A 71018-nucleotide genomic window follows, 5' to 3' on the forward strand; every position below is an offset into this window, starting at 1 on the left:
AGATGATCATGTTTTTGTTGAAGTTATCGGCAACTGGCAGAAGCCTTATGGTTGTCTCTTTATTGCATAAGATGCAAGCGCCAAATAATTGCTTTACTTTATCGCTATGCGATAGCAATAGTTGCAAGAGCAATAATTGGCGAGACGACCATGTGATGACACGTTGATAGAGATCAAGATGATGGAGATCATGGTGTCATGCCGGTGACGATAGAGATCATGACAGTACTTTGGAGATGGAGATCAAATGCGCAAGATAATCATGTCACATATTTTGATTGCATGTGATGTTTATCCTTTATGCATCTTATTTTGCTTTGATTGACGGTAGCATTATAAGATGATCTCTCATTAAAAAATTCAAGGTACAAGTGTTCTCCCTGAGTATGCACCGTTGCAAAAGATCGTCGTGCCGAGACACCACGTGATGATCAGGTGTGATAAGCTCAACGTTCTTATACAACGGGTGCAAGCCAGTTTTTGCACACGCAGAATACTTGGGTTAAACTTGACGAGCCTAGCATATGCAGATATGGCCTCAGAACATTGAGACCAAAAGGTCGAGCGTGAATCATATAGTAGATATGATCAACATAGCGATGTTCACCATTGAAAACTACTCCATTTCACGTGATGATCGGTCATGGTTTAGTTGATTTGGATCACGTGATCACTTAGATGATTAGAGGGATGTCTATCTAAGTGGGAGTTCTTAAATATGATTAATTGAACTTTAATTTATCATGAACTTAGTCCTGATAGTATTTGCATAACTATGTTGTAGATCAATAGCTCGGAAGTAGCTCCCCATTTATTTTTGATATGTTCCTAGAGAAAATAAAGTTGAAAGATGTTAGTAGCAATGATGCAGATTGGATCTGTGATCTGAGGATTATCCTCATTGCTGCACAGAAGAATTATGTCCTTGATGCACCGCTAGGTGACAGACCTATTGCAGAAGCAGATGCACATGTTATGAACGTTTGACAAAGCTTGGTATGATGACTACTTAATAGTTTAGGTGCACCATGCTTTACGGCTTAGAACTGGGACTTCAAAAATGTTTTGAACACCACGGAGCATATAAGATGTTCCAAGAGTTGAAATTGGTATTTCATACTCATGCCCATGTCAAGAGGTATAAGACCTCTGATAGTACTTTGCCTAGAAGATGGAGGAGAATAGCTCAGCTAGTGAGCATGTGCTCAGAATGTCTGAGTACTACAATCACTTGAATCAAGTGGGAGTTAATCTTCCAGATAAGATAGTGATTAACAGAGTTCTCTAGTCACTATCACCAAGTTACTGAAACTTCATGATGAACTATAATATGCAAGGGATAACGGAAACGATTCCCAAGATCTTCGTGATGCTGAAATCGACGAAGGTAGAAATCAAGAAAAGCATCAAGTGTTGATGGTTGACAAGACCACTAGTTTCAAGAAAAGGGCAAATGGAAGAAGGGGAACTTCCAGAAGAACGGCAAGCAAGTTGTTGCTCAAGTGAAGAAGCCCAAGTATGGACCTGATCCTGAGACTAAGTGCTTCTACTGCAAAGGGACTGGTCACTGGAAGCAAAACTGCCCCAAGTATTTGGCGAATAATAAGGATGGCAAAGTGAACAAAGGTATATTTGATATACATGTTATTGATGTGTACTTTACTAGTGTTTATATAAACCCCTCAATATTTGAGACTAGTTCAGTTGCTAAGATTAGTAACTCGAAATGGGAGTTGCAGAATGAACAGAGACTAGTTAAGGGTGAAGTGACGATGTGTGTTGAAAGTGATTCCAAGGTTGATAAGATCACCATCGCACACTCCCTTTACCGTCGGGATTAGTGTTGAACCTAAAATAAATGTTATTTGGTGTTTGCGTTGAGCATAATATGATTGGCTCATATTTATTGCAATACTGTTATTCATTTAAGTCAAAGAATAATTGTTATTCTGTTTACATGAATAAAACCTTCTGTAGTCATACACCCAAGGTGAATGGTTTATTGAATCTCGATCGTAGTGATACACATATTCATAATATTGAAGCCAAAAGATGCAAAGTTAATAATGATAGTGCCACTTATTTGTGGCACTGCCGTTTAGGTAATATTGGTGTAAAGCGCATGAAGAAAATCCATGCTGATGGGCTTTTGGAATCACTTGATTATGAATCAGTTGATGCTTGCGAACCATGCCTCATGGGCAAGATGATTAAGACTCCGTTCTCCGGAACAATGGAGCGAGCAGCAGACTTGTTGGAAATAATACATACTGATGTATGCAGTCCGATGAGTGTTAAGGCTCGCAGCGGGTATCGTTATTTTCTGACCTTCGTAGATGATTTGAGAAGATATGGGTATATCTACTTGATGAAACATAAGTCTGAAACATTTGAAAAGTTCAAAGAATTTCAGAGTGAAGTGGAAAATCATCGTGACAAGAAAATAAAGTTTCTATGATCTGATCACGGAGATGAATATTTGAGTTACGAGTTTGGTCTTCAATTAAAACAATGTGGAATAGTTTCACAAATTCATGCCACGTGGAACACCACAGCATAATGGTGTGTCTGAACATCATAACCGTACTTTATTGGATATAGTGCAATCTATGATGTATCTTACCGATTTACCACTATCGTTTTTGGGGTTATGCATTAGAGACAACTACATTCACATTAAAAAAGGAGCATCATCTAAATCCGTTGAGACGATGCCGTATGAACTATGGTTTAGCAAGAAACCTAAGTTGTCGTTTCTTAAAGTTTAGGGTTGTGATGCTTATGTGAAAAAGTTTCAGCCTGATAAGCACAAACCTAAATCGGAAACGTGCGTCTTCATAGGATACCCAAAAGAAACTGTTGGGTACACCTTCTATCATAGATCCGAAAAGGCAATATCTTTGTTGCTAAAGAGTGGATCCTTTCTAGAGAAGAAGTTTCTCTCGAAAGAAGTGAGTGGGAGGAATGTAGAACTTGATGAGGTAATTGTGCCTTCTCCCGAATTGGAAAGTAGTTCATCACAGAAATCAGTTCTAGTGATTTCTACGCCAATTAGTGAGGAAGCTAATGATGATGATGATGAAACTTCAGATCAAGTTACTACCGAACCTTGTAGGACAACCAGAGTATGGTCCCCACCAGAGTGGTACGGTAATCCTTTCTGGAAGTCATGTTACTAGACCATGACAAACCTACGAACTATGAGGAAGCGATGATGAGCCCAGATTCCGTGAAATGGCTTAAGGCAATGAAATCTGAGATGGGATCCATGTATAAAGAACAAAGTATGGACTTTGATTGACTTGCCCAATGATTGGCGAGCCATTGAGAATAAATGGATCTTCAAGAGGAAGACAGACGCTGATAGTAGTGTTACTATCTAAAAAGCTCGAATTGTCGCAAAGTGTTTTCGACAAGTTCAAGGTGTTGACTACGATGAGATTTCTCACTCATATCGATGCTTAAAAGTCTGTCCGAATCATGTTAGCAGTTGCCTCATTTTATGAAATCTGGCAAATGGATGTCAAAACTGTATTCCTTCATGGATTTCTTAAAAAAAAGTTGTATATGATGCAACCAGAAGGTTTTGTCGATCCTAAAGGTGCTAACTGAAGGAAATATGCCCTAGAGGCAATAATAAAGTTATTATTTATTTCCTTATTTCATGATAAATGTTTATTATTCATTCTAGAATTGTATTAACCGGAAACATAATACATGTGTGAATACATAGACAAACAGAGTGTCACTAGTATGCCTCTACTTGACTAGCTCGTTGATCAAAGATGGTTAAGTTTCCTAACCATAGACATGAGTTGTCATTTGATTAACGGGATCACATCATTAGGAGAATGATGTGATTGACTTGACCCATTCCGTTAGCTTAGCACTTGATCGTTTAGTTTGTTGCTATTTCTTTCTTCATGACTTACACATGTTCCTATGACTATGAGATTATGCAACTCCCGTTTATCGGAGGAACACTTTGTGTGCCACCAAACGTCACAATATAACTGGGTGATTATAAAGGTGCTCTACAGGTGTCTCCAAAGGTACTTGTTGGGTTGGCGTATTTCAATATTAGGATTTGTCACTCCGATTGTCGGAGAGGTATCTCTGGGCCCACTCGGTAATACACATCACTAAAAGCCTTGCAAGCATTGCAACTAATGAGTTAGTTGTGGGATGACGTATTACGGAACGAGTAAAGAGACTTGCCGGTAACGAGATTAAACTAGGTATTGAGATACTGACGATCGAATCTCGGGCAAGTAACATACCGATGACAAAGGGAACAACGTATGTTGTTATGCGGTCTGACCGATAAAGATCTTCGTAGAATATGTAGGAGCCAATATGGGCATCCAGGTCCCGCTATTGGTTATTGACCAGAGAGGTGTCTCGGTCATGTCTACATAGTTCTCGAACCCGTAGGGTCCGCACGCTTAACGTTCGTTGACGATATAGTACTATATGAGTTATGTATGTTGATGATCGAATGTTGTTCGGAGTCCGGGATGAGATCACGGACATGACGAGGAACTCCGGAATGGTCCGGAGATAAAGTTTGATATATGGGATAATAGTGTTTGGTCACCGGAAGGGTTCCGGATGTTTCCCGAAATGTTTGGGTACGAGAACACTTTATTTGGGCCAAAGGGGAAAGCCCACAAGGTTTTTGGAAAGCGCAAAAGAAAGTTTTGCGGAGTCCAGGGCCAGACGCCAGGGTCCCTGGCGTCTGGGTCCAGACGCCGGGAACCCTGGCGTCTGGCCCTAGAGTCCGAGAAGGACTCTTGCCTTTCGGGTGAAACCGACTTTGTGGAGGCTTTTACTCCAAGTTTCGACCCCAAGGCTCAACATATAAATAGAGGGGTAGGGCTAGCACCCAAGACACATCAAGAAACACCAAGTCATGTGCCGGCAACCCCGTCCCCTCTAGTTTATCCTCCGTCATAGTTTTCGTAGTGCTTAGGCGAAGCCCTATGGAGATTGTTCTTCACCAACACCGTCACCACGCCATCGTGCTGTCGGAACTCATCTACTACTTCGCCCCTCTTGCTGGATCGAGAAGGCGAGGACGTCACCGAGCCGAACGTGTGCAGAACTCGAAGGTGCCGTGCTTTCGGTACTTGGATCGGTTGGCGTGAAGACGTACGACTACATCAACCGCGTTGATATAACGCTTCCACGAACGGTCTACAAGGGTATGTAGACAACACTCTCCCCTCTCGTTGCTATGCATCACCATGATCCTGCGTATGCGTAGGAAATTCTTTGAAATTACTACGTTCCCCAACACTAACAAAGTGAGCAAGCTCCAACGATCCATCTATGGACTGGTGCAAGCATCTCAGAGTTGGAATATATACTTTGATAAAGTGATCAAAGCATATGGTTTTATACAAACTTGCGGTGAAGCCTGTATTTACAAGAAAGTGAGTGAGAGCACTACAACATTTCTGATAAGTATATGTGAATGACATATTGTTGATCGGAAATAATATAGAATTTTCTGGAAAGCATAAAGGAGGGTTTGAAAAAGGTTTTTCAAAGAAAGACCTCGATGAAGCTACTTACATATTGAGCATCAAGATCTATAGAGATAGATCAAGACGCTTGATATTTTTTCAATGAGTACATACATTGACAAGATTTTGAAGTAGTTCAAAATGGAAAAGTCTAAGAAGGAGTTCTTGCCTGTGTTGTAAGGTGTGAAGTTGAGTAAAGACTCAAAACCCGACCACGGCAGAAAATAGAAAGAGAATGAAAAGTCATTCCCTATGCCTCAGTCATAGGTTCTATAAAGTATGTAATGCTATGTACCAAACCTATTGTATACCCTGCCCTAAGTTTGGCAAAGGAGTACGATAGTGATCTAGGAGTAGATCACTGTACAGCGGTCAAAATTATCCTTAGAGGACTAAGGAAATATTTCTCGGTTATGGAGGTGATAAAAGAGTTTGTGTAAAGAGTTACGTTGATGCAAGCTTTTTACATCGATCTAGATGACTCTAAGTCTCGATCTGGATACATATTGAAAGTGGGAGCGATTAGCTAGAGTAGCTCCGTGCAAAGCATTGTAGACATAGAAAAATTGCAAAATACATACGGCTCTGAATGTGGCAGACCCATTGACTAAATTTCTCTCACCAGCAAAATATGATCACTCTTTGGGTGTTAATCACATCGCGATGTGAACTATATTATTGAATCTAGTAAACCCTTTGGGTATTAGTCACATGGAGATGTGAACTAATCACATAAAGATGTGAACTAGATTATTGACTCTAGTGCAAGTGGGAGGCTGAAGGAAATATGCCCTAGAGGCAATAATAAAGTTGTTATTTATATTTCCTTATATCATGATAAATGTTTATTATTCATGCTAGAATTGTATTAACCGGAAACTTAATACATGTGTGAATACATAGACAAACAGATTGTCACTAGTATGCCTCTACTTGACTAGCTCGTTGAATCAATGATGGTTATGTTTCCTAACCATAGATATGAGTTGTCATTTGATTAACGGGATCACATCATTAGAGAATGATGTGATTGACTTGACCCATCCGTTAGCTTAGCACGATGATCGTTTATAGTTTGTTGCTATTGCTTTCTTCATGACTTATACATGTTCCTATGACTATGAGATCATGCAACTCCCGAATACCGGAGGATCACTTTGTGTGCTACCAAACGTCACAACGTAACTAGGTGATTATAAAGGTGCTCTACAGGTGTCTCCGATGGTACTTGTTGAGTTGGCATAGATCAAGATTAGGATTTGTCACTCCGATTGTCGAAGAGGTATCTCTGGGCCCTCTCGGTAATGCACATCACTATAAACCTTGCAAGCAATGTGACTAATGAGTTAGTTGCAGTATGATGCATTACGGAACGAGTAAAGAGACTTGCCAGTAACGAGATTGAACTAGGTATTGAGATACCGACGATCAAATCTCGGGCAAGTAACATACCGATGACAAAGGGAACAACGTATACCGTTATGCGGTTTGACCTATAAAGATCTTCGTAGAATATGTAGGAGCCAATATGAGCATCCAGATTCCGCTATTGGTTATTGACCAGAGAAGTGTCTCGATCATGTCTACATAGTTCTTGAACCCGTAGGGTCCGCACGCTTAAACGTTCGTTAACGATATAGTATTTATGAGTTATGTATGTTGGTAACCGAATGTTGTTCGGAGTTCCGGATAAGATCACAGACATGACGAGGAACTCTGGAATGGTCCGGAGATAAAAGTTTGATATATGGGATAATAGTGCTTGGTCTCCGGAAGGGTTCCGGAATTCACCGGAAGGGGTTCCGGATGTTTTCCGAAATGTTTGGGTACGAGAACACTTTATTTGGACCAAAGGGGAAAGCCCACAAGGTTTTTGGAAAGCGTAAAAGGAAGTTTTGCGGAATCCAGGGGCCAGATGCCAGGGTCCCTGGCGTCTGGGTCCAGACGCCGGGAACCATGGCGTCTGGCCCTGTAGTCCGAGAAGGACTCTTGCCTTTCGGATGAAACCGACTTTGTGGATGCTTTTACTCCAAGTTTCGACCCCAAGGCTCAATATATAAATAGAGGGGTAGGGCTAGCACCCAAGACACATCAAGAAACACCAAGCCGTGTGCCGGCAACCCCGTCCCCTCTAGTTTATCCTCCGTAATAGTTTTCGTAGTGCTTAGGCGAAGCCCTGCGGAGATTGTTCTTCACCAACACCGTCACCACGCCGTCGTGCTGCCGAAACTCATCTACTACTTCGCCCCTCTTGCTGGATCAAGAAGGCGAGGACGTCATCGAGCTGAACGTGTGCTGAACACTGAGGTGCCGTACGTTTGATACTTGGATCGGTTGGCGTGAAGACGTACGACTACATCAACCGCGTTGATAAACGCTTTCGCTTTCGGTCTACGAGGGTACGTAGACATACTCTCCTCTCTTGTTGTTATGCATCACCATGATCTTGCATGTGCGTAGAAATTTTTTGAAATTACTACGTTCCCCAACAAGATCATGGCAATGCCCTCTATACTAACCTTACCATGCTACATGATAATTCTTCCATATCCAACACATACAGTCAATTGATCCAAGCATGCCTGGCCCACCTCTCTCTTCATTTTCTTCCATAAGCTTCTCGGTTTCTTCATTGGTGGGAGCCCTCAAGTACTTCAGCCGATAGATGTCGATCATAGCTTCGCAAAATTGTCTCACACGGTCTAGGATGAGATCTGGTTGCTATAATCTTCAACCATGAACTTGCACTTTCAGCTCCCCGTTGCAGGCTCGTCGAGGGGGCTGTGCGAGCGGTGCGATCGCACAGGGCCCCCAAAATAGCAGGGGCCCCGATCGGAAAAAAACACCATGATGCGATCCGGTTCATGCGCTGCATGGCTGGCTTTTAAGCTGGCTCGCTCGATCCAATCGCTAGAAAGCTGCAGCCTGATGCACCAAAAGTGGAAACTCGTTCCAAGTGAGGCCCATAATCATTTTTTTTCGGGTGAGGCCGATAGTCAGGATTTCCCCTAATCGCAGCAAACAGCCCCCCAGCCGATTGCACGAGATCATCTGTCTCCCAAAAAATGACTTCACGAGCGAGAAATAGGGAGGCGCCGCCTACCTGCTTCTGCGAAGGGACGAGCCGCCGATAAATGGCGGACGGCCACCGCGCGTCCGCTGTACAGCCGGCCATCGGCACCTGTTTCCCTGCTGCAGCAGCCTCATCTGGTCATCCCCAGATATATTTAGAGGTAAGTGGTAAGCCATAAGACAGGAATCGAATCAAAATAGGCGGACGAAAAACTAGTTAGGGTTATCTCTTTTTGATACAAATTCTGGTTCTTTTGATGTTTTCATATCGTATCGAATGCAATCCCTACTACTAGTGGAGCAGTGCTGCTCAATTAGGTATGTACTTCATTTTAATCAAAATTAATAGAATTAGAACATTACCCGTAATCTCATTTTTGGTTATAGTACCAACTCTTCCTTGTGTGCCCTTCTGCTAAACTACTAGCATATTTCATCACAGAAGGACTCAATCCATTTTTCTTTTGTGAGAATAGACTCGATGGATTTAAAGATGTTGCTTCCAGAAATACTAGACAAATGATGCTTTACGGTAGAACATACATTTACCCTTTGACATTACTATATGATATATTGGTAAATATTATAGGAACTAACACATATTCAAAGCTATAATTTTAAGTGAAAATATGTCGTTATACTTTTTGTTTTGCAAACTTTTGGGCCCCATGTAACATTTCGCACTGGGCTCCCAAATTCCTGGAGATGGCCCAGCCCCGTTGCATCCCTTCTCGGTTGATACCAAGAATCATGTTTCTCCACAACTCTTGCAATGGTGTAAAAGAGATCTCGGTGCATCTGGAACTGACGCCGAAAATAGTAAGGGGCTACTATATTCATTACAAAGTAATCCCTAGATTGGTTGTCTAATGTGCGCTGCCACCGAAAGGAATCGATCACATCGACCAACCGGCTAGTAGCAAGTTGTGCTGGTAGCCAAATCAATCAATTCCTTGCGTCCTCCAGTGAGCCGAGCTTTATGCAGTAGAAGTGCCAAGCAAATCGAACGACCAGAGTTAACCAGATTCATGAGTTTAGCCTTAACATTATGCTATATTCATGAGGAATGGTGGCGGTGCCATAAATATAAACATGTGATGTCAAGTACAAATTATCTCCGAATCTTTAAGTATTTTCGGAATTTATGCATGGAAATTTGCTTGTATTTAGAGGTGTTGCTTGAAAGTTGTGTTGACTACACAGCCTAAGTCCTAAGTGTGTCTTCGCCTCTGATGAGGAAGTCCTTGTTTTTACAAAAAATGGAAGTCCTTGTTTTTACAAAAATAAGCAAGCAAACCCCTGAGTTGTTTTTACCGCATTATTTTTGATAAGTTTTGGTGGCCAGGGAAGAGATGATTTTGTTAAGATTGGGTAGATGAGATAGTACCAACCATAAGCCGTGATACCAGGGAGAGCGGGACCTCAAGTAGCTTCATAAGAAAAGAAGGAAAATACAAAATGAGTCGATGATGAGGAAGGGACGTGAAGAAACACGTAAAATAGTATTATGCCGAGTGGAAGGACGTGATACACAATATTGACATTGACAACAGAAAATCAAAAAGACCAATTTACGAGATATAGCATGGGCATGCATGCTAAGAGTAGGGAAGAAGAAGCACAAATGGAAGTGGTCGGCAGGGACTAGGGTGTCGACGGTTGTCATGAGGTGGTAAAACAATTAGCTTTGCGTTATTGCTCATAATAGACATATGTTTTAGTAGGGGAGACTTATATGAGATCTCACATTATTTTTTGAGATCGGTCCCAAAAATTCATATTTAGACATTTTAAAAAAATCTGAAATTATTTGACAACATCCATGTGGGGTATGTCTACAACTCCGACAAAAATGAGCTCAAATCTCGATGTACATTTAAAGATTCAAAAAAGAAAAATTCGTATGTGAATAGTGGCAACTTTGAGTGAATAGTACTTTGATACTATTCATATCTTATTCTGTCCTTATTGTTTCTATTAACGAAAGTCGAATTAGGAGCTGAAACTTTTTGAGGTTGTACATCAAACATTGATGTGTGTCTACAAAAAATTTGAGAATGTTTGAACATATATATTCGTTTCAAAAAAATCAATCTCATTGATCTCACCTAATATGAGATCTCACACAAGTCTCCCCCTTTTTTAGTTGATGCATCTAGATAAATATATTTTCACTCCGTAACAACGTGTAGTTATTGTATCAAGTCTCATGATAAGATGTGAATAATAAAATACGACAATGTAAAAATCTGACATCAGATTTTTAACCATGACAAATTAAATATTTTTATGGCAAATTTAGTTGCCGAGAGGATGACAATTTCCTTTAGCAAGCAGAAATGACAGATCCTTGTCATGCTTAATTTTCTTTAGCAAGCAAGAAATAACAAATCTCAATTTTCATATCCTCGTGACAACTATTTTTGCCATAAAACATTCAATTTGCAATGGTTAAAAAAAACTGACGTAGATTTGTAGCAAAATCCTATAGTATACAAATTAGAGCCCCAACTCTACATGTGCCTATATTGCATCTGTATTCTTCGTCTGCAACACGACGGCCAGCAAGATCGCAACACATGTGACTCAGAATTAATGGAATAATAACGATGCACTGATCGCCCCAAAGCTCTAACTTAAAAGGGCGCACAGATCAGAGGCTCAGACTCAGGTCCACGGCCGAGGCCTCGCCCAGCCCCGGCAACCCCAGCGTCAGGTCGGTGGTTACATCGCCCTCTGCCGCCGCAGCGGCCTCTGCCTCCTTTTCCAAGACCCTGGCCGTCATGGGGAACAGCTGGAGGCACACCCGGACGGCCTGGTCGTCTTCGGCGGCGGCGGCGGCGGCGTCGTCCTCCGTGGCGTGAGCGCCCAGCAGCTGCTTGCGCAGCGTGGAGTTCCACCGGTTCTTGACGGAGTTGTCGGAGCGTCCCGTGAGGTAGCGCGCGATGGTGGCCCACTTGTTGCCGAACTCGCGCTGCCTCCTGATGATCTCCTCGTCCTCCTCGGGCGTGAAGGGGCGGCTGTCCAGCTCCGGCGACAGATGCTGGCACCAGCGCAGCCGGCACGACTTGGAGGCTCGCCCGGGCAGCGCGAGCGCGATGGCGTCCCAGCTCTTCGCCCCGTGCTCGCGCACCCCACGCCGCAGCGCCTCGTCCTCCTCCGGCGTCCACGGCGTCTTCTTGCAGCCGTCTGCCCTGCCCACGTCGCCGCCGCCGCCCCCCTCTGCCGCCATCGATCGGTTTCCTCACGCGTGCCTGCGTACGCGCGGGGTTCGACCAATGGCCCCTGTACGTAGAAGTAGTGGGGGAGACGGTTTGGGTGTCATGAGGGTTGTACGGACTTCCTCCATGCTTCTTTTTTTTCTCTGTAAAAAAAGTGAGGCAAGAGATTTGCATCATCTTATCATCATATAATTGGGAAATAGAATTTCCAAATAATTTATGAATAACCGGACGAAAAAATTTCACAACAGACCATGATAACATAAAGGCAGTGCAACACCGTCCGGGCACCGAAGCCAAAATATTGCATCGTCTCATAAATTAACAAGAAGTAGAGTTGTCTAATTAATTTAAGGAAAAAGTGCCAAAACCGTTGCAACTATCCACAACAACTCAAGGCAAGACTGACTGACCTGGCTATCAACATGAAGGCACTGACCGTGGAGCAGAAAAGCACCGTTGAAGTTGCCTTTTGCCGTCATTGCTAACAATCTTCCGCGAGCCAGCATGAACCCCTTGTCAAAATAGTGTCGGGACCCATGTCGGCCTATGTCAAACAGTCGACCACCCACGTCGACAGCCATACAACTCCGACTCTGCTGACGAGCATTGCATGAGAGAAGCAATGAGCCTGCATTGAGTAGACCCGGAACCGACCACTCATCTCGTGCCATCGTCACATTTGAGCGAGGCTCCTCCACTATAACTCCGACTTCATGAAGGCACAGTGTGACACGATGGTCCCTCGAACACACCAAATTAACCAGCTACCAAAACCCAACTGCAACCCAACTTCGCTCATCGCCATCATCGTTGCCAAAATAAGAGACCATGCCAAACTTATCCAGGACCGCCACGCTGCATCCCTAGCAAGTAGCGATAGAACTCACAAACCACCGCGACACAAAGAGCACTGCCATCGTCCGTTTAGGAAGACTTAGAACAAAGTGTTTTTTCGGGAGCACCTAATCGTGGGCCGCCCCCTAGAAGGCTCCCGCAGCGGGTGTTTTGGATGGGTTGCGACTTGCGAGTGCGTCAAGTGGTGCCCCCAGCTACCGTCACATGTCGCGCATTGGGCGCACCCGCAGGAGTGCCGAGTGCACAATTTTGTTTTTTGTTTTTATTTTTTGCATGGTTTTTTTATGCCCAATGCGCGACATGTGATGGTAGGTCTACGCGAAGTACAGTTGTGCTTCCCATGTGAAAAGCACAATTGCACTTCTGTGCTTCCCCAAAATAAAGCACAAATGTGCTTAAGTGAAGCGCGGTTTTTTTGGTTTTTGGTTTTTTGTTCCTCATTTTTCTCTTGGCTTATGTTGTTTTCGGTTTTGGTTTTTTTCACCGTTTTTTATTTAATTTTTTAATTTTTTGGTCTTTGTTTCTATCTTTTTTTAGGTTTCTGTTTGTTCTGCTCTTTGAGTCTTTCTTTTTTTTTTGGTTTCGGCATGAAGCACGGTAATGCTTTTCATGTGTAAGTCTGACTGTGATTTCACAAAATAATGAGCACATTTGTGCTTCCGGGTGAAGCACACCCCCTACGAATGCAAAAGTTAGTTTACTTGAGAGCACGTGTTAGTATAGTTTGTAGCCACAAGTTACTTGGGAGTATAGGTTTGCTCGAAAAAATGTTAAACCTATCAGCATGACTTCTAGTTTCAAAGATCTCAATGTGAGAAACGCAATGATGATATGATTCGTGATTTGGACGCGCGATTCGAGAGATAATTTTTCTAAAAAATCTACATAAAAAAGCACAAACAAAATCATCGATGATTCCCGTGTGTGGAAGAAATTACACCCAAACTCTCTGGTTGCGATAAGTCACAAAACAACTCTCTGGTTGCGATGAGTGACGCATACACACGCGATGCGCCACTTATCATAACCAAAAATAATGGTAGTGACCTTTGTAAAGCGATGCTCAAATTGGGCCAACAGGGCCTGCACACTGCCGGCCCAAAGCGCAATAACGCAAACCGCCTTTGTCCTCTCTCCTTTACTCCTCGACGGCCTCCCACCCAGTTCCCGGCTCGCTCATGGCGAGGGCCTGACTTCCGCCTCCCTCTCGAGCTTTCCCATCGGCCTCCTGGGCGCCCCGCTGACCGCCGCGGCCGAGCCGTCGCCTGCTTCGTCCGCCGCCGCGGGGGGACCGGGGGATGGGCGTGCACGGGCTGTGGGGGCTGCTGGCCCCGGTGGGGCGGCGCGTGTCGGTGGAGACCCTGGCGGGGAAGCGGCTGGCGGTGGACGCCAGCATCTGGATGGTGCAGTTCATGCGGGCGATGCGGGACGACAAGGGCGACATGGTCCGCGACGCCCACATCCTCGGCTTCCTCCGCCGCATCTGCAAGCTCCTCTTCCTCCGGGCCCGCCCGGTCTTCGTCTTCGACGGCGCCACGCCGGCCCTCAAGCGCCGCACCCTCGCCGCCCGCCGCCGGAACCGCGACGCCGCGCAGGCCAAGGTCCGCAAGACCGCCGAGAAGCTCCTAATCTCCCATGTAAGTCACCTCCCCCCTCCCACTGTTTGATCACTCTGGTGAATGGGGAATGGGGATGCTACATTTAGATTGAAAATACGCATACGCTGTCTGTCCAATTATGCGGTACATGTACTCATTGCTTGCATAGTGGACACTATTTCGATCTTAATATCAAGAGAACCAGTACGCTCTGATCATGTGAACTTGAAGATGTTCCATTGCCTATAGGCTAAAATAAGACATTCAACTTTTTTATAGACATGGTTAACTTCGGTCATCTGATAATGGAATCCGGGTTTTACCCCGTTAGAAAAGAAACAATTTGTTATTTCAGCGTCTGCCGGGAGTTAAAGGGGTCGATTTATCTCACCAAATATTTTCCCTATATTACTTCCAAAACCAATCATATTATAAGAATATATGTAAAGCACTTGTCTTCAAAGTTTGCTCGGCATAGTGGGAATTATTTGGGCCAAACAGTTTATTGGTGAGGATAAATTGTACCTTGGAGGAAGAATCTAGTTTAACCCTTCTAGTTTCTCTTCCCAGATAATCTATCCATCATGAATGCACATTTTCTTCCTAAAACGCATGCCTTTTCTAACAATGCTTGCTTTCAAATGGCCATTCTGTTAGCAAATTGGAAATGACCCCTTTTACTAAAAAGGAAAATCTGTTAGCAAGTGATATGACATCTTTTAGGTGTACCAGTCTTGTACGTTTCTGAAGTAAGACAAGACCAATATATTGATGGTTTTGAACCTGTGGTTATCAGCTCAAGGCAAGTAGGCTTGAAGAATTGGCAGCTCAAATCAAAAGTGACAGGGCTAAGCATGATGCTAAGGGCAAGCAGGTTGGGAGCAGTAGAGGAGAAGAAACTGAGAAAACAGATGGAGATCAAAACCGAAATGACGATGGCGAGAACAGCAGGGGGGCAGCTGCACCAATCAACCAGGAAAAATTGGATGAACTGTGTGTGTCTTTCTGTAATTTTCACATGTTTTCTTGCTGGTTAAGGTCAGTAAATTGATACTTTCATTGCATGTGTTAAGGCTGGCAGCGTCACTTGCTGCAGAGGACGAGGCAGGTTTGACTGGCAAAGGGGAACGAAATCCTGCAAGTGTCCCATCACAAGAAGGAACTGGCATTGACGAAGATGAGAACGACGATGATGAAGAGATGATATTTGTAAGTCATATCTAAGTCAATGAAGTCTCCATTTATTGGCTTTCTTCTTCTTCATGAAAGAGTTCTTTATATTCTCATGGGACAAGGATTGATTGTTTTATTTGTTAGTCTGTTTGAATATATTGAATTTTGTGATGCAATTGCAGCCTATTACAACTGGTGACATTGATCCTGCTGTGTTAGCTTCTCTCCCTCCATCAATGCAGCTAGATCTACTTGTTCAGGTAATGAGGCCAAACTGTGTTTTGTATGTTCGTCCTTTGCACTACCTTCAAGTGTATATTTATATGATCACAGACTAATGAGGAATATATCTTACTTCATCTTTTGTGTTTGCTTTAGATGAGGGAGAGGGTGATGGCTGAAAACAGGCAGAAGTACCAAAAAATAAAAAAGGTATCTTCATGGATAAATATATCATTAGTGTCGCACCGTTGCTAACTACAAATCTAGTGTACCGTAATTCTAGGATTTTTTATCTTCTTCAGTAAACTAATTATTTTGGGCAGCAATCAGTCCTTTCACTTTTACTAATAGGATTTTTGAGAACTCGTGTCAGTTTCAGTAACAATAAATCATAAATGAAAGGATCGGGTTTGCATATATGGTCTTACAATGCCTTGTCTCGTTTCAGGAGCCTGCAAAATTTTCAGAGCTTCAAATACAGTCCTATCTGAAAACGGTTGCTTTTCGTCGAGAGATAGAAGAAGTTCGGAAGGGTGCTGCAGGTAAGGATGTTGGGGGCATCCAGACATCGAAAATAGCATCGGAAGCTAACAGAGAGTTCATTTTCTCATCATCATTCACTGGTGATAAACAGTAAGTGATGTATTTATGTCTGTAAATGTGGGTACCACAGTTAGGGATTGCCCTTCTTAAAATTTTGAATCTTCACGGATATTTGTCTGTGGTATTTCCGTGCTGCATTACTTATCTGATTATACTTGTCTGGATCAGGACATTGGCACAAAGAGGTGTAGAGGAGCAGATTGTTGATAGCGGTAAATCAAAAACGGAAATTAGTTCTGCTATCTTCAAATCCAGTCCGTCAAGTAGTTCTAGATCAATTAAACCTCACAGCGGTGAGCCTTCAACGGGTTTTGGGCCTGATGTTGAGACATATCGTGATGAGAGAGGAAGGATGAGAGTAAGTAGGGTGAGAGGAATGGGAATTCGTATGACTCGTGATATTCAAAGGAATTTGGATTTTATCAAAGAGCATGAGCAGGCAAAAAGCATGGGACAGGCCAACATAGGCAAAGGATCAACTAACAATGAAGAACCACCAGATTTTCCAGAACATCTTTTTGAAAATGATGGGCTGCAAAGCTCTGTTGGTCTAGGTGAAGATTTTGGTGAAATTATTGGTGACAACCATCACACATCGTCACTTGTAGGAGGATCTGATGATATTTCTGAGAGTTCCTGCCATGGGAGCAAAGATACAATAGAGATATCTTTTGTGGATGATCAAATTGGAGTGAAGGACAACGACGACAAGCTATTTTTGCATTTAGTTTCTGGAACTTCATCCAAGTTATTTGCTGATGGTGATCGTTTGGCTAAAACTACAGAAGAATCTGACAACTCCGAGGGTATTTGGGAAGAAGGTGTCATAGAAGAACAAACACTTCCTATGAAGGTTGGTGAGAAGGATTATCAATCATCACCTCCTGATAACTGTTGTACTGACGATGAGGTGGAATGGGAGGAAGGTGTCTGTGATGTTCCTGAAGTTCCTTTTAGTAGTGAATACAATCAGTGTAAATTACCAAAAGGGGATATAGAAGAAGAGGCTCTCATACAGGAAGCAATAAGGAGAAGTTTAGAGGACTCCGAGAAGCAGGAATTTGAAAATGGAATCCCTGAAGATTTGGAAACATCTATTGAAGATAAATCTTTGCAATCTCATGATGTTCCCAAACCATCTGAAGCTCCTGCTACAACTTATTCCCACTCCGAAGCTTCTTTTGGTAAAGAAACAATCAAAGAAATGGGAATAAAAAACAGTTCTGGTGAGGTTGGTGTTATGCATGATCCTGAAGTGCTTGAAGCTGAAAGAAAAGAAAATGAAAAACAAGCTCAACTGGAGAGTAATGATGGACGAGCTGGTACAAACACAGATTATTCGCGGGGGTCTTCTCCAGTGTATAATGTATCCACAAGTACTCTTACTGCAAGGCCATCTTGCAGCCCAAAGGTTCAGGACAATGATGCAATCGTGTCCGCAACCAGCGTTCATGAGTGGCCTAAAGAGGAAGAGCAAAACACTTTGAATTCTCATAAATCAGAATGCAACACAAATGATCCTTATATTGGAGAAACCTCCATGGCGGCCCACAAGGAACCTTTGATGGATGAATTGGTAGCCAATGATGCCATACAAAAGGAAAATGTTATTCAGGAAGATATGAACATTACCACTTCTGAGATCAACAGTACACGATTAAATGAGAATTATGATAGCCATATTATATCAGAAAATAATCTGGAGAAGGAAATATCTTTTCTTAGACAAGAACAGGTAGATCTTGGAAATGAAAGGCGAAAACTTGAAAGCCATGCAGAGTCTGTCAGCAGTGAGATGTTTGCTGAGTGCCAGGTTTGTTGCAATCTACCTAACTCCTTTCAGTCAGCTAACAATTTTTGGGCGGAGCTTTATCTCTGAACTGAGGTCCAGTAAAATGATTTAGTTTAGTAGTGCAAAAGTATTAAACTACATCTTTGGGTGATACAGGAATTGCTCCAAATGTTCGGCTTGCCGTATATAATTGCACCAATGGAAGCTGAAGCTCAGTGTGCTTACATGGAAATCAACAACCTTGTTGATGGAGTTGTTACTGATGATTCAGATGTCTTCCTGTTTGGGGCAAGGAATGTTTATAAAAATATATTTGATGATAGGAAGTATGTGGAAACATACCTTATGAAGGTCTAATGGTCTATCCTCTTTCTACTCTCTATTTCCCCTTCAACTTTCGTTGCTTTTCCATCTACAGCTATAAGGGAAGTCTGCTTATCTGAAGCTGGATCATGCTTTTCAGTTATTATTGTATTTCTTTTTCAGGACATCGAGTCGGAGCTGGGACTAACAAGGGAACAGTTAATTCGTATGGCTCTGCTTCTGGGGAGTGACTACACTGAAGGAATTAGGTAATAGCTGGCAAGAATATATTACATTTTATTAATTTGCGAAAAACATTATGACATCATAACTTAGTGATTTGCATACTAACAATTTGCAAGCTATTGCATTTATAACAAACTATACAAAAACTAAATTTCCTCATTGAGTTGTTGCACTGTTCTTTCATAGTAAGATCAGATCAAATTTTCTGTTCCAGAAATCGAATGCAAGTTCTATTTTGTAGGAAAGGGTTGTTGTTATTTTGTTTTGTATTATTGGTTCAATTTTGAAATCTTGTCTAATGAAATACACAAATTACAAGGCTTTGCTTGAAAGGTTTTTATTTTGGTTTGAAACATATGCAAAAATAAACTTATTTAGTGCTCCCTCCGATCCATATTACTTGTCGCTCAAACGGATGTATCTACCACTGAAATACGTCTAGATACACCCATTTGAGCGACAAGTAATATGGATCGGAGGGACTTGCTATTATGAATAAGTTTTTTTTTTTGCGGTTGATGAATAAGAAATTCTGTAGCAATCATTGTACTGAATCTCGCCGTCTTCAATTCTTTATATAACACTCACCGTCTTTTAGGTACACTAGCTATGATGCAACAACTTCTATCTATTCAATTTTTTTGTTTGATCCTGCTTATGCTTTTATATACTGTCCATGCAGTGGTATTGGCATTGTGAACGCTATTGAAGTTGTACATGCATTTCCTGAGGAAGATGGCCTCCAACAGTTCAGAGAATGGATTGAATCACCGGATCCAGCGATATTGGGGAAATTTGATGTCGAAACCAGTGGCAGCTCAAAGAGAAGGAAATCTGGTGGAAATGAATCGTGTGAAAAAGGAAATAGCCTGGAACCTGAATGTGTTGAAGGTTCTGATAATAACCAATCTTCTAATGAGACCCAACATATCAAGGAAGTATTTATGAGTAACCATGTAAGTATGTTCTAGTTACGGGATAACTGTTGAACTGATTCAGTTGCTTGGCGAATATTCCTTCTGTATTTGTTTATTATGAGTATTTCTTTTACACCTGCTGTTATTTCTGTATTTATCAGAGGAACGTGAGCAAGAACTGGCATATTCCTTCCACTTTTCCTAGTGAGACAGTCATCAATGCATACATTTCTCCCCAAGTGGATGATTCAACAGAACGTTTTTCCTGGGGAAGACCAGACTTAAGCTTGCTACGCAAGTAAGTTGTCTTCAAGAGAACAAAACTTCCCTATGAATACATTCAAGTCTCTATTCCTTGTCAATCCCCCTCCCTCTCTTCACTCAATTTTATTTTTCAAACTTATGGAAGAATTCTCTCAAAAGTCACTGTCCTTGAAAAGACCGCAGTAGTAATGTAATGCAATTTCTCCTTTTTCTTTTAAATATCATCGGTGCAGTAACAGAAACTGTAATGTCGACTTTCTTTAGGTTATGTTGGGAAAGGTTTGGCTGGAACAAGGAGAAAGCTGACGAACTGCTGCTTCCTGTTTTGAAAGAGTATAATAAGCATGAGGTTTGTTGTCGGTCTCAAAGATATCATCAACTGCTGCTTCCTGTATTCTAGGATACTTTGGTGTTGGTTATGGGAGGTTTATGCCAAATTTTGATTTCATAACCTCTCCCTCCGTCCCAAAATAAGTGTCCCAACTTTGTACTAACTTTAGTACTCCCTCCGTCAAGAAATATAAGAGTGTTTAGATCACTAAAGTTAGTACAAAGTTGGGGCACTTATTTTGGGACAAATGGAGTATTTACTCTCTGATTTGGTCGTTCAGAAATATAATCCAAAATTTGGAACATATAGTATTAATATGTCAGAATTTCACCCCTTTGCGTGATTTCTGGATCTGCTGCTGGTTTGACCATATTGTGCAATACTACCATTAAACATCTGTCAGTTTAGAATGGAAGTCTGTGGGACTTTAGTGCCATTTGTCCTACATCATTTAGGGTATGATTTCTGCTTTTGAATACGCCAATAGTTGTGGACTAGTGGTCTTGGTGCGTGGGTTTTATTTTGCTGCAAGGACGATGATTTAACTGGGAAATTGATGGTGATCGAACAAACAATATTGGTTATGTGAAACAATTGCATAATGACGTGGAATGCTTTTCTTAAATGCAGACTCAGCTGCGCATGGAGGCATTTTATTCATTCAATGAGAGATTTGCAAAAATACGTAGCAAAAGGATTCAGAAAGCTATCAAGGGTATCACAGGGAAAACTTTCTCAGAAACGGATGAACTCAATGAGGATAGTCCCAGTACTAGTGATGCACCCAAGAAGAAAGAGGCAGGCCGCTCTAGCCGTGCTAAACCGAGAGGAAAAAGGAACACCGGTGCTGAACCTAGAAACATGGGAAGTCAAGAAGATGACAAAATTGGTGATCCTAATAGCTTTGCCGATGCGGATGCACTTGCGGAAGAACAGAGAAATGTCAGTAAGAAGAAGAACGCAAGCCCCTCAGGTCGTTCTAGAGGGAGAGGTCGAAAAAAGATGAATGTTCGACAAGAGACTACTAGAGATGAGGAAGATTTCGAAGTTCAAATGTCTAATTTGTCCGCAGATGAGGACTCGCATAAAAGGCACACCAACAAATACAAATCAGAAGGAATAACAGTACGTAAGGTAAGTTCCTCTCCTTTTACGTGCCTTTTTTATTGTTTGTGCTTATCTCACGGTTCTAGTCAAGTACTACTGTGTGGACCTGAAAAGTTCATCCATACATTACCTTAGCCCTGCCTGCAATCACAAATTTGTGCTTCATTGTGAACGGAATCATGTGTGAACCTTTGGATGGTTTTCTTGTGTTTGCACTTGAAATGAACCTTACTATATTTGGATGTTGCTGCTGTTGTTACTGCAGTCCAACCGGAAGAGGAAACAAGTAACGTACATGGAAGATGACCACGAAGCTGATGACAATACTGTCCCCTTGCATCAAGTCGATGAAGATGACCCTAGCCAAATTGGCACCGACATTGACACAGCTGGACGAGACACGCAATCCAATCTGCTCCATCAGGATACAAGTGAACTGAACAGCGACCAGATGCACATGGACCCAGGCACTGCCGAAGATCTGAATGAAGATCCCTTGGGCTTTGAGTTATATGATGACCAGACTGATTCTGCACCAAAAGAATACCTTTTCACTGGAGGCGGATTCTGTGCGGAGGAGGATGAACAAGATACAGCGGTTGATCGATCTGGCGGGGAAACAGTGGGTGGAACAAGTGACGCATGTGAGGATATCGCGGGGGTTTCTGACGGCGGTAAAAGTATAGGCCTGTCGACGCCGACTGAAGAGTGTGCAGAGGATGCTAGTACGGACGCCCGGGGTGCATCTTCATCGAAGCGACACAATGCTGGCAGTGGTCTGCCCAAGATTGCCAAACGTAGGAGAAAATAACTGGCTTCCTCATAGTGCATCATGCCTGTCTGTCATTATAGGTTCGAGTCTATGTGTAGCCCACGTTTCGACATTTTGCTTGGCAACCCTGTAGTGCATCACTTGCTACTGCTTTGCTGTAGCTCTGTTCTCGTGCATAGTCTGAAATGCTGGTAAAATAACTGTATAGGACGAAGTTTTTGGTTGCTTCAGGTTACAACCATCGTAGCCAGGTCTATGATCTATGTATAATTATTATGCGGGCTGGTTAAGCATGGCTGGGAGGGAGGTCCTGGTGAAGTAAATTACTCTATGAGCTGCTCCGGGGGCAAGTTGGAGATGGTATTTGGCTGAGGCGCTTCATGCTGAAGCACTTGCTGCGCCACTTCTGTACCCGTCCGAGGGCTTGCAGTTTGATAGTTGAAACTGATTCTGAGATGTGTGAACCCGTTGAAGAACAGGGACGATCACTGCGCGGAGACCAGCAGGATTCATCCTTCGCGAGATTCAGAGCTCAGTAAGAGCATCTCCAGCCGTTGGCCCTCCAGGGGGCGCCTAAAATCGCAGTTTGGGAGTGAGCCGGCGCAAAAATTGGGCCTCGGACGAGTTGGTCCCCAGCCACCGGCCCCAGGACCGTCCCCAGGCACGTTTAAAAATAAAATTTGTATAGCAAATTTCGGCACAGTTCGGCGAAATTCGGCTAAACACGATAAATTTCGGCAAACTTGGGCATATATTAGACATGTTTGCGGATTTTCATTACATAGCAAAATAGATAACTAATCTTAAAAAACTGGCTGAACGCCGAGTAGTCGCCGCCATCGTCGGACTTCTCCTTGACGTGGCTGTCCCTGGTGGACCCTTGACCGGCGTCGCCAACACGGGCTGGTGGCGGCGGCGCGTCGTTGTCGTCGCTGTCGCAGATGACGACGGCTCCGCCTTCGTCGCGGCCGCGTCGGCGCTCCGCGAAGCGGCGCACTGGCGCTCCTTCGCCTTCTCCAGGCGTTCCTTCTCCATCGCTATGGAATCCCTGCGCGCCCATTCCAGGGTCGCGTCGTCGTCGTCGAGCTCCGTCTTCACCGGCGCGGCCGGCTCCTTCTTCACCGGCGCGAGCCCCGGTTCCGTCTTCACCGGCGCAAGCCCCGGCTCCGTCTTTGGCTTGACGAAGCGCGAAGGAGGAGCCGACGAGGAGGCGCGCCGGCCGCCCTCGTTGATGACGATGCCGGCGCTGCGAGTGCGCCGGCCGAGCGGCGTCTCCGCCGCGGGCTCGGCATTGACGCCGAGCAGGGCCGGAGTACCAGAGGAGTGTGAGGAAGATCGCGAGGAGGAAGAAGAGGAGGAGGACCCGAACCTCCTTGGCGCCTATGGCCCGGCGCGTCGGTGGTGCGCCGGGGCGGCCACCCTCGCCGGGTACGCCAACGGCGGGTCGTTGCCGCCCTCGAGGTACGTCAGCACGCCCTCGAGTGTGCGGCCGGGGACACCCCACCATAGGTGGCGCCCCTCGCTGTTCTTCTGGCCGCCGACCACCGGTGCGTCGTTGGTGGACGCCAACCGTTGCTGCTGGCGGCGCTCGAAGTACGCCGCCCAAGCCGCGTGGTTGTCGACGGTGTACTGGGGAAGGGAGAGCTGGGCGTCGGTGAGGGAGGCGCGTACGACCTCGACCTCCTCGGGGAAGTATTTGGGCTTGGCCACGACGTCGGGCAACGGGGGAACGGGCACTCCCCCGTCGCTGAGTCTCCACCCCATCGCTCTGGCGCGCATGTCCGGCGGCGCCGGGATGTTCGCCTGGAACAGGAGCCAGGACTCCTGTTCGCGCAGCGAATGGCGGCCGAAGCCGTTGGCCGCTGCCTCGTCTCCGGGGAAACGCTCTGCCATGGCGACGGGCTCGGGAGAGGTAGAGAGGGAGAGGGAGGGGCTGGGCGGCGGCACTCGGGAGAGGTAGAGGGAGGGACTGGACGGCGGCGAGGGGCGGGGCTGATGTGGGCACAGGCGAGTGAGGCCACCGGCTATATAGCCACGCCGCGCCCGTGTGAACGCGTGCGAGGGAGGGGAGGCGTCGGCGCGCCGTCCCGTGACGCGCCGCCTGTGAGGAATCAATGGCAAGGCTGACCGGCGGCAGCCTTGCCATTGATTCCTCGCGGGAACCGAGGCCGTTGGGGGAAGACGAGACGTCGTGTCGCTGACGCGGCTGGCCCATGGCTTTTTCGCGCCAAAACAGCTCGCCCCGGCACCCCAGGCGCCCCCCAGCGCGCCGGGTTCGGCCTGAGTCCGCCGGCGCTATTTTCGGGCCAGGCCGGCGAAAATCGAGCTCTTGAGACGCGACTGGACCGTTTTTTCGATGCCGATGCGAGAAAATCGACTGGGGAGGCCTTCTTTGAGACGCGGCTGGAGATGCTCTAAGATTTTAGTTTCTTGGGAGTCTCCTTGATATCAAAATCTTGCAAACTTCAAACTTGTGTACTGTGGGTAGTGCAAAATAGTGTTGATCGGTGCTTGTGCGAGTAAACTACTTCTTCCGTAAAGAAATATAAGAACGTTTAGATCACTAAAACCACGACAGATCCTGCGATATTTTTCATTCCAATTTCGAATTTTGTGGTTTCTGCTCACCATTCTTTAGTCCCTTCACTTTGTTTCCAAAAAATATTTGGACGCCGTTTTCGTGGCTTTCTTCAGACACGACAGGCAGGTCGAGTGGTCCGTCAGAAATCTGCCCGTAGCGCTCCGCCCCGGCCCTGCCCCGCCGTCGCCGTCACGCCGCCGCCGTCCCACCACCGCTCACTCCCGAGACTCGGACGGTCTCCCATCCGCGCTCAAAGCCTTCCGAAGCGACGCCGTCGCGTCCCAAGGAGGTGCTCCACTTCGTGGCGGCGCTCCTGGTGCTGGTGGATCTCTCGGTCGGAGCCACGAGCATGGCGCTCGGCGCCCGCCTCCTCCTGGGCCTCGCGCTGCTCGCGGCCCTCATCGCCGTCCTCCTCCAGCTCTACCGCCTCAGGAAGCCGGTGCGTTCGTCTCCCCCAAAATCTCCCGCTTCCCAGAGTCTGAGGCAGAGCTCGCTTGTTTATCTACTCTGCGAAGCTGCTTTGCTGCTTGTGCAACTAATTCAGAAGCTAAATTGCAGACGAACGGCTTCTTTGTCGATTAGACGTATCAATCGGCTAAGGGATTTGATCTAGACGCTAGGCATCCGTGCTGTATCAGGGTTGCAGCTTATATGTGGTGGAAGGGATGGGATTCAGTGTAACTGTGTAGTGGACTTCTGATTGGAGCTTCCTCTACCTTTATCTTTGGATTTAAGAAACAAGAGGATTTAAGGGACGTGGCCATTTTCGAGCTATAACTTTCTGAAGTTTGGAGGTCGAAAAAGTTTCCTGAGGTTGTAACACCCTTTTTCTCTTCTCATATCTGCTGCAATGTGCAGAGGTTGTGGACGCTGGAGGAGTTGTCGATATACAACGGAACAGATGAAGGGTTGCCCATATTGCTTGGTATTTTGGGGTATTCATACTTCTTTCTCTGCCTATATTGCTTCGTATTTTAGTAGAAAAAGATGTTCAATCTGTTCACTGGTGAATGCTAATTTAAATAAACCTACCTATTGCTTCAGCTGTATGTATGGTGTATTCGCTTAGTTCCAGCTTCTTGGAGTATATGTGAGCTTATCTTGCTTCTTTTTATTTGTAATGCAGCTCGGTGTTTGATGTCACAAAAGGAAGGTCACATTATGGCCCTGGAGGAGGCTATCACCACTTTTCGGGCAGGTTGCCATTTTATACTTCTGCTGTGTTCCAAATTCTGTTGTCGTAAACAGAACATTTCAGTTTTGTAGTTTTACGTATTTCCATGCCATGTTTTGTTACCTCTATGCAAATCATGTACGTACAATTTCAGAAATTTCCGCTTTAAACTTTCACGAGGTAACTGGATCCAGAAATGAACCTCAAAGCACTATTTGAATTTTGGGGGTCGAGCATTTTCCACTAGGAGTATTAGCAGTCTTAGCCCATTTGATGGTAATTTAAACTTCGGGTGCTGGGGCAGGGGCAAACAGAGACATAGCCTAGTCTATGATCAATTTTAATTTTGACAAATTTCAGTAAGCTTCCCTCATTTTCCTTTATTGTTTTATTCTGATATTAAAACGGCATTTCCTTAACAGGGACGCATCACGAGCTTTTGTTTCTGGAAATTTTACAGGTAAGATCATTCATCGTATTGCTGGTTTGTTGCATTTGGTAAATATGTTTGGTGATCCTGAATTGATGCTGGCTGTACTGAGCTGCATTTTATCTTTCGGGGCCTCCTTGACCTTCATCAAATTTACACAATTGATTTTTACTGCAAGCATCATAGTATACAATATATTTGAATTGTTTTTGGTTAGTTTTAGCTAAAAATCAATAGTTCATCCAACTACATATGGGACAGGGGAAACAGCAGCAGAAAGCATACTATATAACTTATCGGTCATGATGATGGAGCAATATATCAGTGAAAGTACTTTGATATTAGGATCAAACTAGCAGTATTTCTCAAGGAACTGTGACGCTACATAGCTCGACTCTTTTTAAAATAGGTTTGTACTACTTGTTAACGTAACTCTATTGCTTGTTGTTTTAAAATATAACTGGTCTTTGGCAATTGTTAACAAATCTTCATGTTAAATCGAGCTGCATCATGATAGTCTGGACTCACCAAAATAAGTGTATAGATCTTAAATTTTTCCTCAAATTAAGATGAGAATTTCTAGCCTTGAGAGCGAAACCATGTTTTGGTCGTATACTAGATATTATGTTTAGTTCTGCACTTCTGCACTAGCCCCATTGCTAAATCAAGGATCTTACATATGTATCGTCTCTTCAGAACTCATGCTTGGCTTAACTGTCTAGTACACCATTCTATCTCGACTACCTAGAAAGCTGCTCAAGGTGGTTAAATTTAGCTGACTTTTTAAATCAGGAGTGGCCTGCTGGGGACAAAAATGAGGAAAATAAGTCGCATGTCAGGTTAATGTATTTGCATCCTTGAGATATGACATTTGGATCCAAGCTGAGATAGAAGGGCTTGGATCAGTAGCTAATTAATCATAAAGTCAATAGGGAGGTTTGGTTGAAAATCAATACATAAGAGTACTGAATCAAGAAAAAATCATTAAATTATGTTAGTTGATTCAGCCTCTATATAGTGAAGAGAGGTGGCCGTGATATCGTTGCAGTCATAGATAACATGGAATTAACTTTTTAATATGTTTGAACTGTCACTGGCGGTAATTGTTGTGTACATCCATCAAAAATAAAAGAAAACCATCATAGTGACAAAGTTCATATGAACTGGCAATAGAATAACCACTTCTGTGCTTGAACAGGTGATGGGCTGACAGATTCTTTGCAGGGTTTATCTAGCATGGAGGTACAAGCATATCTTACCAATGATTTAATTGTATCCATAATGTCTGTACGGCTTACAACTTCTCTGTAGAGCTACTGAGCTAAGATTGTCAGAGTGATGTTTTTAGAGAACAACTACAGTCAAGCATGCACTACTAATTATTTATTCATAATATTTTTACAACTTCAATTTTATCTTTAGAGCTGGGTGATCAAAGATAAAGATGATTAGTATTAGTATAGTTAAGAAGTACTAGATGGTTAAGAATATTGACAACTTCAATTATAATGCGTACAATGGAGTTGTAGGCCTTTTGCTTCAAAGTTCAATGTACCAGCTAGTCAGCTACTGAACCTGTTTCTTATGTTAATGTTATTAATAGTTGGATCTTCTTACTTGTCATTGCATGGAAGTAGCTCATAGGTGCTAATGTGTAGAAAATATGTATGTCAACGCTGAATTACTGAGTAAATAATGAAAAGGTCGGCAGCTCGCTACAATCTTAATCGTGTGTATATTTTATTGAGTAATACTGATGAAGGCCGGTAACTTGGTACACTGACTGAAGTACTGAACATAACAGACATTCTAACAAATATATTTATTTTATTTTAGAGGTGTTCCCTTCCTTGTTGCTGAATTGTTTAATGTTATAGGGTTTTCACTTTCTTTCAGGTAAATAGCATTGTTGACTGGAGGAAATTTTACGTTGAGAGATACATGTGAGTTTTTTTCATTGCTGGTTGATCAAAGTTGCTTCTATTTTGTATTTTCGCGGGATGTGAATAACTCAAGAAGTTCTGTTCAATGTTTGAATGACTGTTTTTTTTTTCTTCTAAGACCTGTTACTCAAATTGTTTTGTTTATGTTAGTACATATATGCCTGTACAATGCGAAACATGTTAGTTTGTTGTGGATCATTTGATAAAAAGCTGACCTGGTATATGATGTATCCTTGGTAATATCCTAAATACATATTGCAGATTTGCTGGTAAAATTGTTGGACGCTACTACGACAGCGAGGGCAATCCTACAAAATATCTGAAGGGTGTGGAGATGAAGGCAAAAAGAGGTGCTCAGCTTCTTGAGAAGCAGAAGAGGGAGGAAGATAAAATACCCAGCTGTAATTCAAAATGGAGTGAGGCAGAGGGTGGAGAAGTAAGCAACCCATTCAACTGATTTCTATCGCTGCTGCTCTCAGTTTACTCAATCTTCTTTCTTAGATGGCTCGTGAATAATTTGGTTCTGACCGAAATTCATGGAATTTACATTATCTGGAGCATGCTTAGTGCAAACATATTGCACCTTGGTAGGGCAGTAGTGATTTAGGGCTTATTATGACTCTTGCGGGTAACCTTCCAGGCATCCATGTCGAGTCAGTTGCTTCTGGCATTTGCCACGAGTGACGGTTTTGTACTAACCCCATAGTTCGTAGTGTAACTACCATTTCTCGGCCTGACAATGGCCGAGTTTCAGCAAGCTGGCTCCAAAATGAGTCATGGAGTAATATATAGCAAATGAAATAGCACAAGAAACTACTTGTACTATTGATGAGAATGAGCAGTAACTTTGTGCAGCATGTTGGCACTGCTCACAAAACCCAGTGCATGTGGGGCTACTGTCCACTGATCTGTCTCCCGCATTTCTTCTCGTCCTTGCTTAGAGAGAGCCTTAGACCTACTGTAGCGACCATATCTTTGATGGGTGCTTGGCAGTGGGTATTCCAGGCACACTTGCTGAACCTAGTATGCAGGTGCTTCTCTGTAGACGTGGAACCTATGACTTGTGGCTTTCCCGGGGGGGCTGCTAGTGCTAGGCCCATAAATTCGATAGCAGTAGTACATGTAGATATAGAACATAGGAGCTTTGTCTTCCCTGGGGGCTTGCTAGGCCCATAAATTCGATACGAGTATCATCGGTCGAATTTATTACTGGCTGAAGCATTTCCACACAGCACCAACGCAGAGTTGAACGGTTGTTTCCCCCGCAACAGAGTCTGAAATTCTGAAAGAAGCGGTTTTGTGCTAACATCACATTTGGTCAAGCGTTAACCTGATGATTTCTAGGGAAATCTTGACGTTTTATTAATGGTGTGCAGGTTTGGTGCGAGACAGGGTACCCGAGGTTAGTGAGGAGGCCGGGCGACATAGCTCTGACGGGGCAGGTGAGCCAGCGGTGCGCCTGTTTCCAGGAGGGGGAGCTCGGGCGGCCGGGGCTAGTGGTGTACCAAGGCTGTGATTACCACTCCACATCGTGCATAGTCAAGTAGTAGTAGGAGTAGAATCTACGCTTCTCTTTCTCCATGCGTGCAGTTTTTTTTTTTTTTGCATCTGGCTTTTTTTTTACTCATTGCAAGACCAGTAATTCTACGGTAGAGCACAGTAAGCAGATCCAAAGGCACCAGCCACACACCATGATGATGATCTCTGTGGGTATCCGGTGCAATCGTGTTGCTTCTGAAGCCAAGATATGCAATCGATTGGGAGGTTAATTGCGTCCAAAATCATTTCGAGAGCGAGGTGTGTGTGCAGGGGAGAGGAGGCCCGGTTGTTAGGGCAAAGGAGCGCTTTCCTTTTATGGAGCTTGGATCCACAACAAACAAAAACAAGCATACCATGCCATACCATACCATCTCTCGCTACAACGACCGTGAGCTTTCGGATATGCTCGCCTGTCGATCTTTATCTGTCGAAGAAGGAACACTTGTTTATCACACACACACACACATACTTACAGTTCTCCTGCACTGCACAGTGGGGCCATGCCAATGCCAATGCCATTACCACAGGCTGTCGTCACCCCATTACTCCCGGTCCGCCGGCAGGCCCCACGCACCTCCCTCGTCCCTCTCGCCCGGTGTCGCGGACAGACATGGCCGAATTATTCACGGGGGAGGGAGGGAGGGGTTGTGCGTGTGGCACCTGCATCACTGCGCTGCGCTGCACGGCACGCATCGCCTTTCTTTCTTCGAGCAGGGGCAAGGATGGCGGCCGGTGCATGCATGATGCGTCACACCGTATGGGTCCGTGGCAGGGCTTGCATTCCCCATGGCATCATGGCTGGTGGTACTGTGTGTCTCTCTCTCTACACACGGCGTCCGCCCCAGCCCCAGCCCCAGTAGTGGTGGCAGCCGCTGCGCTGCATGCACCTGCGAATCGAATCATTTCCTCTCCTCCCACCGTTTTGCCGTCCCCTCTCCTGCCCGATCATACCGCACGGAGCCAGCCCGAGGAGAAGAGGATGCGCCTCTTTGCAAAGGCCATAATGGCTGCGTCCTCGAGTGGCCTGGATGTGTGCGCGATGCGACCACTCTCCGGCTGCGCCCACTGCCCCTCCCTCCGGTGCCTACTTTCTTTTCAGTTCTTGATGAGGTGGACATGTCTGTCTGCGTGGCGCAGTCGCACGTTGGATAGACGAGATTCTGGCGCCGTGAAAATGTCTTGAAATGCGGCGTGGGATCTCGAATATTCTCTAGCTTTGGCCGAGATACTGCTGGTGCACTGCCTCAGTGTGTGTGAGTTGCGCGTGTACGGTGTCTATGTTTTCTTTTTCTGTCAATTTGAGATTGCTTTTACCACGCTTGTCGCCTGGTTACGGTGTCTATGTTCACGCTCCTTCTTTCCTTGTTTTGGCCATGGAGAATGGAGAAAGAAAGTGAGATTAAAGATGGTGGTGGTCTGCTGTGCGACTGACACCGGCCGGGCGCTGCACTAGTCTCGTCTCTGCCGCCTGCATCGCATCGCATCGCATGATTCTCCCGTGGAAGCAAGGGAGGAAACACATGCGCATATGCTCAGGGTTCTCGCCAAAGCATTCAATGCCCTCCCTCCCGTCGGGTTCAGGCCGTGGCGACGATGGGATCGGATCGGATCCTCCCTCGCCGTTCCACCGGCGCACTGTTGGCAGCTGTCCCTGCAGCCAGCGGGTCTCTCGCGTCCGAAAGGCGATGCGTGGATGGATTTGCCAAAAAGGATTTTTCGCTTAAAACCGACCGGTTTGTCATGGCGGTCTCTGAAGCAAAAATGAAAAAAACTTGAATGAATGATGACGCGTGGACGGCACGCGCGCGCGTTGTTGACAAGTCCGACGGATCCGGATCCCCACCCCCGCCGTAGGATCAGAACGTTGGGCGCATGATTGGTGTCTGTCTCCGGCATCCAACACGTAGTACTACTGCTGTCTACTGCACGACGAGCTAGCTAATGATGGTCGTCACATCCCACGACCACGACCACGACCCCGCGAACCCGTAGGGTGGAGCAAAAGAAAGGAAAATACGTGCCACCACCAAGGATCGAGACGAGGAGGAAGAAGTACGTGGTGGAGTGGAGCTGGGCCACCACGGAAATGGTGGGTGTTGGGCATTGGGTTCTCCCACTCTCTGCTCCTCTGCATGCGTGCTGCTGGGTGGAGGCAGAAATAAAACGAACCACACCAAAGTACGGGCACACCCATGGCCATGGCCGGCCTTGGGTGTATACCGTGTCTGTGTGTGTAGCTGCTGCTCTCGAGTCCACCTACGTACGGGAAAAGGGGAAAAGGCAGGGCGTGTTGTATGCGCTGCCTGCCAGCCAAGGAAGAGAGAGGGAGAGACGAACAAGGGAAGAAGAAGAGAGAGAGGGGGGGGGGGGGGGGGGAAAGGGGGGGGGGGGGGGGGGGGGGGGGGAAAGAGTGTGTGTAGTGTAGTGTAGGATGTGCTTGGTGAAGCGCAACATCATGATGGGTTGTCGCGGTCAGAGCGAGCACGGCACGCCTCAAAAGAACCATCTATCTATCATCACCGTAGACCGGGCCGGACGCCACGCAGTAAATGTACTTACCACTCTACCATCGCATGCCATCCATCCATGCAGCGACCCATCTTTTCTTACCTCTCCTACGACCACGACTCTACTCCTCCCATTTATTATTGACCTAAATCCTACACGCCTTCCCTCGTATACTAGTACGTACTCCTACAGCTACTACTACTACTCATCGTATAGTAATGTCTAAGGCCAACTCCACCGCGCGACCCCAAACGGACGTCCGTTTTGTCCGGTTTTTGTCCCTTTGGGTAGGGATTTAGGGTCGTGTCCGGGCCTGTCCTGGGATGCGGTGGCCGTGCGCCCAGCGCGCGGACACATCCCGGCCGCATCCTGTCCGCGTATTATTTCTTTGCAAGTCCTTAACTTTATTTCATCATTCATTTTTGGTATATGAAAAATACATCATCACATTTTGACTAGTAAAGTAAGACCAAAGAAAACAAGAACCATAAGAATACATTTTAGAATATACCCAACTTTCATAACTGCTCCCTTGAGTTGGGTTAGGGCCTTCTCGATGCACTCGTTGTTGATCTGTGGAGGAAGAGGCTCGATCTGGCATCCTCCTTTCTTCTTCAAGCCAGAAGTCGATGTTGCTTCCTCCTCACACCTAGTCTCGTGTCTAGCCTTTAATCTAGCAACAAGTGCACTTGTCTCATTTAGAGCCTCTATGCTAGCTAAAAGTGCACGAACATGTACTAAATTTCGCTCTATCAATATATCGATGTATTCTTCTTCCCAATACCAAAACTTGCATCCATTCTACACAACAAAATTTGAAGTTAGCATAACTAGTTAAATCTAGAGCACAAACCGAAGCTAAAGAAAGCGCATACCCCATCGTTTAAGCACTTGATGAACACCCATTCGGGATGTTCCGGCGTTGTAGACACGCGGCGCACGACCATCCTTGGGCAGTGGTCGCACTTAATGGATGGCAACGGTGCGCCGGCGAGCTTTTGGGCAAGCACCGAGCCCAGCCGACCGCCATTCGTGTATCTGCCGGCGGACCACCGACGGTGCAGATTCGAGCGGCTAGAGGAGGAGCCACTGCCTGCATGTGGCCTTGCGGCCCTGCCAGGGCCTTCCGGCGAGGTGCCGGGCCAGTCCATGGCGCGGCCCGGCCTCCCACAGCCGGCCGAGCTCAAGACCGACCGGATCCGCCCCAAAACCGGCCGGCGGGTGCGCAAACCAGGTGGCCGTGGTCGTGTCCGAGCCCGGCGCCGAGGGGAAGGGGTTGGGCGAGCTCGCGTCCGAACTGCACGGCTGCAATGGCAGCGGCGGCGGCGGCGGCAGCGACGGGAAGAGTGGGGAAGAGTGGGGAAGAGTGAAGGGGGTGCGGCCGGAGGGAGGGAGGAGGGCGGATAGAAAAAGGCACGTCTTGTGCCACCGACGGGCGGGCCAGGGGAGGACACGCGCAGACGATCCGCGTGTCCGCGTGGTGTCCGTTTCACCCCAAAAGCGGCGCAAGTTTGGGCCGGGAATGGGTCGAAAACGGACACAAAGCGGACAAAAGTTCGTTTGCTCCCGCACGCTGGGCCGCCTTTTTTGTCCCTTTTACCTCAAACAGATGAGGCCGGATATGATAGGGTCGCGCGGTGGAATTGGCCTAATGCTAGAGGACGATGAGTACTGCATGCTAGCTGTTGTACGTATTAGTACTGCACTTTCCTTTGGTGTAGACCAGCAAGGGAAGCCGCCCGTGCATGCGTGATGGGCTAGCTAGCCAGACCAAGACGCGTGATGCCGATGCGCGATGGGTGTGAGTGTGTGTGAGTGACAGCGCGCGCCCGAGCGGTCGACACGAGTTAGGCGCAAGGGCTGCGACGTTTTGCTCTAGAAAGGCGGCCGTCTACTCGTCTAAGCAAGGGCTAATAATAATGCGCGAGACCCCCGTAACGTCCAATTCATCCTCCTCCTAGCCCTAAACACAAGCAGAAACGCCAAGGACGACAGGGCCATCCATGATTCCAGAGCGGCTCTCGTACAGCCGCGCCACGACATGCACGTCCGCGTCGGCAGAGTCCGTCCCTCTCCGCGTTCCGCTCCTTGCACCGCGTTTCGCAGTGCGGGGCTGTGTGAACTAAACATAAACAGGAGCATGATTTGATCTGATCTGATTCCGCAGCCGCACTCGTGGTGGTACAGCAGCGCTACGGCATTTATGTCCACACCAGACACCGTGCCGGCAGAATCCTTGCACCACATCCATACCTACTCCTGCGCCATCGCCGTGCGAGGCTTGTGCACGCACCCGCGCACGCTAGCGCCTCTGGCGTCCGTCCGTCCTTCTCATCCATCAAATCGTGTTCCACGGCGGAAACGGTTTTCCGTCGCTGGGCCGGTGATCGATCATCCGTACCGCAGATGGGTCCGGTGAGAAACGCAGCCGCGCCAGCAGATCATGCGTGCACGGTGGCGGCGGCAGGCTTTGCGCCGCTCCCCGTGGCGCGCGACGCCGGCGCACGCCGTGGCATCCCAAAGCGAAGCAAAAGCAAAAGCGGCCGTCCAAACCAAACCTCGATCGATCTCCCGTCCGCTTTTGCAAGATTAAAAACGAGGAGCTCCTTGGCCAGGGGGGGGTGGGCGCGTGGGCGACGGATCGAAAAGGCGGGCGGGCTTTATCGATCGGACGCGCACGGCGCACACGGCGATCGGGGGGATGATTAGTCACGTCCGGCCCCGGTTTTGTGCGATCCGGGAGGGACCGGGCCGGATTAATTAATTAAACCCTCCCTCCCTGGAAAAAGGGTCAGCTTTAAGGTGAGTGGTGGCAGCCAGCCAGCTTCCCCTTTTCTCCTGCGCCCATGTCCGTGCCGTGCGTGCGAACCCTAGGTGCTCTACTAGTACATGCTGCCGCTGGTTGGTTAATGCTGTGGTTAACGTGCTCTACTAGTAGGCTGCTGTCAATGCATGGGTGCTTAGATGAGGTACTAAGCACATTAAATAGCTTAGCAACTATACTCCCCAATGCATATGTGCTTAGCTTATGGTTGCTAAGCTTGCTTCATTTAATTATTTAGCAACTAAAGCTCTTCATGTATTGACGGGCTCCCTTCTTTTTAATGTTTTGCCTAGGTTCACGCGCTTAGCATTGGTTCTTCCTGGGTCACCACACCCATCTCTCTCCTCTTAAATAACTTGCCATATCAGATTTTTTGCCTACGTGAAAGGCTTAGCACCTGTATAAGGTGGAGCATTGGGAGGGGCCGTACAACGCCATCAGGGCATCTCCAGCCACGCTTCCAGGAAGGCCTCCTCAGGTGATTTTTTCGCGCCGGCGCCAAAAAAACGGCACAGTCGCGCTCCCAGGAGCCCAATTTTCGCCGGCCTGAGCCGAAAACAGCGTCGGCAGACCCATGCCGAACCCGGCGCGCTGGGGGGCGTCCGGGGGCGCCGGGGCGAAATATTTTGGCGCGAAACAGCCGCGGGCCCGCAGCGTCAGCGACACGGCGCATCGTCTTCCCCCAACGGCCTCGGTTCCCGCGGGGAATCAATGACAAGGCTGCCGCCGGTCAGCCTTGCCATTGATCCCTCACGGGCGGCGCGTCACGGGACGACGCGCCGACACCTCCCCTCCCTCGCACGCGTACACACGGGTGCGGCGCGGCTATATAGCCGGTGGCCTGCACTCGCTTGTGCCCACACCAGCCCGCCCCTCGCCGCCGCCCAGCTCCTCCCTCTCCCTACCTCTCCCGAGCGCCGCCGCCCATCCCCTCTCTCTATCTCTCTACCTCTCCCGAGCCCGTCGCCATGGCGGAACGCTACCCCGGAGACGAGGCGGCGGCCAACGGCTTCGGCCGCCGTTCGCTCCGCGAACAGGAGTCCTGGCTCCTGTTCCAGGCGAACATCCCGGCACCGCCGGACATGCGCGCCGGGCCAACGGGGTGGAGGCTCAGCGCCGGGGGAGTGCCCATTCCCCCGTTGCCCGACGCCGTGGCGAAGCCGAAGTACTTCGTCGAGGAAGTTGAGGTCGTGCGCGCCTCCCTCACCGACGCCCAACTCTCCCTCCCCCAGTACGCCGCCGACAACCACGCGGCCTGGGCGGCGTATTTCGAGCGCCGCCAGCAGCAGCGCTTGGCGTCCACCAACGGCGCGCCGGTGGTCGGCGACCGGCAGAACAGCGAGGGGTGCCACCTGTGGTGGGGCGTCCCCGGCCGCACACTCGAGGGCGTGCTGACGTACCTCGAGGGCGGCAACGACCCGCCGTTGGCGTACCCGGCGAGGGCGGCCGCCCCGGCGCAGCACCGACGCGCCGGGCCATAGGCGCCAAGGAGGTTCGGGTCCTCCTCCTCTTCTTCCTCCTCCCGATCTTCATCACACTCCTCCGGCACTCCGGCCCTGCTCGGCGTCAAGGCCGAGCCCGCGGCGGAGACGCCGCTCGGCCGGCGCACTCGCAGCGCCGGCATCGTCATCAACGAGGGCGACCGGCACGCCTACTCGTCGGCTCCTCCTCCGCGCTTCGTCAAGCCAAAGACGGAGCCGGGGCTCGCGCCGGTGAAGAAGAAGCCGGCCGCGCCGGTGACGACGGAGCTCGACGACGACGACGACGCGGCCCTGGAATGGGCGCGTAGGGACTCCATAGCGTTGGAGAAGGAGCGCCTGGAGAAGGCGAAGGAGCGCCAGCGCGCCGCCCTGCTTCGCTTCGCGGAGCGTCGACGCGGCCGCGACGAAGGCGGAGTCATCGTCATCTGCGACAACGACGACGACGATGCGCCGCCACCAGTCCGCCATGGCGACGCCGGGCAGGGGTCCAGCAGGGGCGCCCGCGTCAAGGAGGAGAAGGCCGACGACGACGATGGCGGCGACGGCGGCGACTTCAGCCAGTCTTTCCTTTAGATTAGTTTATGTATATGTGCTATGTAATGAAAATCCGCGAACTTTGACAAAATGTGCCGAAATTTATCGTGTTTGGCCGAAATTTATCGTGTTTGACCGAATTTTATCGTGTTTAAGCCAAACTTCTCCGAACTTCTTTTATTTTAAAACATGCCTGGGGGCGGCCCTGGGGCCGGCGGCTGGGGACCAACTCGCCCCCAGACCTAATTTTTGCGCCGGCTCACCCCAGGCGGCGATTTTAGGTGCCCGCTGGGGGGCCAACGGCTGGAGATGCCCTCATCCCTAGCAACAAAGCTGCAGTCTCCGGCGTTTTGACCGCGTTAGGTTTGCCTTTTCGCAAACATTTTGTGTCTCGCCATGCGGCCGAAAAAAGAAGTCTCAATGCATAACATATACTACTCCCTTCGTTCACTTTTATAAAACGTTTTAGACAGTCCGGACAATGCCCAAGACAATTTAAGGCCAATTGTCTGAAACGTCTTACTCCCTTCATCCGGAAATAGTTGTCATTAAAATAAATAAAAGGAGATGTATCTAGATGTATTTTAGTTCTAGATACATCCCTCTTTATCCATTTTGATGACAAGTATTTTCGGACGAAGGGAGTACAAACAGAACGGAGGAAGTAGCATGAAGGTCTAATGTAATTTGTTTTCTTGGAAGAAAGATAATCCAACCCATGCATCGATTGATACCTTATACTTATTTAAAATAAATGAACTAGTCGAAAATACTGCTGGGCTAATTGACGGAGCTATGTGCAAGCCAGATCATCACTGTAATATTAGGCGAGCCAATTAGAATGTAAAAAAAGTTAAAACAGGTGAAAGTGGTAGTAGCTGTTGGAAATATGCCCTAGAGGCAATAATAAAAGCATTATTATTATATTTCCTTGTTCATGATAATTGTCTTTATTCATACTATAATTGTATTATCTGGAAATCGTAATACATGTGTGAATAATAGACACCAACATGTCCCTAGTAAGCCTCTAGTTGACTAGCTCGTTGATCAACAGATAGTCATGGTTTCCTGACTATGGACATTTGGATGTCATTGATAACGAGATCACATCATTAAGAAAATGGTGTGATGGACAAGACCCAATCCTAAACATAGCACAAGATCGTATAGTTCGTTTGCTAGAGTTTTCCAATGTCAAGTATCTTTTTCTTAGACCATGAGATCGTGTAACTTCCGGATACCTAGGAGTGCTTTGGGTGTACCAAACGTCACAACGTAACTGGGTGACTATAAAGGTATACTACGGGTATCTCCGAAAGTGTCTGTTGGGTTGACACGGATCAAGACTGGGATTTGTCACTCCGTATGACGGGGAGGTATCACTGGGCCCACTCGGTAATGCATCATCATTATGAGCTCAAAGTGATCAAGTGTCTGGTCACGGGATCATGCATTACGGTACGAGTAAAGTGACTTGCCGGTAACGAGATTGAACGAGGTATTGGAATACCGACGATCGAATCTCGGGCAAGTAGCATACCGATTGACAAAGGGAATTGTATACGGGGTTGCTTGAATCCTCGACATCATGGTTCATCCGACGAGATCATCGAGGAGCATGTGGGAGCCAACATGGGTATCCAGATCCCGCTGTTGGTTATTGGCCAGAGAGTCGTCTCGGTCATGTCTACGTGTCTCCCGAACCCGTAGGGTCTACACACTTAAGGTTCGGTGACGCTAGGATTGTAGGGATATGTATATGCAGTAACCCGAATGTTTTTCGGAGTCCCGGATGAGATCCCGGACGTCACGAGGAGTTCCGGAATGGTCCGGAGGTAAAGAATTATATATAGGAAGTGCTATTTCGGCCGTCGGGACAAGTTTCAGGGTCACCGGTATTGTACCGGGACCACCGGAAGGGTCTCGGGGGTCCACTGGATGGGGCCACCTGCCCCGAGGGCCACATGGGCTTTAGGGGTGTGCGCCTTGGCCTATATGGGTTAAGGGCACCAGCCCCAAGAGGCCCATACGCCAGGAGATCAAGAAAGGAAGAGTCCTAAAGGGGGAAGGCACCTCCTAGGTGCCTTGGGGAGGAGGGATTCCTCCCTTGGCCGCCGCCCCCCTAAGAGATTGCATCTCCTAGGGCCGGTGCCCCCCTAGGCTCCCTATATGTAGTGGGGGAAGGAGGGCCTCTCAACACACGCCTTTGGTGCCTCCCTCTCCCTCTTCAACACCTCCTCCTCCTCCGTAGAGCTTGGCGAAGCCCTGACGGAGTACTGCAGCTCCACCACCACCACGCCGTCGTGCTGCTGCTGGAGCCATCTTCCTCAACCTCTCCTTCCCCTTGCTGGATCAAGAAGGAGGAGACGTCACGCTGACCGTACGTGTGTTGAACACGGAGGTGCCGTCCGTTCGACGCTAGGATCTCCGGTGATTTGGATAACGTCGAGTACGCCTTCCTCATCCCCGTTCTTTGAACGCTTCTGCGCGTGATCTACAAAGGTATGTAGATGCAATCCGATCACTCGTTGCTAGATGAACTCATAGATGGATCTTGGTGAAACCATAGGAAAATTTTTTGTTTTCTGCAACGTTCCCCAACAGTAGCATGGTCAAGTTGAGTCAAATTAAAAAAGGAAAAAATGTTAAATAGTGTAAATCATGTCACAAACTTGAATATTTAGGATATTTTTTTAAAAAATACCCTTATTTTTTATCTTACACGAACATATTTTCTCTCCCATTTAGCCATGGGTTAGGCGCACATACAATTACATCCTTGTGTTGCGAAGTCCATATTTGCCATATCTAGCCTATTAATGGCTTTTATACCTATTAAGGTTTCAGTGAGGGTGCATTAGTTCAAAATGCTAACAGATTAGTTAATATTTTATTTCGTAGTTCAAATTCAAACTCACACCGGTAGACCTGGGCTTTCCTCGGGTCGGTCTTTAAAAAGCCTGGCCCCAAAACCCGAGCCCGATATGATGACTTGGCCCGAAACAACTAAAAGTACATTTTTCTATTAAATAATCTTATTTAGTCATTTCAGGGCATATAAAAACATACAATAGCAACATATTGAATAAAACTACAAATTGGAATTGTTTTAGGCTTTGAGGCTTTTTATTCTGGCCAAATTTGGAGCCCGGGCCCTTCTTGGCCGTCGGGCTTTGGCTTCGGGCCATCGGGCTAGGCTGAGCATGTCTAGGTTTACTCACCGGTGAAAAACTAGTTTCGAGAACATGATGTTGTGTGTCTCATTAGACGGATTATGGAAGTTCATGTACATTATGCTCTTTGATTCAAAGACTATAACTAATTTCACTATTATACTTAGCTAGCACGGTGACCGTCATAAAATGTGAGGATATTATATTTACCGTGTCAAATGTGTTAAGTATTTATTTCCATATTACATAGATGTTTTTTCATCCCATTTACCCCTACATTTTAGACATGGATACAATTACTTCCTTGTTTGCAAAGTGTATATACCAGCCTTTTCTGGCCCATTAATGGCTTTTATTTTATACCTATTTAAGAAAACTATTTAAAAGACACCACAACAGGAGGAGTAATCCAGTAGGTATGAGACGATCACCAAGATCAATGGTACACATATTATTCTGGAAGGCTTTGATACTTTGGCATGGGCAACTATCTACTCCTCCTTGAGGCTACGCCGTGAAGACGTTCATAAAGACCCATAATGTACCATAAATACGTATATACTATTTGCCAAAAAAACAATGAGTATCCAAGCCTGTTTTGCCAGCAGGGCTAGGTTAAAACAATGAATATCTTGAAATCTCATTCCACCTTCTTTCTTTAGCACACATAACTTTCATCACGTAAACCAATGCATTCTCCTTTAATTGTCACTGTCACCCCACCAACATGCGATATCGTGTCTGTAATTCCTTTACAAATCTATTTTGAAAATTTGAAAAGCGACATTGCATAATATGTATAGCATGTACAATTTTGATTTGAGTAACACTTTCTTTCCTCCGGTTGAAAGTTGCCTTTCCTTCCATCTCATAATTCTTTTCATAACTCGATCCATCAAAAACTAGAATCAATATGTTCTATCTAATCCCATAGTGGATGGTAAGCCTAGATAAGTATTTGATAGTGCCTCAGTCATTATATTCAAACTGTTGCAAATTTGTTTCTTCATCTCAACTCTAGTATTAGGGCTAAAAACACACTTGACTTTTCGACGTTAACTTTCTGTCCCGAAGCAGCACAATATGATGTAAGGATTTCTTTGAGACACCCAACATTTCTAGTATTGACCTTCATCAGGATTAATGAATCATCTGCAAACAATAGATTAGCGATGGTCGTGCTTCCCTACGCACCTTCACTCCCTCAAGCTCCCCCTCTTCCCCAGCTTTATTCAGCAAGCAATCAATCCTTCAGGACATAACAGAAACAAATAAGGCGACAATGGATCGCCTTATCTCAGGCCTCTAGACGTTTTAAAAGTTTCTGTTTCTTCCGAGTTTTGAGTTAAAACGTACATGGTGAAGGAGTAGGTATGAGCGGGTCGTCCAAGATCAATGGCACACATATCATTTAGGAAGGCTTTAATATTGGCATGGGCTATTATTTACTCCTCCTCCAGAAAGGTGTTAAGTATTTATTTTTATATTACAGATATTTTTCCTCCCATTTTACCCATGCATTTACAGATTTTTTAGACCCTGAAACCGACGCTATAAAATCCTATTTTTCCAGAAAAAATCTGGGAGAAAGAATTATCGCGATCCACGAGACGGAGCCGCCGTCACCTCCTGTTCTTCATCGGGAGGCCAGATCTGGAGTCTGTTTGGGGCTCCGGAGAAGGGGATCTTCATTCTTCGTCATCACCAACCTTCCTCAATCGCCAATTCCATGATGCTCCCCACCGGGAGTGAGTAATTCCTTCGTAGGCTCGCTGGTCGGTGAGGAGTTGGATGAGATTCATCATGTAATCGAGTTAGTTTTGTTAGGCCTGATCCCTATTATCCACTACGTTGTAAGATTGATATTGCTATGACTTTGTCATGCTTAATGTTTTGTCACTTTGGGTCCGGATGCCATGATTTCAGATCTGAACCGTTTATGTTATCACCACTATATCCATGTTCTAAATCCGATCTTGCAGGTTATAGTCACCTACTACGTGTTATGATCCGGCAACTTCGGAGTGACAGAAACCGGGACTTCTCCCGATGATGACCGTAGTTTGAGGAGTTCATGTATTCACCATGTGTTAATGCTTTGTTCCGGTTCTCTATTAAAATGAGGCTTTAATATCCCTTAGTTTTCAATATGGACCCCGCTGTTATGGGAGGGTAGGACAAAAGATGTCATGCAAGTTCTTTTCATAAGCACGTATGACTACTTACGGAATACATGCCTATATTATATTGACGAACTGGAGCTAGTACCGTATCGCTCTAAGTTATAACTGTCTCATGATGAATATCATCCAACAAGTCACCGACCCAATGCCTACAAATTTATCCTATATTGTTCTTGCTAAGTTACTACTGCTATCATCACTGTTACACTTGCTACAAAATTACTGCTATCACTGTTGCCGTTACCGTTGCTGGTGCTACTATTATCAAAACTATCATACTACTTTGCTACCGATCACTCTGCTGTAGATAATTAATCTCCAGGTGTGGTTGAATTGACAACTCAGCTGCTAATACCTTCAAATTTTTTTGGGCTCCCCTTGTGTCGAATCTATAAATTTGGGTTGAATACTCTACCCTCGAAAACTGTTGCCATCCCCTATACTTGTGGGTTATCAGGGGGGGGCTGGGAACCCGACCTCGACCCCCCCTCCCCCCGCGCTGATTTTTCCGCCGGCGCGCCCCCGAGCGGCGCTATTTCAAACCCCTGGGGGGCGAACAGCTTCCGGTCAAAGTTGTTTGACCCAAACTTTGAAAATTCATAACAAATTCATATGAACTCAAAAGAACGCAAAATAAGATATCAAAATATTCATAAAAACATCACCTATATGCACATGTCATTTATGTTCATGACAAAAATAGTCTTTAAAGCTTTTCAGGGTTTATATCGATAAAAACTATTTAGGGTGAACGTGAATAAATGCACGTGTAGGCGATGCATGTAAATTACATGCGCGTGTAGATGATATTTTTATTCACATTTTGATATCTTATTTGCATTCTTCTGAGTTCAAATGAATTTTTAGAGTTTCGGTCAAACAAGTTTGACCAACAGGAAGGGCATTCTCATGACCTAAAATGCATTTTTGGGGTAAATTTGAGCACGTCAAAAAGTTAGGTGTATATCTACTTGATTTGAAAATTACAATTAATTTCACTATTATACTTAGGTAGCACGGTGACCGTCGTAAAATGTGAGGATATCATATTTACCGTGCCAAATCGTGTTAAGTATTTATTTCCTTATCACATGTATATTTTTTTCCTCCCATGTACCCTTGCATTTTAGACATGGATGCAATTACTTGCTTGTCTGCAATGTGTATATACCAGCCTTTTCTAGCCCATTGATGGCTTTTATATTCCCTCCATTTCGGTTTATAGGGCTTATCTCAAAATTTTAGTTTTTTCATTTCATAAGGCTCAATTTGGTTGTTTTTCATCACATGTTCAGATTTCAAGGTGCATTAAATCATTGCATGCAAGTACTAAGAGAAAATTGACCAATGCATGTAATTTATGCACGCATGCATTGCAATTAATGCATTGGTAAACATATTTTTTTAGGAAAACAAGAGCATTAATTGGGTGCTTTTGCAAACTACAAAAAGTATTCCACCATTCACCATCTATCTTGGTTGGTGAGAACTTTGAATTGAGCCTTATAAACCAGAAAGAAGGGAGTACCTATTAAAAAGACGCCATAACAGGAGGAGTAATCCAGTAGGCAGGTATGAGCCGATCATCCAAAATCAATGGCACGCATACTATCATTTAGGAAGGCTTTCAATACTTCGGCATGGGCTATTATTTACTCCTCCTCCAGGCTACGCTACGCTGTAAAGACGTTGGTATAGACCCATACTGCACCATAAATACGTAGGTATATACCGTTTGCCAAACAAAAAATAAAAGGCAGCGTTGAGCAAAAGGCGCCGGGGCGAGGCAGCGGCACGGCGGCCACCACCACCACCCTGCGGCAGGAGCAGGACCGCGCGCGGGAGAGAGCTTTCTATTCCATTCCCCTCTCCTCTCCTGTGGAAAGCAAAGCAGAAGTGCAGGAGCAGTACGACGCGCGCACAGTGAGCTGAGGCCGTGGGCGCGGCGGCAAAGAAAACCCAACAAAGCCCAAAAGCGACGGATCGATCCCGGCAGCCCGGCTCCCTCAAAGGCCTTCCGCCCGAGCACCCGCTGCCCCCTTGCCGCTCGCTCGCTCCTTGGACGCTTGCGGTGAGCCTCTTCCTCCCTCCCTCCCCCCCTCCGATCTCCCCGCTTTCGCTTTCCCTGTTGCATATCGCTCCGTTTCACAGTGCATTGCGAGGAAAAAGAGAGAGCGGGGCGGTGGTAGTGGTGGCGCTGTCTCTCTGCTGCGGGTACTTGAGGAGGCACGCCGGGCCGCCTCGCTCCTCGCTCGCTCCTCGGGGTGTGGGTGCAGTGCAGTTCACGGCGGCCATTGGAGGGAGGGAGGAGGGCGCCTGCAAGCAAGCAGGCAAGAGCTAGCTTGCAAGGTCACCACCCTCTCGCCCGAGGTTAATCGCCACGCCCTCCTCCGCCTTTCTCCCGCTCCCAGCACAAGCACAAGCACGCACGCACGCACGCGGGCATCGGAGGGAGACACTCCTCCCAGCCGGGTCGACAGGGAGACACGGGCACATGCGCGCGCGCACTTGCGTCGCGTGGCCGCATCCTTCTCCCCGAGCAGGGCAGGGCACTTGCTGTTGGCGGCGAGCAGTTCTTGGGGCCGGCTCCGTCCGTCTTTTTCTCGGGGGAGGTGGGTCTGCCTCCGTCCTCGCACTGTTCCTCTTTCTCCGGTCATAGCCCGCCCTAATCCGCCCGCTTTCCGTTTGTTCTTGCGCGCTTTGTTGGGTTGGGTTGGTTTTGTTTTGTTGCCATCCCCGTGGCTCGCCTCGCTATAAATCTCGACGCCTCCCTCCCTCCACATGCTCCCTCGTGGCCGTCACATTGCGGCTGCAATTCCTGTGGGCTCAACGGGTTTTTAATCAATCAAATTCCGTTATCCCCCTCCCTCTCGCGTAATATAAGTAGGAGTATCTCTCTTCGTCCCGGCACAAGGCTGCGAGATCTTGCTACAAGATTCCTCCCCGCGCAAGCACGAGCGCAGACCGGAGCGAGCAAGTGGTCGCCGGTCCGGTCTCCCCGTTGCCTCCCCATTTGCACTAGAGAAAGATGCGCCGTGTCGATCAACTCGTTTAAAAAAATCTCGGCTAACTCTGTTTTCCCCGTTGTTTGTGCAGAGATTTGTAGGGTCTGGGAGGAGGAATGTGGACCGGTTGTTTATGCTAGGCGCGGGCGTTGGACACAAGATCCTGCCTGCGTGATTCTTTCTCTCCTTCTCGGTTTACCGGTGCTGTGGCGGGGGAAGGGAAATTTATTGCGGAAGATCTCAACCCGCCGGGATCAAGAAGGACGGACAGGCGGATTAAGAAATAGACAGTGGCAGGGGAGGAGGAGGAGGAGGAGGAGGAGGAGGAGGTGGGGCTGTGTCAGCTTTGTGCTTTGTGGGTGTCCGCCCCTCCCCGCCATTGTTTACTCCCCCTGAGGCGCTTGTGCTCCTCGCCGCCCGCAACACCGCCCCGCATAAGTAGGGTGGAGTGTGCCTCCCTCAAGGACCGATCCTGCCGCTGCCGCTATTGTTTCCGTTGTACGGGCGCCGGGCCGGGCACGTTGCCATATTCCGTCTCCCTCCCGCCGCCCCCCTCCCCGCCCCACCGGCCTACCCAAGTTGCTTCTGTTCCTTGTACTTGCTGTTTCTTTGCCGTCTGGACTCTGGAGCCGTTGATGTTCCTTCCCCGGACAAGTAGTATGATGGGTTAGCATAGCACACAAGTCGTCTTCTTCTTCCTCCTCCTGCGGTGGTGGTCTGCTCTGCTCTGCTCTGTGTGTGAGCGCATTGTTGGCCTGGGGGAGTGAGAAGCTGCATATTTTGTTCGTGCTTTGAACCTCTGCTTCTGTCAAGATGAAGTTCATGAAGCTTGGATCGAACCCGGACACCTTTCAGGACGATGGGAGCGAAGTCAGGTGAGTGATCCATTCATCCCTCCCCTTGCATGTTCATTCACCTTGTTCCTGTGCATTGTTTCTGTTTGCTTGCTTGCTACCTCTGGATCAGCATACAACCATCTCACCGCTTATTGGTTTTAGGTATTATTAATACATGATCCCAACAAGAACCGGTTTTTGTGTCAGTTCTCTTCATTTCTGCATCTCTGAAACTTCTGTCGAGCTTTAGCATATGAATTACTCCAGTCATATAGAGGGACCATAACAAAATGCTAATAACGGACAACCAGCATAAACAACTATGGTATCTTGTTTAGTTTTGTAGTACATGTGAGTATTATATTTCCCCAGCTTCTCAGATCCTTAAGGGTCAAAGTTCAAACCGTGGGACTACCACTTTCTTTTATATCCTCTCATTGTCAAATGTCTTGTGGGTAATATACCCTATCGTATCCAGGATATGTGCATGTTTTGTTCCTGGGATCCACACAAGTACCTTTAGTATGATTTCCTTTTTCCGGGGAGCCTTTTGTATGATGTTAACTGCTCCAAGTTTAATGTCGTCTACTTCAGCCTTGGTTAGAGCGGAATGGCCGTTATTTGTCGGATCTTTCTAAAGAACTAATGATATAGCTGCATGATTGAAAAAGTCCCCTAAAGATAACCGTACTCTTGGATATCCAAGTGCCTAAAGGGATTCTGAGTTGAGAACTTGGAAGTGATTTTAAAATGGTGCCTCATTTGAAGTTTTTGACGATCTTTCCAGTTATATTTGAATTGCTAAATATTAGTTCGTACTACATGTAAGTTCATTTCTTTTTTACAAAAATATTTAATTGGATACTGCTTTTGAGTTTTTTTTACTTTTTAGATTCTAAATGTGCACGGTTATTTCTCGTGTAACATTCATGATTTTTCATTGTGCATTCCCCATCTCTTTAAATGGTCTCATGCTAAATAGACAAATCTGTTATCCACTCATAGCAACAACAACAAAAATATTTGAACAAAATACTGTCTTGTCCTTCCAATTTATCAAATGATTACCAAAAAAAAGAAAGATATAACATGATTGCAGTTGCCTGTTCCTTTTTTATTTCTCTTATGAGAATTGTTTGTTTTTGCAGAATTGTGGAAACTGAATTGGTGAGTGATATCACTGTTCGTCTAGGGAACACAAAGTTTTACCTTCACAAGGTAAACAATTCAGTTCTCTTCATTTACCTTTTGCTGTAGACTGCTTTCATAAGATCTATGTTAGTAAAAATTAGTCGTACTTCAGAAGATCATGGCCTCATGTCTTTTTTGTTTACTTTTAGTTAGCAACTTATTCTCCTATTTCCATGTCGAAAAACCCTTGTACCATGTTCTTTTTATCTCATATTATTAGCCCTTGTGGTTTCACTCAAGTTAGTCTATTAATTTATGGTATGGAGTTCACACAATTCATTGATCCATTGCAGAGATGACATTGTTATATATTTTTCTTCTTTATCGAATGCACTGTTATATTTTCTAACGAATGAGCAGTTATATTTTCCTGATTTTTACTTCATCCGTCCATGCAGTTTCCACTTCTATCCAAGTGTGCTCGCTTTCAGAAGTTGATCCCAACTACTGGTGATGAAAATATCGATATCCACATCCATGACATTCCTGGTGGCCCAAAGGCTTTTGAGATATGTGCCAAGTTCTGTTATGGCATGGTTGTCACACTCAATGCGTATAATGTCGTTGCTGCCCGCTGCGCTGCGGAGTACTTGGAGATGAATGAAACTGTCGACAAGGGTAATCTGATCTACAAGATTGATGTCTTCCTCAGCTCAAGCATATTCAGGAGTTGGAAAGATTCCATTATTGTCCTTGGGACAACAAAAGCTCATTTACCATGGTCAGAGGATCTTAAGCTGGTTAGCCACTGCATTGATTCTATTGCTTCAAAAGCCTCTGTTGACACCTCCAAGGTTGAATGGTCATACACGTACAATCGCAAGAAGCTCTCAGCTGAGAATGACCTTGATATGCAATGGAATGGAGTCAAGAAGCAGCCGGCTGTGCCTAAGGATTGGTGGGTCGAGGATCTCACGGATCTCGACATCGATTCCTACAAGCAAGTCATATCAGCTATCAAAACAATGGGCATGGTGCCCAAGGATGCTGTTGGTGAGGCAATCAAAGCCTACACATACAAGAAGCTCCCCTCACTAAGCAAGGTTTCAATGATCCATGGTGATGGAAAGGTCCGAGCGATGCTAGTTACCATCACATGCTTGTTACCATCAGAGAAAGGCTCAGTCTCATGCAGCTTCCTGCTAAAGCTACTGAGGGCAACCAATCTGCTTAAATGTGGAGAGATGTGCAGGAAAGAGCTCGTGAAGAGAATTGGACGGCAGCTGGATGAAGCGTCCGTGTCTGATCTTCTTATTCCTACAGTCGATGGGGAGACAACTGGTTATGACATTGACATGATCCTTAGTATCGTCGAAGAGTATGTGAGGCAAGATAGCAAAAATGCTCAGAAACATAATGCTGAGGTGAACGGTCACGTGCAAGCACCTAGTGCATCTATGATCACAGTAGCAAAAATCGTTGATGGTTATCTCACCGAGGTTGCAAAGGACCCAAATACCCCTGTTTTGAAGTTCATCAATCTTGCTGAGGCAATTTCAGGCAATTCAAGGCCTTTCCATGATGGGATATATCGCGCCATTGACATGTATATGAAGGTACTCTTATAACTCATCATCTGCATGTACATTGCCTACTAAATCACTTTCTTGTGCATACTTCCAAATATATTCCTAATGTATCTGAATTGTTGCTGTTTTTGTTTTTGTTTATGAAATGTTTTTGCATTCTTTCCTGTCATCGCAACCAATATCTATGTATACATATAGATGCATATAGATTTCTCATTCCTTATGGTTCTATATTCGTTTGATAAACGCTTTACATTTTCTTCTCTGAAATTTTGAGCAGGAGCACCCAAGCCTAAGCAAGAGCGACAAGAAGAAGCTGTGCTGCCTCATGGACTGCAAGAAGTTGTCGCCAGAAGCATGCGCTCACGCCGTCCAGAACGAGCGCCTCCCTCTGAGAACCGTGGTTCAGGTGCTGTACCACGAGCAGACAAGGGCATCCGCGGCGGCAACCGTCCGAGCTGACAGCATCTGCATCGGCTCCTACGAGAGCTCAAGGTCAGGCGCCACAACCAACACTGAAGACGAGTGGGATGGAGTCATAGCGGTGGAGGACCTCAGCCTTTCATCAAAGACCACGAAGCTGGAGAAATGCCACAGCGCCGAGAAGAGCCACGGCAGCAGCAAGAGCACCACCAACGGCAAGGCCAAGGGCGGCGCGACGCCGAAGAAGGTGCTGGGGAAGATGCTGTCGAGCAAGGCGCTGACCGGGGAGCGAAGCAGCTCGGACTCGTCGGACAGCGCCATCTTGCGGAGCCAGGACCATCCCAAGAGGACTCCATCCAGGAGCACCAAGCCGTCGGCTGCTGCCTAGCCCTCCCTGCATCTCATCAAAAGAGTGGTGCTGGGGTTTTAGCTGCTGCTGCTGCTGCTGCTGCTGTCTCTTCTTCTTTATGAATGTTGCATAGAAGCAAGAACTAATGTTTTTTACAAGTCTGTAGGGATGTTATAATGTCAGGTCTGCTTTTAGGGGGATCTTGTTGTTTAGCATGTAGGCTTTGCCATGGAACCTGTGAGACCTTTGGTGCTACTGTGAGGTTTTATGCCGTTCACTCACTCCTGGTAGTTATAAGAAGCCTGATGTGTTTGGACCTTAAGTTGCTCTGGCCACAGCGACGACGTGATTTTAGATCACTACCAGGGTTCTGGATGTGATATCCTGAGCTAAGAATTGCAGATTAGCAGGTTTGGGTTAGAGACAAAATAAAGGATCAGTAAGGTACTGTAATCTAACCGAACCCAGCGAAGCATCGGCAAAACGTATCACTCTAAGAAATTAGTAGGGTTGTCAAACGTAACAAAAATGTGGTATCACAAACGCAAAGGACTAGCATGCAAATTTCTAACAAAAAATTGGACCATTTCTTGATCTAGAGTGAATTCCACTTTTTATTCTGTAGTTGTACATTTGTTTTTTTTTGAAAGAGAAGGTAGATCATGATCTACCTTATGCATTCAAAACAGGGCAAAAAACCTGGATAACAGGAGTCATATTACATGAAGGTGGTGTGGGCGCAACACAGCATGTGCAGCAGGCCACCACCAAGCCTAAGCAGGAAAAAATGAAAATAGAGGGAATTAGGCTTAGAGAAAAAGAGCAGCATAATTACACAAAGTAGCTAAATCTTGATCGCGTCGGGCTCTATGCTTCCAGAGATGAAGAAGCTGATGAATCTCATTGAAAGCCCGAGATGCAGTCCATGTCTCTGTCCTGAAGACAAGAGCGTTCCGGGCTGTCCAGAGAGCAACTGCAATCGCCGTAAAAGAGAATGTGTCAAAGCTTGCCGTACGTAGCCATGGCCTCCGCTGATAAAAAAGAAGGTTTGTAGGTCCGGGCAAGCATTGGCGATACCTTGCAGGCCGATCCTTTGCCAAACTGCATCTGCTAACCGGCATCGTAGAATAAGATGATGTATGGTTTCTGATGCGGGGCACCAATCGCAACCATTATGAGTTGTGATCTTCTAGTGTTTCTTCAGCATATTGTCCCTTGTGTTCACTCGGCCACGGATCGCTAACCAGAGGAAAACTCTGTATTTATTCGGAATAAGATTGTCCCAGATCTTGTCTTTCAAAGGGCACTGAACTCCTTTAAACGTGAGCATCTCATAGAAGAAATGTGTTCTAGGCTTGTTGTACAAACAGATTGGCCTCCGGGAATCTGCATGGTCCTCCACAGGTTGGATGCCGGTCAAGATGTCATTTAGAGCTTGCAATTCTCTGTTGGCTACGACAGTGAGGTTCGGATGTAGTTTGATGTCCCAAACTCCAGCATTGAACTGAGATGCAACCGAGCAGCTCTTGTTTTGGGCAAACGAGAAAAGTAAGCCACGAATCCTTCCAAAAAGAGATTCTAGATCCGTTACCCAAAACGCACCTGGTAGATTGTATAACAAGCTGAATGGTTGATTGCAGGCATCGCCAAATGGGAGTGTCCCCACTCCGTAGACGGCCCGGAAGTGTGTTGCTGCAGTATCTTTTGACGAACCATTCATAGCATGGAGCTCCGTGACCTTGAAAAATATTAGAAGTGAGCTTGCAGATCATTGCCATGTTATGCTCCTTTAAATTTCTGAGGCCAAGCCCGCCATTAATTTTTGGAAGAGTGACGAAATCCCATGCCACCAAACAGTGTCCGCCATTTGTAGAGTTCTTTCCTTGCCAAAGAAAACCTCATAAGATTCGCTCCAGTTTGTCTATAGATTGTTGTGGCCATATGAAACATGCCATGAAGTAATTGGGGATGGAGGCAAGTACATAATTAACGAGGGTGAGACGGCCGCCCCAGGAGAGGAAAGTGGCGAGCCAGACGGATAGCCTGCGGTCAACTCTGTGAATGACAGGCAGCAGCATCCCGTGACTGATTTTCTGTGAGGATAGAGGTAAACCCAGGTAGGTGCATGGGAAAGAGGAGATAGGACACTGCAGATTGTCAGCCACCCAATTGGAAGTGATATCATCCATGCACACTGGCACGAATGTGCTCTTGTTAAAGTTAATGTGCAGGCCAGTGAAGGCGGAGAACACATCCAAAATCCTCCTGACAACTTGTGCTTGCTCTTGCGTGCCTTTGATTAGCAGCAAAGTATCGTCTGCATACAGTAAAACTGGAAAAGGCCCATCTCGTTGAGAGGATGTTAGAGAGTTCCCCTATTATACTCAGAGATGCACATTTGTTGTAGGACATCAGCCATGAGAATAAAAAGATAAGGGGATAAAGCATCCCCTTGTCTTAGGCCACTCTGTAATTTAATCTTATCACCAATCTGTCCATTGATCAAGACACTTGAAGAGCCGGATGATAGCAGGTCGTTAATCCAATGTATCCATCGATCCCCAAAGCCTCGGGCTTCCATGATTTGATTTAGAGCATCCCAACTGACACTGTCAAAGGCTTTCTTGAAATCCAACTTAAGCACAATCATAGGGAGACGATGTTTATGAGCCTGCTGCTAATCAGGTGGTTGAATAATAAGTGCAGAAATTAAGGCTTTCTTAAGTGTTTCAATGGCTTCTAAACAATCATCATAAAAAACAAAAGGAATGTCCTTCTGCAAGAAACTAGTAAGAGGCCTAGAAATTTTTGAAAAGTCTTTGCTAAATCTCCTATAGAAACCAGCATGACCTAAGAAACTACGAATACCTTTTATATCTCTAGGACATGGCATTTTCTCAATTGCATCAACCTTAGCTTTGTCCACTTCAATACCTCTTTTAGAAATTTTATGACCCAAGACAATGCCTTCATTAACCATAAAGTGACACTTCTCATGTTGGTGTACAAAAATAGGGGCGCATCTATGTACCCCTTTTCCTGTGCACGGGCAGTCAGAGCCGCGCCCATGGCCACACCAAGCAGAACGAGGGAGGTGAGCCAAGGTAAGATCGAAGCCCAAGACAATCAAAGCAACGCCAAGGCCAAGACCACAAAGAGCAAAGGGACGAAGCAAGTTCCCCCGGCAAGACCCTTGCCGGGTGGCCTCAGCGGCCCCGACAAGACTCTTGCCGGGACAGCTCGCCCCGCACCAATAGAGCGAGCCACCCTTGAGCCCACGGCCCCCAGTGCCATCATCAGCGTGGGGCCAGGGCTCGGGAAGGCACCCCTGTGGTGGCATGCGGATCTTTGTGAAGACATATTCAAGATCAGATTAGAAGACAACGATTCTCGGCAAGACCCTTGCCAAGGAAGGCCACCAGACCCCCGACAAGATCCTTGCCGGGGATGACAACACGCCACGGCGAGACCCTTGCCGGGCCACCCGGCAAGGCCCTTGCCAAAGACACCGGCAAGGCCACCGCCAAGCCCACGTCAACCAAGCTTCCACCGCCGTTCACATGCAGCTGCCAGCCCAACCAGCTGGGCGGGCACCTGCGTGGCAACATGCATCTCCCAGGCCAACTCATCAAGCGCCTGCGTGGCGGCATGCAGATCTTCGTGAAGGCTCCACCACCGCGCCAACTCAGCTGCCTGCCTGCCTACATGGCACCGCACGCATCCCTGGCTGAGGCGCATGTCGAAGCGAGGAGGAGCGGCGACGGACGGGACGGGCCTCGCCCCCGTCCCCGATAAAGTAAGAGGACACCTAAGCGATGCATTAAATGCACCTTGTCCTGTAATACGAGGGATAACCTCGTGCCACTGTAGACCTTTCCACCTCCTGTGTGCCACTGTGGCGATCCCCTTTTCCTATAAAAGGAGGCCCGAGGGGACGAGGAGGGGGATTCGGCTCTTTCGAACCACACGCTAACCACAGCTAGTTCGAGAGCTCAAGAACTCTCAGAAATACACCCACCAAAGCAGGACTAGGGTTTTACGCATCCTCGCGGCCCTGCTCTCCTCGCAACCCTGCGCCCCGGCAACCGTAGTAGGGATTCTTGTGATCCCATAGGTGTCGTTCCACTCCGACATCCTTGGCGCACCAGGTAGGGGGCGCAATTGTGAGAATCTGGTCTAGTAGTTGGCCTAGCAGTTCCTCATCGCCATGGCCCCTAAGAAGAGGACGGCTACGGCGGTCGATTCGTTGGGAGCCGAACGACCCGTGCCAGTGCGGACGAGCAGCAGACCAGTCGTAGACAGGACCCGGGCCGCGGCCTGCGAGCACCAGCATCGCCCAGGCAGTCGGAGCGTGGCGAGCGGCGTCGTTCGTGCGCCAGACGACCGGCTACACGTCGCCGGATCCAAGGACGGAGCTGGGGCCCCCGCAAGCGGCGCGGGGCCCTCCAGGGGCATCGTTGTGCCGACTCCAGGCGGCGGGGCGACCTCCAGGACGCCTACACCGGCGACCACCGCACGCTCTTCCCATGGTGTGCGCGCCGAGCAGCGTCACCATGATGGTGACCCTGGGCGCCACCGTGGGAAGAGCCCTGTGCGTCATCGGCAAGATGAGGGGGTTCAGCACGCTCGCCGAAGCGCTGGCGAAAATGGCACGCAGCCGCTGGGTCGTTATGGAGCTCCTTCTAACGTAGTTAGAAGTCGAAGCGCGTCGCGATCCGCACAGCTGTCGCCGCCGCCCACGCCAGCGGAAGCTTTGGCACGCGCACAGCTGCTCCTCGAGTTCCCTCCTGCCGCGGAGAAGCTCGACGAATGGAGGGCCACCATCCGGAGCCTTGTTGCCGTCGCAAACAAAGACGATTTGTGACCAGCGGGGCCCTCGGGCCGGCACTCCATCGAACCACCACATGCTGGCACTGGGAGGACCGAGGGAGCTGCAGTCACGGTGCATTCTCCTCCTCCTCGCCGGCCGCCGCGGGCGTCGGCCCGTCGCGACGACGCTTGTGATAACATCTCCATAGTGTCGTCCGACCCGTGGACCCTCCGCGACCAGCGCCAGGTCCTTCGGGAGCGAGCTCACGAAGACGCTCGAACCACCGTCGAGCGCCGGCGCGAAACGCGCCACCAGTCGGACAAGCGGGCAGGACCCGCTATGGACCACCCGGCACCGGGGGGCCCCGGTGGCCTACCTTACGAGGTGGGCTGCCCGGCTTTTACCCGTGAGCTGAGGCAGTTCCAGTGACCGTCCCACCGCACGTTCAAGCCCGACGTCGGCGAGAAGTACACCGGCAAGACCCATCCATCCGAGTTCCTCAGCATCTACACCATCGCGATGCAGGCCGCTGGGGCTCGCGACGACAAGGTGCTTGCCAACTATTTCCCGCTGGCGCTCAAGCCCAATGTGATGTCTTGGTTGATGCACTTGCCGGTGGATTCCATTTCTTCCTGGTCAGATCTGTGCCATGAGTTCGTTGGCGCCATCACAGGAGGCCACCAAGCTCATGGCTAGGCCAGCGATCTGCATATCATTCCCTAGAAGGAAGGGGAGACCCTGCGCAAGTACATCCAGAGATTCAGCCAGGTGCAGTACAACATCCCCGACGTTCATCCCGCCGCTGTGATTAGCGCGTTCCACCAGAACATACGCAATCTCAAGATGCGCGAGGAGCTAGCGATGACCAAGGTTAAGGATGTGGCTGAGCTCTACATTTTGGCCGATAGGTGCGCCCGAGCTGAAGAGGGAAGGAAGTACCCCGGTGAAGACGCCAACGCGAAAACTGACTCTACTGATGAAGACGCCGCCACCCCAACGAAGAAGAGTCGGCGTCGCAACAGGAAACGCAAAGGCAAGGCCGTGCTTGCCGTTGAGGGATCTGATGATACCGATGCTGACAAGAAGGTCAAGGCAGACTCCCCTGGCAAGGAGATTGCCGGGTGCGCCGCCTGCCGGGCCCTGGCGGCTACCGACAAGCCAGGAAGCTCCGGCAAGCAATACTGCAAGATCCACCGCACCAAGGGCCACGACCTCCAGAACTGCCGACAAGTCGAGCTGCTTGTTGGGAAGCAAAAGGCTGAGTACGAAAGGAGGGATAAGGAGAAGGACCAGGATGGTGCTGAGGGATCCGGCAAGAAGTGTGGCGGCCAAGGAGGCTGCCCCGGCAAGGACAACCAGCAAGAGAGGCCCGCCCGGGGCCGCAACAAGAAACAAGAAGACGACGATCACAACGAGGACGACGAGTCTAGTGAGCAAGGGTTCCAGAAGGCTACGGAGGCCATGTGCATCGATGACGGCGCCTTGCTGCATACCTCTCACCCCAGCTCAAGCAGTGGGCGCGTGAGATTACAGCAGCAGAGCCGTCGTTCGACGCTCAGAAGCCGCTGAAGTGGTCCAGCACGCCCCTCATCTTTGACGCCGAGGACCACCCTGACCGCACTACCGCGGTCGGGTGTTCGCCATTGTTGGTCTCGCCAACAATACGCAACCTCAGGGTGAACAAGATGTTGGTTGACGGCGGGGCCGGCCTGAACCTGATCTCGCCTGCCGTGATCAAAAGGTTGCAAATCCTTGATGGAGACCTCAAGGAAACATGCACGTTTCAAGGGGTCAATCCGGGGAGGAGCCAGCCGAAGGGAAAGGTCACACTGCCCGTGACATTGGGAGGAGAGTTGAACTACAGGACGGAGAGGATCATCTTCGACGTGGCCGAGATCCCCTTGCCCTACAATGGGATCCTCGGCCGCTCAGCATTGGCCAAGTTCATGGCGACGTCACACTACGCCTACAACATGCTAAAGATGCCCGGGCCGTTGACCATCATCTCCGTCCCCTCCGACAAGAAGGACGCGCTGATCTGCGCCGACCAACTCTACCGGGAAGCAGTTGCAGCAGCTACTGTCAAGGCACCTGCTCCTGCCGTTGACGGCCCGGGAGGGAAAAAGGAGCCCGATAAGACCTCTCGCACCCACTCCGGCAAGCGCACCTCCTCGGAGTGTTGTGCTACCGTTGAGGACGTGCAAGAGAGCTCTACCGACAAGAGCAAGAGATCCAGAGCCGAGCTGCCGCATACCAAGAAGGTGCCCGTCGGGGAAGATGGCACGGGAGGGGCCTTCATCATAGGCTCCACCCTCGACAGCAAATAGGAAGGCGCGCTCGTCACCTTCCTGCGGGAAAATGTCGACGTGTTTGCATGGCAAGCATCCGACATCCCCAGTGTTCCCAGGGAGGTGATTGAGCACCACCTAGCTGTCTGCCCCCACGCACGGCCCGTCAAGAAGAAAGTCAGAAAGCAGGCTTTGGAAAGGCAGGAGTTCATCACAGAGGAGATCAGGAAGTTGGAAGCGGCAGGTTTGGTGAGAGTGGTGCTCCACCCGACGTGGTTGGCCAATCCAGTAGTGGTGCGCAAGGCGAATGGGAAGTAGAGGCCGTGTATTGATTACACATATATTAATAAGGCTTGCCCTAAGGACCCCTTCCTGTTGCCGCGCATCGACCAGATTGTTGACTCCACGGCCGGGTGCGATCTGTTATCATTCCTCGATGCCTACTCAGGCTACCACCAAATCTTCATGACAAGAGAGGATGAAGAGCAGACGGCATTCATCACCCCATGTGGTACGTATTGCTTTTTACGGATGCCTTTCGGGTTGAAGAGTGCTGGCTCAACGTTTGCAAGAGCAGTACAAATTGGTTTTGAACCTCAGCTCCATAGAAATATGGAGGCCTACATGGATGACATAGTGGTCAAAACCAAGGACGGGCCAACTCTTGTGCAAGATCTGGAAGAGACATTTGCTAACCTGCGCAAGATCAACCTCAAGCTGAACCCTGAGAAGTGCGTCTTCGGCGTTCTGTCCGGCAAGCTTCTTGGATTCTTTGTGTCGCAGCGTGGGATCGAGGCAAACCCAGACAAGATTAAGGCTATTGAGTAGATCGAGGCGCCCAAGCGGATCAAGGATGTGCGTCGGCTCACCGGCTGCGTTGCCGCCATGAGCTGGTTCATCTCCAAGTCCGCCGAGCGTGCCCTTCCCTTCTTCAAAATCTTGAAGAAGGCAGGCCCAATAGAGTGGACACCAGAAGCCGAAGCAGCACTGCAGGATCTGAAGAAATACCTTTCCTCCACGCCGATACTGCTTGCGCCTAAATCACAAGAGCCGTTGCTGCTGTATCTGGCGGCGATGAATCAAGTGGTCAACGCCGTACTGGTGGCACAAAGGGAGGTCGACGAGGCGGCGGCAATGGCGGCAGAACCAGCGGATGGCAAGCCAAAGATTCCCCCGGCAGGGCCTGGTGCCGACAAGGCGCAGCCCCCGACGGAGTCTGGTGCCACCAAGGCAATGCCCGCGCAGTCGAGTGAAGTGGTGCCAAAGAAGAAGATGATGCAGCACCCGATTTACTTTGTCAGCTCCCTCTTGCAGCGGTCTAGGTCGAGGTATTCCGGCGTGCAAAAATTGCTCTTCGGCCTCCTTATGGCCTCGAGGAAGCTGCGTCACTACTTCCAGGCCCACGAGATCACTATCGTCACCCGCCCCCCGTTGCAACAGATACTGCACAACCCGGACGCAACCGGAAGGATTGTGGAATGGGCCTTGGAGCTGTCAAGTTTCGGTTTAAAGTTTGAAAGTACCTCGACAATTCAGAGCAGAGTCTTGGCGGAATTCATCGCAGAATGGACCTCGACGCCTGACGAAGAAATCCAGGAGACCACTCTCCCCGGCAAGGAAGCACACCGCGACTGTATCATGTACTTTGATTGGGCTTTCTCGCTGCAAGGCGCTGGTGCCGGTGTGCTACTCGTTGCACCCACCGGAGAACACCTCAAGTACGTGATCCAGATGCACTTCCCCAGGGAGGTGTCCACCAACAACACCGTCGAGTACGAGGGATTGCTTGCTGGTCTCAGGATTGCGACAGACCTCGGGGTTAAGAAGCTCATCGTCAGGGGCGACTCGCAACTCATTGTCAGGCAGGTCAACAAGGATTATCAGAGCCCATTGATGGAAGCCTACGTAGATGAGGTGAGGAAGCTGGAGGAACGCTTTGACGGTATCCAGGCGGAGCACGTCCCTCGAGCGGAGAACGACATCACCGATTACCTCTCAAAGCGTGCCGCATTCAAGCTACCTATGGAACCAGGTACCTTTTTGCTCCGGTTAACTCAACCATCTGTCGAACCATCAGCGGGGCAGAACAAGCAGAGGAAATCAGGTCCCGGCAAGTACTTTCCTACCGAGCCCCCTAGGGCTACCGGCAAGGGTGCTGCCGCGGACGCTGAGCCTGCCCAAGAGCGACTGACTCCGACAGGGCGTCAAGCCCTGGCCATAGAGACAACCGCTCTCATGGCGGAATAAATGCCTTTGGTCCTTGCTACCTCTTGAGCACTGCGTTCGTTTTCCCTGAAGAGGAAGGGATGATGCAGCAAAGTAGCGTCAGTATTTCCCTCAGTTTTTGAGAACCAAGGTATCAATCCAGTAGGAGGCTACGCGCGAGTCCCTCGTACCTGCACAAAACAAATAAATCCTCGCAACCAACACAAATAGGGGTTGTCAATCCCTATAAGGCCACTTACGAGAGTGAGATCTGATAGATATGATAAGATAATATTTTTGGTATTTTTATGATAAAGATGCAAAGTAAAATAAAGGCAAAGTAAATAGCAAAGGAAGTAACTAAGTAGTAGGAGATCAATATGATAAAGATAGACCCGGGGGCCATAGGTTTCACTAGTGGCTTCTCTCGAGAGCATAAGTATTCTATGGTGGGTGAACAAATTACTGTTGAGCAATTGACAGAACTGAGCATAGTTATGAGAATATCTAGGTATGATCATGTATATAGGCATCACGTCCGAGACAAGTAGACCGACTCCTGCCTGCATCTACTACTATTACTCCACTCATCGACCGCTCTCCAGCATGCATCTAGAGTATTAAGTTAAAAACAAAGTAACGCCTTAAGCAAGATGACATGATGTAGAGGGATAGACTCATGCAATATGAAGAAAACCCCATCTTGTTATCCTCGATGGCAACAATACAATACGTGCCTTGCTGCCCTTAGTTTCATCGGGAAAGGACACCGCAAGATTGAACCCAAAGCTAAGCACTTCTCCCATTGCAAGAAAGATCAATCTAGTAGGCCAAACCAAACTGATAATTCGAAGAGACTTGCAAAGATAACCAATCATACATAAAAGAATTCAGAGAAGATTCAAATATTATTCATAGGTAGACTTGATCATAAACCCACAATTCATCGGTCTCAACAAACACACCGCAAAAAGAAGATTACATCGAATAGTTCTCTACAAGAGAGGGGGAGAACGTTGTATTGAGATCCAAAAAGAGAGAAGAAGCCATCTAACTACTAATTATGGACCCGTAGGTCTGAGGTAAACTACTCACACTTCATCGGAGAGGCTATGGTGTTGATGTAGAAGCCCTCCGTGATCGATGCCCCCTCCGGCGGAGCTCCGGAACAGGCTCCAAGATGGGATCTCGTGGATACAGAAAGTTACGGCGGTGGAATTAGGGTTTTGTCTCCGTATATGATCGTTTGGGGTACGTGGATATATATAGGAGGAAGGAGTATGTCCGTGGAGCAACAAGGGGCCCACGAGGGTGGAGGGCGCGCCTGGTGGGGGTGGGCGTGCCCCCCTACCTTGTGGCCTCCTGTTTCTTTTCTTGACGTAGGGTCCAAATCTCTCTAGTCTTATTCGTTGAGAAAATCACGTTTCCGAAGGTTTCATTCCGTTTGGACTCCATTTGATATTCCTTTTCTTCGAAACCCTAAAACAGGCAAAAAAACAGCAATTCTGGGCTGGGCCTCCGGTTAATAGGTTAGTCCCAAAAATAATATAAAAGTGGATAATAAATCCCAATAATGTCCAAAACAGTAGATAATATAGCATGGAGCAATCAAAAATTATAGATACGTTGGAGACATATCAAGCATCCCCAAGCTTAATTCCTGCTCGTGCTCGAGTAGGTAAATGATAAAAACAGAATTTTTGATGTGGAATGGTTCCTAACATATTTCTCAATGTAATTTTTCTTTATTGTGGCATGAATGTTCAGATCCGAAAGATTCAAGATAAAAGTTTAATATTCACAAAGAAATAATAATACTTCAAGCATACTAACTAAGCAATCATGTCTTCTCAAAATAACATGGCTAAAGAAAGTTATCCCTACAAAATCATATAGTCTGGCTATGCTCTATCTTCACCACACAAAATATTTAAATCATGCACAACCCCGATGACAAGCCAAGCAATTGTTTCATACTCTTGACATTCTCAAAACTTTTTCAATTTTCACGCAATACATGAGCGTGAGCCATGGATATAGCACTATAGGTGGAATAGAGTGGTGGTTGTGGAGAAGACAAAAAGGGAGAAGATAGTCTCACATCAACTAGGCGTATCAACGGGCTATGGAGATGCCCATCAATAGATATCAATGTGAGTGAATAGGGATTGCCATGCAACGGATGCACTACCGCTATAAGTATATGAAGCTCAAAAAGGAAACTAAGTGGGTGTGCATCCAACTTGCTTGCTCATGAAGACCTAGGGCAATTTGAGGAAGCCCATCATTGGAATATACAAGTCAAGTTCTATACTGAAAGATTCCCACTAGTGTATGAAAGTGATAACATGAGAGACTCTCTACTATGAAGATCATGGTGTTACTTTGAAGCACAAGTGTGGTAAAATGATAGTAACATTGTCCCTTCTCTCTTTTTCTCTCATTTTTTTCTTTTTCTCTATTTTTTATTTGGGCCTTTTCTCTTTTTTTATATGGAATCTTTTCATTCTTTCTTTTTATTTTTCGTCCGGAGTCTCATCCCGACTTGTGGGGGAATCATAGTCTCCATCATCCTTTCCTCACTGGGACAATGCTGTGATAATGATGATCATCACACTTTTATTTTTCTTACAACTCAACAATTACAACTCGATGCTTAGAACAAAATATGACTCTATATGAATGCCTCCGGCGGTGTACCGGGATATGCAATGATACATGAGTGACATGTATGAAAGAATTATGAATGGTGGCTTTGCCACAAATACGATGTCAACTACATGATCATGCTAAGCAATATGACAATGATGGAGTGTGTCATAATAAACGGAACGGTGGAAAGTTGCATGGCAATATATCTCGGAATGGCTATGGAAATGCCATAATAGGTAGGTATGGTGGCTGTTTTGAGGAAGTTATATGGTGGGTGTATGATACCGGCGAAAGGTGCACGGTATTAGAGAGGCTAGCAAAGGTGGAAGGGTGAGAGTGCGTATAATCCATGGACTCAACATTAGTCATAAAGAACTCATATACTTATTGCAAAAATCTACAAGTTATCAAAGCAAAGTATTACGCGCATGCTCCTAGGGGGATAGATTGGTAGGAAAAGACCATCGCTCGTCCCCGACCGCCACTCATAAGGAAGGCAATCAAAAAATAAATCATGCTCCGACTTCATCACATAACGGTTCACCATACGTGCATGCTATTGGAATCACAAACTTCAACACAAGTATTTCTCAAATTCACAACTACTCAACTAGCACAACTTTAATATCACCATCTTTATATCTCAAAACAATTATCAAGTATCAAACTTATCATAGTATTCAACACACTCATAAGAAAGTTTTATTATTAATCTTGTATACCAAGCATATTAGGATTTTAAGCAAATTACCATGCTATTTAAGACTCTCAAAATAATCTAAGTGAAGCATGAGAGATCAATAGTTTCTATAAAACAAATCCACCACCGTGCTCTAAAAGATATAAGTGAAGTACTAGAGCAAAATTATATAACTCAAAATATATAAGCGAAGCACATAGAGTATTCTAACAAATTCTAAATCATGTATGGCTCTCTCAAAAGGTGTGTACAACAAGGATGATTGTGGTAAACTAACAAGCAAAGACTCAAATAATACAAGACGCTCCAAGAAAAACACATATCATGTGGCGAATAAAAATATAGCTCCAAGTAAAGTTACCGATAGAAGTAGACGAAAGAGGGGATGCCTTCCGGGGCATCCCCAAGCTTTGGCTTTTAGGTGTCCTTAGATTATCTTGGGGGTGCCATGGGCATCCCCAAGCTTAGTCTCTTGCCACTCCTTGTTCCATAATCCATCAAATCTTTACCCAAAACTTGAAAACTTCACAACACAAAACTTAAAGTAGAAAATCTCGTGAACTCCGTTAGCGAAAGAAAACAAAAGACCACTGGAAGGTACTGTAATGAAATCATTCTTTATTTATATTGGTGTTATAACTACTGTATTCCAACTTCTCTATGGTTTATAAACTATTTTACTAGCCATAGATTCATCAAAATAAGCAAACAACACATGAAAAACAGAATCTGTCAAAAACAGAACAGTCTGTAGTAATCTGTAGCTAGCGCAAGATCTGGAACCCCAAAAATTCTAAAATAAATTGCTGGACGTGAGGAATTTATCTATTAATCATCTGCAAAAATAATTAACTAAATAGCACTTTCCAAATAAAAATTTCAGTAGTTCTTGTGAGCGCTAAAGTTTCTGTTTTTTACAGCAAGTTCAACAAGACTTTCCCCAAGTCTTCCCAATGGTTCTACTTGGCACAAACACTAATTAAACACAAAAAACACAACCAAAACAGAGGCTAGATAAATTATTTATTACTAAACAGGAGCAAAAAGCAAGGAATAAAAATAAAATTGGGTTTCCTCCCAACAAGCGCTATCGTTTAACGCCCCTAGCTAGGCATAACAAGCAAGAATAGATCTAGGTATTGCCATAATAATAAGATAGATTATTAAAACTCATTTCATATTCTCTACGTTCGGTAGCAAGTTTTCTTTGAGGCAATCAAAAGTAATCAAAAGGGCTAAATTTAATGGGACAAAAGTCCCCAAGATCAACCTTGGGAGGTATAGGTTCCTCCTTTGGTCCTTCATATTGCATAACCAATTCATCATTATAAGCATTCTTTTGACAGAACTTTGTGAGCCTATATTCAAGAGAATATCCTAGTTCATTATTTTGAATAGCTAAATCATCATTAAGTTCAGAAATTCTGTCAACTAAAACATTGGTAGGAACCCTTTTTCTAAGATTTTCATTGAAAGCAACATAATCTAGAGATTGAAAGCGCATTATTTCTTCTTAATCAAAGAGGATAGCCTCTATGGGAGGACGGCAAGCGTCCACCCTATAATGTGCAAAGATTTCTTTGGCCTCTTTTATTATGAATCTAAACTCATGAGCCAAAAAGATAGTAGCGGCACGCTTAACAGAAGAATGCTCAATATTAGAAAATTCCAGAAAAATCCTTTGTATAGAAGGATGCATGTGCATGAATTGTCTTTCAAGTTCAACTACAAGCATGGCAATAGCGTCCGCAATACTACTAGTTCTATGAAGGATAGAACTACCCATAGAAGGTAAAGCACCGGCACAAGTAAAGAAATCTTGAATAACTCCTTTTCCAATAATGTTACCACTACCAACACAGAATATTTTTGTATGTGAGATAGTGGGTTCTTTAGTAGGAGCATCAGAATTATTATCGACAATAGTTTCCCCAATTTCAGACATAGAGGCAGAAGGTAAAGGACTAGCCATAATGACATGCAAACAAACTAACACACAAGCAAACAAAAAGCAAGCAGGCAAAAAGAGGCAAATAGAGAGGGAGGATAGAGAGAGAGGGCGAATAAAACGGCAAGGGTGAAGTGGGGGGGAGAGGAAAATGAGAGGCAAATGGCAAATAATGTAATGCGGGAGATAAGGGTATGTGATGGGTACTTGGTATGTTGACTTTTGCGTAGACCTCCCCGGCAACGGCGCCAGAAATCCTTCTTGCTACCTCTTGAGCACTGCGTTGGTTTTCACCGAAGAGGAAGGGATGATGCAGCAAAGTAGTGTAAGTATTTCCCTCAGTTTTTGAGAACCAAGGTATCAATCCAGTAGGAGGCTATGCGCGAGTCCCTCGTACCTGCACAAAACAAATAAATCCTCGCAACCAACGCAAATAGGGATTGTCAATCCCTATAAGGCCACTTACGAGAGTGAGATCTGATAGATATGATAAGATAATATTTTTGGTATTTTTATGATAAAGATGCAAAGTAAAATAAAGGCAAAGTAAATAGCAAAGGAAATAACTAAGTACTAGGAGATCAATATGATAAAGATAGACCCGGGGGCCATAGGTTTCACTAGTGGTTTCTCTCGACAGCATAAGTATTCTACGGTGGGTGAACAAATTACTGTTGAGCAATTGACAGAATTGAGCATAGTTATGAGAATATCTAGGTATGATCATGTATATAGGCATCACGTCCGAGACAAGTAGACCGACTCCTGCCTGCATCTACTACTATTACTCCACTCATCGACCGCTATCCAGCATGCATCTAGAGTATTAAGTTAAAAACAGAGTAATGCCTTAAGCAAGATGACATGATGTAGAGGGATAGACTCATGCAATATGAAGAAAACCCCATCTTGTTATCCTCGATGGCAACAATACAATACGTGCCTTGCTGCCCTTAGTTTCATCGGGAAAGGACACCGCAAGATTGAACCCAAAGCTAAGCACTTCTCCCATTGCAAGAAAGATCAATCTAGTAGGCCAAACCAAACTGATAATTCGAAGTGACTTGCAAAGATAACCAATCATACATAAAAGAATTCAGAGAAGATTCAAATATTATTCATAGATAGACTTGATCATAAACCCACAATTCATCGGTCTTAACAAACACACCGCAAAAAGAAGATTACATCGAATAGTTCTCCACAAGAGAGGGGGAGAACGTTGTATTGAGATCCAAAAAGAGAGAAGAAGCCATCTAGCTACTAACTATGGACCCGTAGGTCTGAGGTAAACTACTCACACTTCATCGGAGAGGCTATGGTGTTGATGTAGAAGCCCTCCGTGATCGATGCCCCCTCCGGCGGAGCTCCGGAACAGGCCCCAAGATGGGATCTTGTGGATACAGAAAGTTACGGCGGTGGAATTAGGGTTTTGTCTCCGTATCTGATCGATTGGGGGTATGTGGATATATATAGGAGGAATGAGTACGTCGGTGGAGCAACAGGAGGGCCCATAAGGGTGGAGGGCGCGCCTGGTGGGGGTGGGCGCGCCCCCTACCTCGTGGCCTCGGGACCTCGTGGCCTCTCTGGTCTTATTCGTTGAGAAAATCACGTTCCCGAAGGTTTCATTCCGTTTGGACTCTCTTTGATATTCCTTTTCTTTGAAACCCTAAAACAGGCAAAAAACAGCAATTCTGGGCTGGGCCTCCGGTTAATAGGTTAGTCCCAAAAATAGTATAAAAGTGGATAATAAAGAAAAATAATGTCCAAAACAATAGATAATATAGCATGGAGCAAACAAAAATTATAGATACGTTGGAGACGTATCAGTCCTTGCCATCGAGCCCTAGGCTCCGGCATGGGCGCAGCATACCGTCCACTTCCTCCAAACAGGGGAGCTTCCGGAGGAGCAAGAAGAAGCAGAGAAAGTAGCCTGTCGGTCCGCCCTGTACCAGTTCGTCGATGAGTCCTGTACCGGAGGAGGCCAAACAGTGTGAAACTCAAGTGCATCCCCTGGGAGGAAGGACTGGAGGTGTTGGCGGAGATACATGGAGGCATATGTGGCTCCCACATAGGGTCAAGGGCCCTTGCCGGGAAGGCATTCCGGCAAGGTTTCTTCTGGCCCACCGCCCTCCAGGATGCGACGGCACTAGTAACCAAGTGTGAAGCGTGCCAGTTCCATTCAAAGAAGCTTCATCAGCCGGCTCAAGCCCTTCAAACAATCCCTCTCTCCTGGCCATTCTCGGTCTGGGGGCTCGATATACTGGGCCCTTTCCCCCGCGCTATCGGGGGCTTTGAGTACTTGTACGTTGCAATCGACAAGTTCACAAAGTGGCCGGAAGTGGAAGCAGTGAGGAAGGTGACTGCTTAGTCAGCCGTCAAGTTCTTCAAAGGACTGATCTGCCATTTTGGTGTGCCAAACAGAGTCATCACCGACAAAGGCACGCAGTTCACAAGCCACACCTTCATGTAGTACATCCAAGACCTCGGCAGCAAGGTCTGTTTTGCTTCCGTGGCACATCCATGAAGCAACGGCCAAGCAGAGAGGGAAAATTCTGAAGTGTTGCGAGGCCTGAGAACGAAGACCTTTGACAAGCTGCACAAGAGTGGAAGGCGCTGGATTGATGAGTTGCCGGTGGTTCTTTGGTCGATCAGGACGACGCCAAATCGAGCCACCGGCCTGACACCTTTTGCCATCATTTACGGGGCAGAAGCAGTTCTCCCCACAGAACTCATATACGGGTCACCTCGAGTGCTTGCTCATGATGAGCTTGAGCAAGAGCCGTTGCACCAAGATGACGCGACGCACCTTGAGGAAGATCGTCTTCGGGCGGCTGTGAGAGCGGAAAGCTACCAGCAAGCCTTGCGCCGCTATCATAGCCGCAAGGTTCATGCCCGAAGCCTTGAGGAAGGCGACCTTGTTCTTCGGCGCGTTCAGTCGGCCAAGAATTCCAACAAGTTGACGCCGAAGTGGGAAGGCCCTTATCGGGTAATGCGAGTCACCAGGCCTAGCGCAGTCCGCCTGGAGACCGAAGATGCCGTCCCAGTGAGCAACTCCTGGAACATCGAGCATCTTCACAAGTTTTACCCATAAGGCGCGGCTTGCCGGGCCTCCCGGCAAGCCACCTTTTGTACAAGCTTTGCCGACAAGGCATGTGACCCTTTGTACAAAGCCAGGCGCAGACCCTGAGCATAAATAAATGAAGCGCTGGCGCCCTAAGTTATAGCATGCATGCTAGGTCGAGTCTTTTCCTTGGTTAGGGTTGATAGTGCTTAGCGGCGACTAACCCCTAGCCTAGAGGTCGAGTGCACGTCTGTCTGTTCCTTTTATGTCCTCCTTTGGTTTGCAGGGCACATGAGCAATTCTGCTGAGCTACTCGGAAAGAAGAAAACGGACCGGCGCCCCGACCCCGGCAAGCCAGAGTTGCCGGGGCTGCAAGCACAAGGATCCAACCGCGGCAAGATGAGATTGCCAAGGGCTGCAGATCCAGATAAGTCTTTTATCCTCTGTCATGCATTTCGGAACCGGACTGGGGCATGTGAAACCTCGTTTTTATCTCTAGGCTGCCGTGCTCCCCCTTTTCCTATACCTAGGGATTATTTCCTGGGTCCGGTTTTGGTCGTAGCCGCGGCGGCAAGGAGGTGGGACGAGGAGCCTAAAGCCCACTTCATCCCTGCCTCCGCCAAGAGTGCGAGAACGGTCGAGTGGAGTGGGGGGACGGCAAGGCTTGTTGCCGGGCGAAAAACGTTTATCTTAAAGCAATAACAAGGATTCGCTCCTTGTCGCAGGATTTACTCGCGAATGAAAAACCCGACAAGCATCCCTTTTTCATTAAAAACATCCCATACAGGTACAGTTCGTGAGAGATGAAAAACATGAGCAAGGGGATTACAAGTTTTAAATTTAACAAAGGCCCGCAGGCTTACAAACTAAAAAAGAGATAAGATGCCCGTAATCCCTTTCTTGTCCCTCTCCTCAGGAGGCAGGTCAAGGAGGCGAAAGGGCAAAAGGGGCGCCTAGGCGAGCTACGAGCAGCAGAGAGCACCAAGAGAACATCCCGGTGGCCACCCACGGGCGGGCCGGTGATGACGGTGCCGGGAAAGGAGTTGGAAAACGAGGCGGCAGGACCGGCAATACGCGATGAAGGTGTCGGTGCCCGTGTACTCCGAGTTGACGGCCTTGCCGCCCGCCCTCTTCCTCTTCCGCAGCCTCCCGACGCCAGCCGCCCAAGGAGACAGCCCCGAGAAGTTCAAGGAGCTGGCCCTGCCCCCGGCTAGCTTCTGCCGGAGGAGCGGCCAGGTGCAGATGCTGCTGCTGCTGCCGCACCCGCCTAGGTGCGGGGCATCTGACGCCTAGTCGGACTTGTCCCCGCTGTCCGCCCCGCTATCCTCCTCGTCGCTCTCGCTCGAGGACGAGTTTCCATCGTCAGAATCTCCATCAGAGGAGCTCTCCACGCAGCATTTCAAACTAGTTCCAAAATCTCCGAAGACCTTGACGGAGAAGAGGCCATCCTCCATTAACTTGAAGTAGAGGACGAGCCCCGCCGTCAGGCTGTGGATGCGGGCGAACGTCTTCCATCCACGATGTAGATACATAACTCGAGGAGCTGGGAAGTCGATGTCGACCCGCGTGCCCCCGTTCCCGCAACCCCTCATGTGCAACGTGAGGGTCTGGGGTGGGGCACGCTCCATCACCCAAGCGAACGGAGTGGGGAGACGAAGACGATGACGCGGGGGCCGGCGGAGCCTGATGAAGAGCTCGCAAGGCTGGTCTTCAACGTGGCCCTCCATCGGGAAGGTCATCATTGGCAGGGGGGGGGGGGGGGGGGCGCCCCGTCCTCCTCTTCCCCGAGCGCTACGGCCTCTGCCCCGGCCTCGCCCACGGCCTCGCCCCCTCCCCCTTCCCCTCGCGGTCGGTTCCACCACCACGGGTTCAGAAGGGGGAGGGACGCGCTATCGAGCGGTGACCCTCGCCGCCACCGTCGAAGGACCAGGATTCCCTTTCTCCATGGTGGATGAGAGGAAGGAGTAGAAGCAGAGGGAGATAGAAGATGGAAGAATGTGGGGTGCCATTCCCCCCCTTCCTCCTCTTTATAAAGGAACAGGGTTGAGGCTCGGCCGCCCCGCTCGGCCAATCCAGACACCGGAGGCGCGGGGAATCAGGACCGACCCGCCGCCCCAACCAGCGGCGGCCCGGTTTCTCGCCTCCACCGTTTGCCACCACAAGCGCATGAAAGATGCGTGGCAGACGTGCAGAACTAAGGGGACGGGTGAGGTGACCTCTCCCCACCCCATGATCGTGGGGAGTGGACGCCTTGAAGACCGCACCCCGACCCCGCTCAGTAAATGAGCCGCGCCTCCACGCCTCCCTCTTTTTAAAGGGAAGACAGGAGTCGCCTCTTTACTGCGATGTGACACATGTGTGTGGAAACCGCCCCACGCATGCCGCCCACGTCACGCACGCCCCTCCACGCCGCGCCACGCGCGCGGGTCATGGGAGGCGGAGCGCGCGAAGAATCTTACCACGGTAAAAACCACCCCACCTGCCCACGCACCATTTTGTGCCTGGCCCAACAACGTGTTGCGTTTATGTGTGGCCCAGGCCCGGGGGCTCCTGTTGGTGTACAAAAATAGGGGCGCATTTGTACCCCTTTTCCTGTGCACGGTCAGTCAGAGCCGCGCCCACGGCCACATCAAGCAGAACGAGGGAGGTGAGCCAAGGTAAGATCGAAGCCCAAGACAATCAAAGCAACGCCAAGGCCAATACCACAAAGAGCAGAGGGACAAAGCAAGTTCCCCCGGCAAGACCCTTGCCGGGTGGCCTCAGTGGCCCCGACAAGATTCTTGCCGGGACAGCTCGCCCTGCACCAACAGAGCGAGCCACCCTTGAGCCCACGGCCCCCAGTGCCATCATCAGCATGGGGCCAGGGCTCGGGAAGGCACCCTGTCGGTGTCAAAACCGGCGGATCTCGGGTAGGGGGTCCCGAACTGTGCGTCTAGGCCGGATGGTAACAGGAGACAAGGGACACAATGTTTTACCCAGGTTCGGGCCCTCTTGATGGAGGTAAAACCCTACGCCCTGCTTGATTAATATTGATGATATGGGTAGTACAAGAGTAGATCTACCACGAGATCGAGGAGGCTAAACCCTAAAATCTAGCCTATGGTATGATTGTTGTATGATGAAGTTGTCCTATGGACTAAAACCCTCCGGTTTATATAGACACCGGAGAGGGTTAGGGTTACACAAAGTCGGTTACAATGGTAGGAGATCTTGAATATCCGCATCGCCAAGCTTGCATGCCTGCAGGTCGACTCTAGAGGATCCCCGGGTACCGAGCTCGAATTCGCCCTATAGTGAGTCGTCATAGTCCTGGAGTTCGGCTGAAGGTATAGTCCGTCTACCCGAACACCCCCTAATCTAGGACTCCCTAAGTAGCCCCTGAACCAGGCTTCAATGACGACGAGTCCGGCGCGCAGATTGTCTTCGGCATTGCAAGGCGGGTTCCTCCTCCAAATTCTTCATAAAAGTTTGTAAACACCAAGAGTAGTGTCCGGCTCTGCAAAATAAGTTTCCACGTATTGCCACAGAGAGAATAATATTAGCACAAATCCAATCTGCTGACGTATTCCGCAGCGTGACATCACACTACAGCCAAGCCTTTGTTCGAATTGTTTTTGCTTTTCCGCCTCAGCATGTTT

General features: G+C 47.5%; 3 protein-coding genes across 6 annotated transcripts; all 3 read left to right on the plus strand.

Annotated features, from left to right (window-relative positions):
* The first annotated feature begins 13819 nt into the window (after positions 1–13819).
* LOC125552576 (DNA repair protein UVH3) lies at positions 13820–22304 on the plus strand. Its single transcript, XM_048716176.1, has 14 exons — positions 13820–14316; positions 15074–15270; positions 15351–15486; positions 15633–15710; positions 15829–15882; positions 16121–16305; positions 16444–18088; positions 18224–18418; positions 18554–18639; positions 19299–19572; positions 19695–19831; positions 20062–20146; positions 20759–21262; positions 21501–22304. Exons 1-14 carry the CDS (start codon positions 13978–13980, stop codon positions 22044–22046), a joined length of 4461 nt encoding a protein of 1486 aa, XP_048572133.1. The 5' UTR covers positions 13820–13977; the 3' UTR covers positions 22047–22304.
* Positions 22305–24681: 2377 nt separating this feature from the next.
* LOC125552577 (membrane-associated progesterone-binding protein 4) lies at positions 24682–29879 on the plus strand. The gene is made up of 8 exons (XM_048716177.1): positions 24682–25027; positions 25447–25523; positions 25715–25786; positions 26185–26222; positions 27391–27434; positions 28089–28135; positions 28397–28571; positions 29512–29879. The coding sequence occupies exons 1-8, from the start codon at positions 24938–24940 to the stop codon at positions 29680–29682; spliced, it is 714 nt and encodes a 237-aa protein (XP_048572134.1). The 5' UTR covers positions 24682–24937; the 3' UTR covers positions 29683–29879.
* A 14354-nt stretch (positions 29880–44233) lies between these two features.
* Positions 44234–50035, plus strand: LOC125552578 (BTB/POZ domain-containing protein NPY4-like). 4 transcript variants are annotated; one of them, XM_048716179.1, is made up of 5 exons: positions 44234–44451; positions 45477–46260; positions 47370–47439; positions 47811–48968; positions 49222–50035. In XM_048716179.1, exons 2-5 carry the CDS (start codon positions 46199–46201, stop codon positions 49750–49752), a joined length of 1821 nt encoding a protein of 606 aa, XP_048572136.1. In that variant the 5' UTR covers positions 44234–44451; positions 45477–46198; the 3' UTR covers positions 49753–50035. The 4 variants fall into 4 exon arrangements, with proteins under 4 accessions (XP_048572136.1, XP_048572135.1, XP_048572138.1 ...); XM_048716178.1 differs by lacking the exon at positions 44234–44451 and adding an exon at positions 44497–44750; XM_048716181.1 differs by lacking the exon at positions 44234–44451 and adding an exon at positions 44775–44992.
* Positions 50036–71018: the final 20983 nt, after the last annotated feature.

The sequence above is a fragment of the Triticum urartu genome, chromosome 4, assembly GCF_003073215.2.
Source record: "Triticum urartu cultivar G1812 chromosome 4, Tu2.1, whole genome shotgun sequence".
NCBI lineage: Eukaryota > Viridiplantae > Streptophyta > Magnoliopsida > Poales > Poaceae > Triticum > Triticum urartu.

Bases quoted from the DNA above. Each gene is read 5' to 3' on its own strand.
- LOC125552576 (XM_048716176.1), top strand. From the start codon at position 13,978: ATGGGCGTGCACGGGCTGTGGGGGCTGCTGGCCCCGGTGGGGCGGCGC. The intron at 18,089-18,223 runs GTTTGTTGCAAT...TGGGTGATACAG, and splicing joins AGATGTTTGCTGAGTGCCAG to GAATTGCTCCAAATGTTCGG. The intron at 18,419-18,553 runs GTCTAATGGTCT...TTTCTTTTTCAG, and splicing joins TGGAAACATACCTTATGAAG to GACATCGAGTCGGAGCTGGG.
- LOC125552577 (XM_048716177.1), top strand. From the start codon at position 24,938: ATGGCGCTCGGCGCCCGCCTCCTCCTGGGCCTCGCGCTGCTCGCGGCC. The intron at 27,435-28,088 runs GTACAAGCATAT...ACTTTCTTTCAG, and splicing joins AGGGTTTATCTAGCATGGAG to GTAAATAGCATTGTTGACTG. The intron at 28,136-28,396 runs GTGAGTTTTTTT...TACATATTGCAG, and splicing joins TTTTACGTTGAGAGATACAT to ATTTGCTGGTAAAATTGTTG.
- LOC125552578 (XM_048716179.1), top strand. From the start codon at position 46,199: ATGAAGTTCATGAAGCTTGGATCGAACCCGGACACCTTTCAGGACGAT. The intron at 47,440-47,810 runs GTAAACAATTCA...CCGTCCATGCAG, and splicing joins CAAAGTTTTACCTTCACAAG to TTTCCACTTCTATCCAAGTG. The intron at 48,969-49,221 runs GTACTCTTATAA...AATTTTGAGCAG, and splicing joins CCATTGACATGTATATGAAG to GAGCACCCAAGCCTAAGCAA.